The following is a 72,089-nucleotide window of genomic DNA, read 5'->3' on the forward strand; positions in this document are numbered from 1 at the left end:
ACTTTCACTCATATACTTTATGCTTGAGACAGGTTATGCTGACTTTCAAAAGAAATAAACGTCAGACATCATTCTGATCTATCAAGAGAATTTTTGGTTTATGATGAGTCTCAAAAGAAAACAACGACAGCTTTGGCTACATATTCTTGTTTTTCATAGAAAAAACTTTTTTTTCTTCAATTGTTTAGTGTTTTTTTTTTACGGGTGGGGTTGGGAGGTGGTGTGGTTATTTGGGTATTTTAATTTATAACAGCATTAGCAACAACACTCCCAACAATTTCAATGTTTAATATCATATTCATTCAAGTACAACTCGTGCAATTTATCACTTTATTTACAACAAGAATAACTGAATATTTTGATATAAAATGAAAAGGAGTAACAAAAGATAGAAAAACTAAATTTAAAAGTATACTGTGTGTCAAAAAGAAAACCGCCTTCTAAACTACTCAATGCTGTTTTGCATATCTAATGTTTGCATCACAGCTAAAATTAAAACACTATTTTTTGTAAATATTTAGATGTTTTACTATAAAAAACGGTTTATACATGAATTATAAGGTTTTGCCTTCTAATTTAGAAAGTGATAAATTTTAAAGTTCAGATAAAATCATTTTTTCTAATGTTTCAACGTTTTGCATCTCTCAAATTTTAAGTATAAACCCTATTGGAAAATTGAGGGGAATTCATTGTTTCAACTTTCTCTCATTTTAAGTAATTGTTGAAAGTTCTTTAAAAGTGATCACAGGAAACAGTTTGTATGAACACTGAAGAACACTCTAAAGTTAATATTTGAAACATCCCTGTTACCAAAATATAACATTTTTAAAAGCAAAATTCTTAAAGAGGAGATAACTCTTGAAATAAAAATGCATTTTCATAAAAACTTATAGCTCTTTTTGACTAATCACAAATATTGTTATATTTGCCATGTTTTAAGCCTATTTGTTGCCATGGCAACCAATTTTTTCAAAATAGGAAAAAAAGATAAGACATGCATAATATCCAGACTGCCATCTACACATATGTCACATTTCATAAAAATATTACCAGTACTTTTTCAGTATCCCTGGATCAAGTTTATGTGTATATTTTCAGTCTATTTGTTGCCATAGCAACCAGAATTTTCAACATAGGAAGAAAAAAAAGACGTGCATAATCTCCAGAATGTTATCTACCCATATTTCAAGTTTCATAAAAATATTTCCAGTACTTTTTGCGTTATCACTGGATCCGGTTTATGTGTAAAATTTGCCATATTTTCAGTATATTTGTTGCCATAGCAACCAGAATTATCAACATAGGAAGAAAAGAAAAAAGATGTGCATAATCTCCATACTGCCATCTATCCATATATCAAGTTTCATAAAAATATTTCCAGTACTTTTTGAGTTATCGCGGGATCCAGTTTTGTGGCCGGACGGACTGACGGACGTTCTTACCAGAGCTACATTATGGGGTTTTCTTTTGTTATTTCTTTTGTTCTTTTTAACCCCACAATGCAGAAAATAACCCCACAAGAGAAACGGAATGAATGACATCAAAGACATCTATTGTTATGAGAACAATAGACCAAACTCCATAATGTAGCTCTGGTTTGTACGGACTGACAGACGGACGGACAGACGGACGGACAGACGGACGGAGGGTAAACCTAAAGTCCCCTCCAGTAAACCGGTAGGGGACTGAAAACATACATTACTTTTATGCAGCAAACTAATTTCTTAAGTATATTTATCTAGACAAATTTTTCAAAACACAGTTTGGAAAATGATATCTTGTAGATCAAGAGCACTAAAATGACATATATCTGTCAAACAGACACAACATTTGCACACCTATTATAATTTTCAATAATTATACGAAACATAATGCAATAATAATTTTATGTCATATGTTCTTTTTAAAGATCTCGTAGTAAATATGAATATTCATTTCTTGGCTTTTTTCATTTAACCGATATTTATAACAAAAATCATTTAATTTTATCAAGTTAGTCAGTTAGCAAAAAAAGATTTAATTTTAAGAAAAACAAATATTTTCACACAAACCAAATGGTTTGTTTTTATGATACGTCAATTCACTTTTCGGCAATTTACATATTTTCTCTACGTAACCAAAAATTTTCTAAATCAAATTAATTCTTCTTTTCAATTTCTAATCACTTTTTTACCCCGAGGGACATAGACTTCCTTTCCAAACTTTTGACAAAAACGCTGTAATTTAAAAAAATTTATTGATAAATGTGACGTCCGCTTTGTTTTGGTTATGCGGTATGTTGGTTCTACATGATTTTTTATATCAAGTTCTTTTGTCAATACCAAAACCTAAGAATCATTGCATTTAAGGTACTTTTTTCTGTAGTTTAACGATATTGATAAGAAAAATCATACATTTACAATTTAAGGCAGTTACAGTAAAAGGATGTAATACAGAATAAACAAATACTGAATACACAAACTTCAACTCGGCTGTCATGATACGCATTCATTTTGTCGTGCAAATACATGATAATTTGTTTATCGTAACCTATTAAAATCTAAATCAAATATTCTTCTTCAAATACTAACACTTACCGAGGACATAGGTTCCTTTCAACTATGACAGAACGGTAATAATATTCTTGATAAATGTCACGTCGCTTTGTTTTTGTTATGGCGGTTTGTTCTACATGTATACAGCCTCGTTATGAAATCAATCCGGAAAACCCCGAAGCTGTACGACGCATTCGGGGGAAATCGGAAAACGTTCGTTCGGTTTAAAAACTGGCACGACAATGGCATTGATTAAGTGGTCGTATAGAAATATTATAATCATAATATGATTTCAATCTACTCAGTTTTACATACTTGAACAATTTTGAGGTGAAAAGAAAAATGTCTTTTGTTTAGCATACTTTTTATTGGGTCTTAGTAGTGGACCTTTAATGTCTGCAGTTTAAATAACTTAACTACAGCTATAGATATTGACATTGCCTTGAGTGTTTGTCTTAAAAAGTTGATTATGGTTTAGATGATCTGGACCATGTCATCAATTTGACTCAAATAGATTAGAATGAATTAAAAGATAAATTCCAACTAATGATTATGCTTTTATTTATATAAAATCTATCTACAGGACATTACAGTTGTAAATATCAAATTATAAACTGAAGAATATTTATGAAACAAATCTTTTTTTCTTCAGATATACTAGTATATCAGGAACAAAGAATATACCTAGAAGAGAAACAACTAAACTGGAAATATTAACTTTGAAGTTGTACAATTCATTCATAATAAGAAAGAAACAACTGCGCATTTTTTAAATATTTCCAAGCAAACGTCTGCAGAAAGTCGTAATGTTTTATCTACGTATATCTATCACATTGCATCAAATCTCTATTTTGTTTGATAAAGCCATTGAACATTTTAAAAAGAATTCCACATTTGAGGACGACAATACTTTTGCATATATTCTTTTATTTTTTCATTTATAATGGTAGACATTTTAATTGTTACTTATGTCCAACAGAAAGGTACATGAAGACCTTTTTTAATTGAGATTGTAACATCCCATAAAGACCACTTCTCAGTTTGACACATACGTAAATACTCAACAGGAATAAAATAGTTTAACAGTTATAAAGAAACTTAGATTGCTTAGAGTTTAGAAGATTTGCATCTTTCAATATGATACAATAATATATAATTTTTACTTGACATAAATTTTGATCTGTGTTTGAACTTGTAATATTATCAGTCGTTAACCAAGCGTGACATATTGTAGAAAGCAACATCATTACAAGATATTGTGAAATTGGAAATAATATTTAATATTGGCCATCGATATTGTCCTTTGTACAAACCCGTGTCATGCATTGATAACATAACCGCACTTCAGAATGATAAGCTGATATAAAATCAAGTTTTAATGATTTGTCTTAAAATCGAACCATGCAAAAAATAAATATTGTCACGTGACGTTGTCATGTATAAATTATAGCGAATTTTATCTGTTCACCAAAACCAAAAATAAACACTGTAACCTACAATGATACGAGTATATACGGGTATTGTAAGACATTGGTTCATTTATTGTATTGATAATTATATCACCGTTTAATTATGATGTTAAATTGTTAACTGTACCTCTTAATTATCTGAATGTTTGATTTAATGCGTATTTGCAATTTGTGTCCGCTATTTAAATTAATGGGAAGTCGTGAATGTTTTGAAATCATAATCAAACCATGACTGAATATTGCCGCGTGATTATAGCGAAGCGAAAAGGCGAAATGTCAAAAACACGTATTTCGTGCACGACCTTTCAAACCGCAAACACATCAACGTAATTATACAATGCTAAGCACAAGCTATGCATGTGTAACGAAAACACAACAACTTAAACAGCTGTCAAGTGTCGTGTGGCAGCTCGTAAAAAGTCGCCCCCTACTTTTTCAGTTTTGTCATATTCTGTTTTGTCCTTCGAGATCATTAGTTTGGTAAGTGTTAAAAATTGAATACCGCTCAAGTCGGTTCTAGGGGGCGTGAAGGATGTTGCACTTTTTCATTATCCCTCATGTACAGACACATTCAGACCGAGTCTGCATTTTTTATGTAATTTATCCATAAAACGGTCGTGAATGTTTTTGCTTTTTTCGGGGTTATACGATATAGCATAACTAAACTATCACATTATTGTCAATTAACATACATAAGTCTTTTTAAGAGACGCTTCTTTGCACTTCAGAATCTTGAACGAGTCACACTTGAACAATTCAAGGAAAAAAATAAACATAAAACCTGATCAAAAGCTATATATTTACTTCTTTTTTGTTTAGACAGTAGATAAGAATCTTTCACAAGGAAATAGTGCTAATCAAAAGTCACATCAAACATTTAAAAATATTTTTATTCAAAATAGAAGATAAGCTAAAGCAACACGAGAAATGTATGTCTAGAGTTGAAAACTCAGCAAGAGTGTCAGCTCTTTGGCAAAGAAAATAAACTTTCGGAGAAAAAATAAATAACAAAAAGTCTAGACCAAGAATGTGGAGCAACTTGAAATTGTTTTTATTATACAGGACTGCTTTTAGATTTACAGGAAAAACGAACAGTAAACCTATCTAGTATGAAATGCATGTTATTCATTGACCATAACGTGCCTTGCACATCAGCGACTGCCTACTGTCCGGTATGTTTGTTTTGAATTCAATATGATACCTCATATATGCTGGTTAATTAAAGTGTTGGAGGCATCTGTGACCGAGTAGCTAAGGTCATTGACTTCAAATAACTTGCCCCTCATCGCTGTTGGTTCGTATCCCACCAAGGACTTTGAATTCTTTCATGTGAAGAAGCTACTCCGCTAGCTTAAGAATCATCGGCGGTACTCATGAAATCAGGTGCTTGCTCTCCTTCCTGGAATAATGCATGGAGGGGCAGCGCTGAGGCCTTTCTCTACGAGTGAAACTGGAAAGTCGCCATATGACCTCTGCCGTATAGTCCAAGCAAAAAAATAAAGTTTATTTAATGGTTTTTAACATAATGCTGTAAAATAAAACAAATTTTTATGTTTTAAAATCGTGAAATTTGTATGACAAAATATTGTTTTACCATGTTATCGCTACTTTTAGTTAAGTTGGCAGTCGAGAGGAAATGAATCAGAGTTAACTCAAACCAAATGCAAATATAAACAATGACACATATTATCATAAGTATTATGAAATGATACATAAACGCATAACTGGTGAAACAAAAACAAATCGTAGTAGATATGACCCAGTATTGCGTGTGTTGCTATTTTTAGACTGATGGTTGAAGCATGAGGTTAAACATGAATCCTAATAACCTATATTTGAGATACAAATGTATCATATAAATGTAATTTATTGCGACATTTGCTCTATATAAAGCTTACATATAATTGCATTGACTTTTATATTGTACCTAAGCAAATTATTACATAATGATATATGCGCTATTTTGCAAAAAAAAAAATAAAAACAACAACAAAAAAAAAAAACAACAACAAAAAAACTATCTCTTTATTTCAAGAAACATGCTCAAAGATAAATGTATTATTATTGTCCTATCACTATAAAGCCTATACTGACATTGATTACAGCGTTGCATTAATATTGTACCAGAATAGTGATACATACTTGATAAATCTTAGGCTAATGAAAGCATTGGCAGTACACTGTAAAACATTGTTCAGCTGCAATGCCGTCTAAATGTCCTCTTTTAAGGAGATATTTCTCGCAGGTGTGTGTGTGGTGGGGGGGTGGGGTGAAGGGGAGCGAGGGCCTACTGGTTAAGGTTTCTGCCTCTCAACCCAGGAAACATGTGTTCGAGCCCAACTCGGGTCACGATCATGATGCCATATATGACACCAGTACTTGTTGGTTCCAGGAAACGGACTCGAAAGTATTTAATATAAATTTAAAACTTTTTGCGCAACGAGCTAAAATAAATATGTTTAAACTACACTAATGAAGACCAAATAAAGCTGTTAAAAATCACAGGCTAGGGTTACTGAGACTATTCATGAGAGATTATAGTAAATGAAACATCAATTACCCTCCTTAGCACCGACTTTCACTCAGTCAAGTCAATCATCAGTCCCATATGATTATTGTTCAACAAAACAGGCATCTTGATAAATAAGATAATATATTTATTGGGTGTTCATGTCTGGGAGTTATCAAAATCATGCGGTTTAATTTATCAAATAACATGTTTTTAAATATATTCTCATTTTGACTAATAGTATCATAAATCATGATCCAGTCTTTTAGCTTGTGATTTTCACACACTTATTTTGAATGATGCTTATATATTATAAGTGTTATTTTTCAAAATGCGTAATTAATTTGTTTCCAAATTCGTACAAAATCAATTGATATGGCCATACTCAGGCTTTAACCTCTTCCCATTCCTCTTGACAAAGCACTTAATATCGAAGTATTTGTTAACTGTTAGTAACATATATTATGAAAAACATCTATTATTGTAAATAAACTACTAGAATAAGAGTAAAGGTTCACAGCAAAACGCAAAAGAACGCGATATTTTACTAACATTAATCCGTCGGTAAACAGTTTAGATATAATTGTAAATGTATTTAAAATAAACTGCGTATTACTTTAAGTGAATTTTGTCTGTCAAACCTATGAGGCAATGCTGCCAACTTTATTTATTGAAAGTATATTGCCGTTGTTTTTTTTGAGAACTTGCTTATATCTCTTCTTAAAGACGATTTAACGACACTCTCTTTAGTGTACGAAAAAGTTTAGACAAAATGATATAATTATCTTTTTTGATAATGATTCAAGTGCTTCATTATGATGTTTTAAATCGTTTAAATTTTACAATGAAAGCCTGAATGACGCAATTATAATTCAGGGTAATGTATTATTGTAATACTAGAAAGTGATTTTCCTCTAGATGAAGAATAGCATTTAATATGTCAGTATTAATTTTGTTTTGAATACCACATTCAATAAAGTTTCAATTGATATTAAAAGAGATTTTAACAGTTCAACAGTTATCTCCTTTTAAGACTCCTGCATTGTGTCAAAAGAAAACAACTTATTACATTTTAAAATTTTGTTTAAAAGTAGCCTTTTTAATAACTGAACGTCGATTTTAATACAGATAAGCAATTTTGCAATGCTTTTATTACCGTAATTATAAGTAATCAAAACTTTTCATCCACAGCATTGATTCATAGGTAAGTTGAATATAAACTGAGAGTAACACAAGACACAGTGATTTAAAGGCCCTTATTATGCCCTAGAAATGCTTTTTTTTCTCGTAAGTTTATAATTTTGACGACTTGTTATAGTTTTTAAAATGTTACTCACTGGCTAATTACAATTATCTTTTGCTTCAGTTGCTTTTTTTGGCAATTAGTACAGTAACAGTAATTTAGTATTTTGTATGGTAGTCAAAATACTATTTTGTTTACATTTTGGTACTTTTTTAATACATGATATCCTAATTTCTTTAGGTGATAAACATCTAACATGCTCTAAAGCCATTATTTATAAATTATAAAACTGCTGTGTGCCTTTTCTAAAGAAAGAAAATATATTCGTTTCTGAGGCAAAATGTACAGTTAAGAAGGCTTCTGCGGATTCTTTTATAATTCAAAATTTCACCATTTTCATGTTTAAATGTTGAATTCTACTTAAGGCGGTGCTAGGAGTCGTGGACGGTAGTTTGCACTTGATAGTTCCGTCCATGAACAGGCTCAATCAAACCGAGCCTGCAACATTTGCAATTTTGCCGTGTTGGACTTTCTTTAGTGATTCTTTTTCCTGCTTCTATTTTTAGACCGAAGACTGTTTGTTTCTTAATTTAAGAAGCCTTGTCATCACTGAAACATTATAATAATTTCCATTTGCAAATTATATACTGCACATTTTAAGATCATATATTTCGCATCATTCATGATATTCCCGGCTTACACCAAGACGATTTACCCTATCTGCAATTTAAAAAGTTTATGAAGCAATTTAGCAGACGACTTGTAAAATAGAGAAACACAGAATCCCTAAAGAAAGCCAAAAACAACAAAATTGAAAACGCTGCAGGCTCGGTTCGATTAAGCCTGTTTATGGACGGTACTGGAAAGTGTAAGTTATCAGAAGTGTAGATTGTATATTATGTTTTTGAGTTAAATAAATTATAGTTTTACACAAATCATAATAATAATTACAAATATGTTAACAAACGTTAAATTGTCTTATTTACATTAAATGTTTGATGAACTTGATTTCATATTTCTTTCGTAACAACGTAAAAATATCGTTCACCTATTTCTAAAGTGGTTACACAAATCCCCAATAAGTGGTTTTCTATTTTCATATCAAATGCTCTATTAATAGTTCATGATGATAGATTTGTTTTATCTACTATTATCAAGCATCCTCATCCTTTTACACTTAACAAGATAATAGATATGGAAATGACTATTTGTTTACATTTAAATATAGTGTATCAAAAATTAAAAAGAACATGACAAATATAGAAAAGAATATTTATTTAAAGTAGTGAACTACTTTAAATGCTAAAAGTTGGTTCAGGTGTTTGCATCTCAAGTTGGTTTTAAAAATTAAACTTCTTATACACTGGAATTTATTTGTTTAAAATCAAACGGACATAACACAAACTCTTCCTAGATAGTTAATACGCCAATCAGTATGCATTACCACAAGTTCACAAAAACCGTTGCTATCCAACCAAGACTGTTTCACCTATTTGTACTGGTTGTTACTGTTCTTGGATTCTATCTTCTTTTTCCATTTGAATCAAGTGATGAGTTTGATTCAGTATACATTTTGGTTCACATATTAACATGAGACAAACACAATGTGTTGTATATATAAAAAGACATGCGAACTGGTGAGAGCAACACTGTAAGAATATAATTGATGCAAAATATGGCTGCTTGTTGGACACTGGTTTAAAAATTTGGCCTTGTTATAAATTATTTTTTGGGAATGTATCAGGAAGGGTTTCTCTTACAATATTAAATCATACTCTATCTCCCCTTTCAACACTCTATTTTAGGGAATGTACCCACTTCTTTAGAAGCAATTACCATAAGTAAATAATTCAGTTACATTATATACAATGTAACAAAATTTAACTATATGCACTGATATCATAGAGAAGAAATATCAGCATTGATGATGTTAAGAAAAAGAACAAAATTTTGCTTTGTGACGCGCACATTTTTTATTTCTATTTTGAAATCACCATGATATCTTAAAAATCATCAAAATAAAAAAAATAAAAAGTCAGTCTAATTTGCAAATAGGTAGACGCTTAAAGAAAACTTGAAGAAGTTGATACTTCTGTTGCAGGAAGAACTTAAGATGTTTTCACTGAAACAGAAAAAATATATAAAGTTAACTTTAAATCTACAAATGTACACAGATGCACTTAGATAACATTTGAAAAATAAGGCATGATGTTTTATTATTTGACATGGATGCCATCATTCTAAAGATATGCGTGAAATTCAAACTTCTTTTTTGACAATGACTAAGCCAAATATGCAATATGAAGAAAACCAGAAGAAAACGAAGGTAATTAGGCTGAACTAGGCTTAAACAGTGATTTACTCATCGTTAACAGATAAAGGTTATATATTAGCCTAATATAAACACAGACAATAATGCTTATGTTTGCGAAATTAACTTTTCAAGTGTTAGTAAAATAAGTTTGTAAATACGTCTGCAAAAATAAAGTAATGCTGACTTTCCAGTTAATATGATTTCTGCCAAATATCAATATATTCTCTAAAAATCGCATGTTTTTGTACTAAAAAAATCTCCTATTTTATACATTTGCGACATTCAGATTGTTCGTGAAATTCTTAATTAATGTAGAAATTTCATTTACATTGTATATGTATATAACTATGATATAACTTTTTATATTCATTTTCTCTTGTTTAACGATTGTACTTAAAAAACGGTGTCTTGATATTCATATGAGTAACATTATGCTTTACGTTCAAATTATCAAAGTTGAAAATCAGACACGTTCAGATTAAAAAAAAAACTCGGGATAAACATGTTTTATATTTTATCAAAGTGTTCTGGGTTTGTTCCAAAATGCTTTACTCGGATTTCAAATCATATCTGATTACTAGACAGTATCAATATATTGAAAATGAGTAAACTTAATGAAAAACGGAAATATATGCTTAAACATGTACTGTTTATTACTTTTTTCTTAATTGACATAACGAGAGATTATTTCAAGATTTATTTGTAGTGTTTTTAATTGTCATATATGAAGACCACAAGCAGGGAACATGTTTATTTATTTATTTTGTTTATTTTATCTACATTATATCATAAATCAGGTCACAAACTGGGGATTTTATTTATTTCTTGCACCACTTCACAGATAATTTCTTAATGCTACATAAAACACTTCACATTTGTACAGCTTGTAAACGTTTGAAGTGACGCTCAGTAAATGTTCTCCTTAAACCCTGCTTGCTCTGAATTGATGATAAATAAACATCATAATTTAACAACGTTCCACATCTGTTGGTTTTTGTCAACAGGTGCCAATTGCAGAAGTGGCTCACGATGCATACTGAAGTAATTATGATAATTTATCCAAGTTTTCATCATTTTTGTTTTTGCGTAGTTTGAAATAGTTTGACTGACAGTTATAATAGCTTATATACTCTTAATAGAAAGCAGACGTCAAAGAAAAGAAGTGTTTTTAAGTCATGCATTTGATTGACATTATTCAAGGAGAGGAAGTAAACACAAGAATAGTATTCGTGCATGTCATTTTTAACGGCATATTATGCCTCAGAAACGAACAAGTTTTACTTTTTTAGAAAGGGCAAACCTGAGTTTAACAACATTTAAATAATGGTTTGAGCAAGTTAAATGCTTGTTACATGAAGACAGTAGCGGTGAATGTGAAATAATTTGTCATTAAAGACGCAAAATGTAAACTTATAAGAATTTTGATTTCCATACAAATTACTAAATCACTGTAACTAGACTTTTTGCCAAAAAGCAACTGTAAACTGTCAAAAGTAAGGTCAGGTAACTGTCCAATGAGTATCTGTTTGGAAACTATGAAAGTACACCAGAAATAAAAAGCATATAAGAAAATAAAAAGAAAAAATATCTGGGGCATTATTTGGCTTTAACTTAAAATTTATTGTAGTGAGACACAGATGTTATACACATTAAAAATGCAAAGAGAAATGTTAAATGATTTGTTTAATAAAATGTTTGAGGTATCTGACAAAAATTGTTAGACAACCAATAATAATTAAACCACCATTACATCAAAAGGGTTTTATTTATAGGGTGTTATAATTTAAAATTGGCTTTAAAAAGCCTGAAAATGTAGATTATTATCAAAAGAAAGGGCAAAAGTTTAATCCACATCAATAGTTCACTTAATAAGTTTGCATATGGTGAAATATTTTATTGCAACAAACTTCTTCTTGAAAGACGTGTATTAACAAAAGATGGGAAAACCAGCAATGATTTATGATTAACACCTAATTACCTCAAAAAGTTTGTGAGAATAGAATTGCTAGAATCAAACTGAATTATTAAATAACTTAATATTAATTTACATATGAATAAAAAAACACTCAGGTATAGAGTTGATAACATAATTTTTACATAAGTCAATTGTTGGTATATGAAAGAGACGGTAACTCAAAAATTAAAGTAGGCAAAAATTTACAATCACACAAAGGAAGATGAATAAAACGTCTGATAAAGAAACATGTGCCTTTTTAAAAACCATAATGACTTTACGACGAAAGTCCATAAAAAATATACATAGTCTTACTCTGATGACCTTTTTGAAAGTGAAATGTTTTTTTTTTATGTTTTATTGATAATTTCATAAAGTCATGGCCAATCACTGTCATCCATGAACATGGTCCTTAGCAATGTTTTGTGTCACTAAAATTGTATCCTACTATATTTTATCATCGGCAATTCAATATTATCAATTAATTAAGACCCTTTGCAGCAGACATTGTATCAAGAATGATATACACCTCAGAAATTAAAATCAAACGCAGTTGATGTAAATGGACTTCTATGAAGAGATGTTGCAAGAAAACAGACACTTTGAAACCATCTTGGCATTATGTTCTCAAATGTTACCGGTCCTTTGGGATAAACAAATTGCAATGCTTTTAACATCAAAATGAAAATATTGCTTAAGACAATGCTTCGGGACATAGAAGTTGTTGCATTTTTTATAGTGCGACTCTTCAAACTGATGTTTCAATCGTCAGAATATTAATTTTGATAAAACTTTTGTTGTGATTAATGCTTTCGAGGGATCACTTTTTTCCAGATTTTTACACGCTACTTTGTCTTAAAAGTACAGCCAGTGTATCATTAATACCTCTTTGCTAATAAGAAGATTGAATGTGCCTCATGGAAACAGACAGTTAGAATAGATAAAATTACCAAACTAAATGCTGTTTAAAACTAACGATGTGAGCAATCGAAAAACAAAATGTAAAAAGTAACATCGTAATTAAAAGAAATTAATGCTTCTAAGGTAGCAAATGACTTGAATTTTTAGATTAGTTCCCACGGTAAAACACAAACAGTGTCTAGAACTTTAATCTGTTCATCGCATCGTTATTGTTTCTCATCGTAAAGTATCAATAGCATGCTGCAAAACGGCAACAAAGTGTCTACTCATTTTGATCCTCTCTGATTCTACAGTACTATTCTTACTATTTACTGAGACGTCGGGAACGAAAGCAGCTGAAAATGATGTCTCACTTATTATGAATCATGTTATGTAATGCCATAAATACTAATCATACGTTTACATGATATACATATTAATAGAAGAAATTCATCGTTCGTTCCGATAATTTTTGCATTTTTGTAATTAAAAATACTTTACACTCAGTAACTCTGGAGCAAGTATCTTGTCTATGTCCAGGCTAAATCAAAAATCTGGAAGAAGGGTGATCTCTCGGAAGCTTTAAACCGAGCTTGCTGTATTTTTGTCGCTTTTGGCCTTGTTTGAGGATTCCGTTTTTCTTTAATTATAATTAGTTTCTGTCTAATAACTATTTGTAGCCATACGATAATCTTATCCATTGCTGATTCAAGCAGTCTGGCGTATTTTGTCTTTATTTTCTATGCTGACACTACCTTTGTTATTTACCCTGACGCGGCCAGTAGCTTGCATCTATCACTGTCGTTCATTAACAGGCTCAATCAAATAGATACTGCAATATTCTAAATTTTTCCGTGTTGGGCATTCTTAAATGTTTCTCTTTAACCAATCAAGATTTATTTTTACAGTTACGGTAGTCGCATGTGAAAACAATTAACAATTACAATGAGTAAGCATCGAATGGTATGTAACTTTATTGTTTGAAATCCATAAATGGCAATGAAAAGGTCAATCTTAAAATTATATCAGAATAAGAAAGGATCTATATGGCTTGTTTATGTTCTATCAATTTTGTTGATACTTTCACAATCTTAATTTGCTTGAGCCTGATAATAGACGGCAGTGGTAAATGCAAGCTAGTCTCCCTCAGAAGAATTCATAGGTTAAGTTAAGTCCATCACAAGGTTAGCTTTTAAAAAAACTAGTAGCGACTCGCTTCGTAATTTTTTTCCAGGGGTGTGTTTAAATGTAAAAATGACAGTTCTGTTAGCTGAACATCAAAATGAAAGTGACATATAAAGTTATTGAAGCCAGTTCTCTCAGTTTAACTAAGAGGAATATGAGTACGAGGGTTGTTCAAAAAGTAATAGGACTAAGAGTCTTATGTCTCCGTATTCCATTAGATTTTAAATATTTTCATATCCACGGCAATAGTTAATTGTTTTCTACAACTTCAGCAAAAGTTTATTGAATAATTGCGCTAAATGCGTGTTCCCTGTGATATTAAATAACCATGGTAACACGCACCCGGCGCAGTGCATCAAAAATATTTGACGCTAATTTGTACTTTCAGTTTATTCATATTATGTTGTCTTTTCCCCCTAATATTTCACCAAGACATTTTATCATATTAAAGTGTCATGTTGTCCAAATTTGACGTCATTCAAACAAGATATCGCTAAACTATAACGTTTTGAACAGCAGTGATAATAGCGTTAAATGTAGAAAAATGACGTTCGTTTAAAAACTTAAAATGTGTACGATCATCAAATTTTGCCAACAGATAGGCCCTACTCCTTCAGCTACGTATGAAAAGATTAAATTTTCACAGAACAATAATTAGGCAATTAGGACACTCGTTTCCAGCTGGGGAAAGCAATTCAAAGACGGTGAATATGAGATCTAGAGGGCTAGGGAGAAAGCAGAAAATTGACGGACGTTAGAGACGTAAATTGCAATAGCGCTACAAAAGTATCGGCGATATACAGTCCGCGAACTGCCCGGCATGTTTGATGTTTGCATCGGGTCTACTGTTCCAGTTCTAAGAAAATTATTGAATAGGGGAAATTTGTTTAAAACACTATTATTAGATATATATATATATGTGTGTGTGTTATCATTGAATAAATTTGATAATGATACGCGGTAATTATTGGTATCATTTTTTTCTCGATTTCGTTTAATAAGTGATAGCCTGTGCTCAGAAGAAGAGAATATTTTTCAATTAATAAATATTTTAAATTTACTGTACATAATCATATTGTTTTTAGAATGTAACATGGCATGTGTAAATAAATAATATAAATCACTTTTTCATTCACATTATATGTCCATGCCCGTTTAGCTTCCAAAATACTCAAAATCACGAGATAAAACCGAAAGTTGCCAGCCACCGGGCATGTTTCGAATAAAGAAATGAAAATGTTATTGCTTTTTTTCGCTACATCTCCACAGATGAGTTCTGGTTAAAGTTACATGATTCAAGCACCTAGAATATTGTGGAGAATAACTTCAGAAAGAATGACGCTGTTTAAATTTTGAATTTATTTTGCGACGTCATAAACGTCATTTATTTAACTTTAAGCGTGCGCCGGGTCGCGTACCCCTTGTCATTTGTAAGTTGTACAAAATTGTTGTTTTTAAACATATTGTATTGATTTTTTCACTGTATATAGAGGACAAGTTCCGATATTCGATTTTTGTAAACTCGTGTACGTAGATGAAAAAATGTGAACAGCAGAGCTGCAGTCCTATTACTTTTTGAACAACCCTCGTATATATGAAGATGCATGTAAACAGATAGAATGAAGTCCCTATGTCTATGCACTTTACTATATGGCCTGTTGACATTGACAAAAAAATGTTAGATAGGTAGAATTCATAAAGATGTCTCTTTATACGAAGTTAAGTTGTAATAATTTAGTATTGGAATGAGTGACAGACACAAGTCCTAAAGTAAACACAAGTTGTCAATCAATTCAGCCAGAAAAGCCGGGATCGTATTAAAACATATAGGGATCCCCTGAATTGACTAGTTCAAGAATATAGTTTACAGAAAAGCCGGGATCGTATTAAAATATATAGAGATCCCAGGAATTGGCCAGTTCAAGAATATAGTTTTCAGAAAAGCTAGGATCGTATTAAAACATATAGAGATCCCGGTATTTGACCAATTCAAGAATATAGTCTTTGATTTTTCCAATTAATTAGGCATATAATTATAAGTATTGTGATTTCTGCATTTTAAGTTTGTTAATAAATAGCTCTAAATATATCTATATCCTAAGTTAAATTAATTTAACGTTCATAACATACAATAAAAAAAAAACTTAACGTTTGATGGCCTTTCATTACGACAATAATCAACACAAATATAGTTTATTAGTTTTTCCTCTATATCTAATACGATCCCGGATCCCGGCCGTCCCGGATCCCAGAAATATTCCCCCCCCCCCACCAGTAAATATATACACTAAATACCGGAAAGGATAAAATGACCGGAAAAAAGAAAAAGAAATAAAATGCACAGAAACAGATGTACACTTATGTTAATTAACCAAACGAAAACTTACTTTAGAGAAAACAGGTGAAATCGCTAAATCAAAAGTCAGTGTAAATATGATTTATTGCAAAGAATTCATGAAAACAAACATTTTAATCATCATTATATCTTTGCGCTCAAAACAATACTTGCTGCATTTTAAAAGTGGCGTGAAAATTGAAGGTTTTTTGACGCTATGTAAGATTAAATTTGATTGGCTAGATGATTTTGGATTCCAGCCCTGACAGATAAATTTTGTAGAAAGCTGGAAGCCAAGCTTCGATTTAAACTTTTGGATGGATTCGGAGTTTTAGGTTGTTTCTCAGTAAAATCCTAACGTAATACATATGCAACGAGTTCGTCTGCAATTCATACAGTTTATAAGCAATAACTCATAATATTCTGTTATTTGCTATATATTTGTATTTCTCAATTATTTCTGCTGAATCATTATGGATTACCAAGTTATAATATTTTAGTCAAAAGACAAAGGTATTTTGTCACCATTTTGTCAGATTTTACAACTGCAAATGCAGTTTCGACCAAAATCTGTTGGAATTACAGTTTGCTTACGTATCGTCGGTGGTTCTACTTCAGTGCTAATCGTGCCTAAATACTGCTAGGGGTACATCGGAGGTCTTCCTCCATCGGTAAAGTTGGAAATCCGCCATTTGACCATTACTGTTCCGGTGTTAAAAAAGTAGAAGGAGCGCCGTTTACGAAATACAACCACGACTAAATTAAGCTATACACGCACTAATATGGAAAAAACATTCAGTAGGGCATCGACATTCAAATTGCAATGTAAGCAGACCACAAAGGTGGGCAACAATGGACGTCGAAAAATTCCAAAATAAAAACGTTGATAGAATGTTCGGGATGTTATACGACACACTCAAAGCGGTTGTAAACACAATAATAAATACAAAGAATCGGAGGATCAAAGTGTAATGAATTTAAACAAATGATTCAGTATAACATATGGTGTTCTGGAAAGGAACTGTAATATTTTTATTTGTCATTTTGTATACTGTTTGGTTTTGAAAAGACATATATCTCAGTATCTTTACATAACATTTTGTTTATCATCGTTTGAAATGTTTTGAAAAATGCTTTCTCATAGTTCAAGAGCACTTAAAATGACATACAGCTGCCAGATGCAAGGCACATGATGTACTTTCATCACGAATTGGCAGTAAATAATACGGAAACATAGATGACAGACAACTACCGTTTAATTACTTAAATATGTAGAACAGAACTTTCGTTATGTAATGCAAATAACATATGCGGAACCATATTATAATATCAGTTTATGTATTTATTACAGACTACGGAATATTGAAACGACGGGTATGTTAAAAATGCCAAGAGAATAATTTGCATACAAATCCGTTTTCTGGTATTTTTGACTACTGCTGTTGCAAAGCCAACAAAAAGGTACATGTAATGCCATAAATTTCAGGACTTGATTTTCAGGATTTGATTTTTTTTAATTATGTGTAATATCTGTTGAGTGTATAATTATGCTAAAAGGACATTATAGTCTAAGTATTTGACGTTTCACCTCTTTGTCAAAGATAAGTATTTTTGAAATCAGTAATTATTAAAACGGTATGTCTTAATCGTATATTATGATGGTATTAACAGCGAAATTAGTCGTTTTGTTTTATAGAGACCTATTAGCAAAACAAAGGTGGGAAACTATCACAACTGCGCAAAAAGGCATAATCATGCCATGAAATAAATCTAGGCTAGAAACCACTGTGTATTTCACAAACGTTCCCACGTGCAAAATTATAGAAATTGCCGGGAAATTATATCGGCCTATCACTCAGTCATAACGTTTTATCTCTGCAAATCAATCACATGTGAATTCGTTGCATCATAGATTCATATTACAAGCAGAAATGAAAGTTTCATCGTCTCTGTTTGTTGAAACAGCATCTAATGAGTGTAAAAAAAACATGAATCAATCGTCATTTGAAACGGTTGTTTTTGCCTTTGGTATTTCTAATAAAGGTGCTTCACATAACTCATTCATATGTTCTAGAACTTGACTTGATGAAGAAAACCGTAAAATGTCATAGAAATGTAGTGTTTATCTTGATCATTTCATTATAATTGAGTTTCAGGCTAGGATTGTGCACGTGTTTTTATATAAGAATGTTAATCACATGACAGCAAAATGTTTTAAAATGTTTTATTTTATGAAAGAAATAAACAGAGACTGAATCATTTAAATACGACATTTACGAGGAATTATACTGGCGTTAATGATTTTAGAAAAAAAACAAACTATCACACGTAGTCTTAAAACACTTGTATAAACAAAAGAGATAGATAGAATAACAGGAACGCGTCTGCAGAATATAATCGCATGCCACATTGAGATTTAATTTATGTTCTCAATTTGCGTAAATTTATCTTGAAATATCGTCCCTCCTACATTTTAAAGTCATGCAATAAAATGGAAACATTACAGAACACAGAAGACGTAATTTTGAAAATGATGCAGGCTAAAATTGATTGAGCCTGTTCAGTGCGGACGGTGGAGATAAATCTAAGCTACCGTTCACGCCCCCTATCAACGGCATAAAGTTGCTTAAAATTTCTAAATATTTTAAATGTCATGGTTGAGTAATAAAATATGTAGAAGGAATTGAACACAGTAAATCGCTTAAAGAAATATCAATTATCAATTTCATTATCGGTAAACTCGATTGTAACTAAAATGATAAATATTTGTGCTCATCATTTGTTGCATTTTAAGTCGGTTTCTTTATTGTTGAGAGTTAGAAAATAAACTTAATAATGATTCTGCTTTTTTGATTACTTCTTTCAAACAATAATTGAAATAATATATTTCATGGCCAACAAGTTCATACGCCTTATGTTTTTGAACGACAACCATTATACGTATGCACATTTTCGGCTATGATGGTATCAAACACATGCAAATCTTTTATTTCCCTATTCATCACTAAAGAGCTTATATAAATAATTAGAATCTTGTTTTTAACTAATTTACTATATTGAAATAATGAAGTCAGCCTCTAATACCGGTAATTAAATTGCATTTTGGAATAAGAGAAAATAATCACTATTTCATAAATCTGAATCCTTTGATTATATCTCTTTATACACAATAAGAACATCAAAGAATACTTATTCTATTTTTATAATTATAATCTTATGGAAAGATACCGTTAATATTCTTTTTCTTAAATAGCCCTGAAATAAAAGACCACATCAAATATTTAAATGTTTTCTTCACCTGATGAGACATGTTTGGTTTCCATAAACCTTTGACATGATTTGATTCTTACCATAGGTGTAAACCAATGATGGGAAAACCACTTAATTCAGAGGTGTGAGAATAAGAGATGTAAGAATGATAGCATTTTGGTGCACTTGCACTCATATACTTTTTGTTCCTCCGATCTTTTTAAGGCAGGTTATGCTGACTTTCAAAAGAAATAAATGTCAGAAATTATTCTGATCTCTTAGAGAATAGTTGGTTGTTGATAAGGTTCAAAAGAAAACAACAGTAGCTATGGCTACATATTTTTTTTTTCATACCAAAAACTTCAATCAAACTGTTCTATTTTTGGTGTTGTTTCTTCCTTTTTTTGGGGGGGGGGGGGGGGGGCAGCCCTCCCAACAATGTCGAAGTTTAATATTACATTTGTTCAAGTACATATCATGCAATTTATCACTTTATTTATAACAAGAATAACAGAATGTTTTAATATAGAAATGAAAAGGAGAAGCATAAGATAGAAAAAAAATAAGTTAAAAGTATACTGTGTACCAGAAAGAAAACCCCGTTTTATACTACTCGATGCTGTTTTGTATATCTTATGTCTTGCATCACAGCTAAACTTAAAACAATATTATGTAAATTTTTAGATGTTTTTACTTCTTAAAATATAATACTTTTGTGTATTGGGCAACGGTTTTTACATGAATTATAATAGGTTTTGCCTTCTAATTTAAGGATGAAAAAGTCAAGATTACTATTATTTTAAAGCTTACACATCTGATAAACATGCATTGCTGTCGTGCAGATAAACAATAGGTTACATGTATATGATAAAAACTGAATCGTCCCAGTTACAACAGTAAGCATAACTAGATCAGGTTATATTTTAAACCACATACATGAACAGTAGCTAGGACTTTTATGCAGCAAACTAATTTTTGTAGTATATATATCTAGACAATTTTTTCAAAAAGCTTTGCATTCCTAAACAGAATTTCTTCAACAGTTAGAAAATGATATCTTGTAGATCAATAGCACTTAAATGACATAAATCTGTCAAACAGACACAATATTTGCACACCTATTATCTGGTGTTGGCACATAAATTATACGGAAAAATAGGTATGAAAGGACAATAACCATTTAATTACTTATGTATTTCTTGAAAAGAGCACTATGGATCCATAATGAAGCATTGCATTTCAGAGGCTTTTTTCTGTAGTTTAACGATGAGCGATATTAATATTATCACGTATTAATGTATAAAATATTCGACAGATTTGCAAATGTTATATAGAAAGAGCCTCAGAAATTGAAAACTATTTTGGAGTTTCCCAGGGGGACAGTTGCATTATCGACAATAAGAGCAATACAGTGACACATCTATTGCGAACGGTAGAGCGACGGTAAAATTTTGTTTGTACCTTCCAATTGGCTGAGGTAAACAAACATTTGCTAAGACCCGAGTAACATTTATTGTTACGTAAAAATCATACATTTACAATTCAAGGCACTTATTAAATTTCTGCAGTCTAAATAACTTAACTACAGCTATAAAGATTGACATTGCCTTGAGTGATTCTCTTAAAAAGTTGATTATACTTAAGATTTTCTGGCCCTTGTCATCAATTTGACTCATATAGATTGGAATAAATAAAAAAGATAAATTCCAACCAATTATAATGCTTATATATATAAAAAATCTACAGGACATTACAGTTGTCAACATTAAAGTTAACTGAAGAATATTTAAGAAACACTTCTTTTTTCTTGAGATATACTAGTATATCAGGAACAAAGAATATACCTAGAAGAGAAACAACTAAACTGGAAATATTAACTTTGAATTTGTACAATTTATTCATATTCAGAAAAAACAACTGCGCATTTTTCAAATATTCCCACGTACCTTAAAAGAAGCAAACGTCTTCACATAAAAAACTAATAATGTTTTATCTATGAATATCTATCACATTGTATCAAATCTCTAATTAGTTTGTTTGATGATGGGCATATAGAAACATATCGGGAATCCATTGAAACAATTTTAGATAACTTGCACATTTGAAGACAACAATATTTTCCATGTATTTTTATTTATAGTGGTCGACAATTTATTTATTACTTATATGTTCAACAGGAATGTGTACGACAACCTTTTTAATTGGGATTGTAACATTCCGGAAAGACAACCTTCTCAGTTTGACACATACGTACGTAAATAAAAGAGCTTAACAGATATAAAGAAACTTCTAAGGATTCCTTAGAGTTCAGAAGATTTACATCTTACTGTGTGGTATACAATGATAATTTTTACTTGTCAGAAATTGTGAATTTTGTTTGAACTTGTAATACTATCAGTGGTTAACCCAACGTGACATTACTATACAAAGCAACATCATTACAAGATATTGTGAAATTGGAAATAAAATAATTTAATCTTGGTCACCGATATTGTCCTTTATACAAACCTGTGTTATCAGTCTTTGACATAAATTGATAACATTATCACTCTTTAGAATGATAAGCTGATATAGAATCATGTTTAAATGAATTATCTTAAAATCCAACCATGCCGAAAATAAATATTGTCACATGACGTTGTTATTACATGTATAAAAAGCGTATTTTATCTGTACACCAAAACCAAAAATAAACATTGTATATGGGTATTGTAAGACATTGGTTCATTAACTGAATTAATAATTGTATCACTGTTTTATTATGACTTGTGAAAATCATTTGTACATCGTCGTAATTCTCTTAATGTTTTATTAAGTGCGTATTTGCAATTTGTGTCCGCTATTTGAATTTAATGGGAAGTCGTGAAGTCGTGAATGTTATGAAATCAGAATTAAACGATGACTGAATTTTGCCTCGTGGAATGAACGAAAAGGCGAAATGTCAAAAACACGTTTTTCATGCACGACCTTTCAAACCGCAAACACGACAACGTAATTATACAATGCTTAGCACACGTTTTATATGTTGTGATGAAAACTCAACAACTTCAACAGTAGGTGTCAAGTGTCGTGTTGCAGCTCGTAAAAAGTTGCCCCGTACTTCATTCAGTGTTGTCATATTTGTATGGTCCTTCGGGATCATTGATTGCAGGGCATTAACTGTTGAAAATTGAATACCGCTCAAGCCGGTGATAGAGAGTGTGAGGGGTGTTGTGAGCTAATACAATATAGCATAAATAAACTATCACAGTATTGTCAATAACATAAATAAGTTATTTTAAGAGACGCTTCTTTGTACTTCACAATCATGAACGAGACACACATGAACAATTCATGGAAAAAAATAAATATAGAACCTGATCAAAAGCTATATATTTACTTTTTTGTTTAGACAGTAGATATAAATCTTTCACAAGGAAATAGTGCTAATCAAAAGTCACATCAAACATTTAGAAATATTTATATTCTAAATAGAAGATAAGCTAAAGCAACACGAGAAATGTATGTCTAGAGTTGAAATCTCAGCAAGAGTGTCAGCTTTTTGGCAAAGAAAATAAACTTCTGAAGACATAATTAATAACAAAAAGTCTAGACCATGAATATGGAGCAACTTGAAATTGTTTTTATTTGCGATTTATAGATAAAGGACTGCTAATATAATTATTAATTTAGATTTACAGGAAAAACAAACAGTAAACCTATCTAGTATGGAAAGCTTGTTATTCTTTGACCAAAACGTGCCTGGCACATGCGGTATGTTTGTTTTGAATTTATATGATACCTCATATTTGCTGGTTAATTAGTGTTGGAGGCCTCTGCTCCGTGACCAAGTGGCTAAGGTCATTGACTTCAAATTATTTGCCCCTCACCGCTGTAGCTTCGAATCCCGCCAAGGACCTCGAATTTCATGTGAAGAAGCTACTCTGCTAGCTTACGAAACATCGGCGGTGCTCATGAACTCAGGTGCTTGCTCTCCTTCCTGGAATAATGTATGGAGGGGCAGCGTTGAGGCCTTTCTCTTCCAATAAAACTTGAAAGTCGCCATTTGACCTCTGACGTATACTCCAACCAAACAATTAAAGTTTATTTCATATTTTTAACATAATGCAGTAAAATTAAAACAAAATCAAATCAAATTATTTTATGTTTTTAAGTTAGCAGTCGAGAGGAAATGAATCAGAGTTAACTCAAACCAAATACAAATATAAACAATAACACATATTATATCATAATTATTATGAAATGATACATAAACACGTAACTGCTGAAACAAAAAACAGATCGTAGTAGATATGACCAAGTATTGCGTGTGTTGCTATTTTTAGACATATGGTTGAAGCATGAGGTTAAACATGAATCCTAATAACCTACATTTGAGATACAAACATTTAAAATCGTATAAACTTATAACAGTAATTTATTGCTTCATTCTGTCTGTATAAAGCATACATATAGTACATGTAATTGCATTTACTACTATATTGTACCTAAGGATATTATCACATAATGATATCTACGCTGTTTAACAAAAAAAAACAACACCTGATTCTCTTTATTTCAATAAACCTGCTCAAAGTTAATGATCAACATTATTTTTTGTCCAATCAGATTGAAGTATTCAAATTTCTGCCTGCGGCAGGCCTGACCAATTATTTGTGTTAATATGTATTATTAAACAATAACCTATACATAGTGATACTTTATAAATGTTAGGCTAATGCAAGCATTGGCAGTAATACATCGAACAGCTGCAATGCCGTTAAATTGTCTTCTTTTTTAGGCGAGATTCATTGCAGGTGGGGCAATGAAAGGGAACTGTGGCCTAGTGGTTAATGTTTCTGCCTCTCAACACAGGAAACATGGTTTCGAACCCAACTTGGGTCACGATCATGATTCCATGTATGACACCAGTACAAGATGCGGCTCGAAAGTGATTAATGAATAGCGTAAGAACTTATTGAATCAGCTAAATATTCATGAAACTAGAAATAATAAATAAGGGTGTCTAAATGAAACATAAGGTTAAAATTGAAACAGGTTAGAGACTGTTCATGAGAGATCGTGATAAATGCAACATCAATCACCCCTCCTTAGCACAGACATTCACTCAGTCAATTCAATCTTCAGTTCCATATGATTAGTGTACAAAAACAAATATTCTATTGATCAAATAACATGTTTTTTAATATATTCACATTTTGACTAATAATAAACAGATAAATCATGATCCAATCTTTTAGCTGGTGATTTTCAGACATTTATTTTGAATGATGCTTATATATTTCAAGTGTTATTTTTTCAAGATGCATAATTAATTTGTTTCTATATTCGTATAAAATCAATTGCAATGGCCATACTGAGGCTTTAATCCCTTCCCGTTCCTCTTAACAAACCACTTAATGTCGAAGTATTTGTTTACTCTAAGTAACATAATTATATTATGCGTAACATCTATAATTGTAAATAAACTACTAGTTTAAGAGTAAAGGTTCACAGCAAAACGCAAAACAACGCGATATTTTACTAACATTTATCCGTCAGTAAACAATTTAGATCTACATGCAAACTGCGTATTACTTCAAGTTAATTGTGTCTGTCAAACATTGAAGTTGAAAGTATATTGCCATTTTGTATGAGAACTTACTTATATATTTTCTTAAAGACGATTTAACGACACTCTTCTTAGTGTACGAAAACCTCTCGACAAAATGATATAATGTTTTATAATTTAAATTTGATAAGGAATGCTGCATTTGCTTCGTTATGATGTTTAAATCGTTTTGATTTTAAAATGAACGTCTAAATGAGGCAATTATATTTCAAGGTAATGCATTATTGTAATACTAGTAGGTGATTTTCCTCTATGAAGAACAGCATTTAATATGTCAACAATTTTTTTTTGAATACCACATTCAATATAGTTTCAATTGATATTAAAAGAGATTTTCACAGTTTAACAGTTATCTTCTCCAAATGCATTGTGTCAAAAGAAAACAACTTTCGTAATGATATCATTACATTTTGAAATTTTGTTGTATAATTGCATTTTTTGTAGCTGAAATGTCATTTCAAACACAGATAATCAGTTTCGTAATGTATTTTTTACCGTAATTATAAGTAATCAAAACCTTCCATCATAGGTAAGTTGTATATAAATTGAGAGTAACAAAAGACACAGTAAATTTATGCCATAGAAATGCATTTTTCTCGGAAGCTTTTTATCTTTGGCGTCTTGTTATAGTTTTTATTACTCACTGGCCAATAACATGAACTAACTTTTGATTGTATTGCTTTCTTTTTCTGGCAATTAGTACAGTCACAGTAATTTAGTATTTTGTACGGAAGTCAAAATACTACTTTTTTACATTTTGGTACTTTTTTGAAAACTCATTTTCCATTTAGCGCTATTGTTTTCAGGTGATAAACATTTAACATGCTGAAACCATTATTTAAACATTATAAAACTCGTGAAGAAAGAAAAATTTATTCGTTACTGAGGCTCAATTTGCCTTTAAGAAGGCTTTTTCGACCGTAGTCTGTTTGTTTGCTACGACCTTTATCAACGTAAGAAGCATTTTCCTCACTGAAAACAGTATAATAATTTTCCTTAACAGATTATATACTGCACATTTAAAGACAATATATTTCGCATCGTTTATGATATTCTTGACGATTTCCCCTTTCTGCAATTAAAAACGTTAATGAAGCAATTTAGCAGATGACTTGTAAAACAGAGAAACACAGAATACATAAAGAACACCCAATAATAACAAAATTGAAAATGCTGCAGGCTCAGTTCGAAAAAGCCTGTTCATGGACGGTACTGGAAAGAGCAAGTTATCAGAAGTGTAGATTGAATATTATTGTTTTGATTAAAATATATGATACTGGTACTTTTACACAAACCTCTATAATAATAACAAATGCGTTAAAAAGACCTATAACTGTCTTATTTACATTAAATAGTTGATGAACTTTATTTTATATTTCTTTGTAACAACGTAAAAATATTGTTCACCTAATTCTAAAGTTGTGACACAAATCCCAAGTAAGTGGTTTTCTATTTGCATAACAACTGCTCTATTAATAGTTCATGATGATAGATTTGTTTTATCTACTATTATCAAGCATCCTCAACCTTTATCACTTTACAAGATTAATAGATATGGAAATGACTATATAACTATTTGTTTACATTTAAATATAGTGTATCAAAAATTAAAAAGAACATGACAAATATAGAAAAGAATATTTATTTAAAGTAGTGAACTACTTTCATTTAGATGCTTTAAGTTTGTACAGATGTTTGCGTCTCAAATTTTGGTTTTAAAAATTAAACTTTTTATACACTGGAATTTATATGTTTTAAAAACAAACAGATTTAACACAAACTCTGCTAGATAGTTAATACGCCAATCAGTATGCATTACCACAAGTTTACAAAAACCATTGTTATCAAACATAGACTGATTTTTAACCTATTTGTACTCGTTGTAACTGTTCTTGGATCGTATCATTCCTTTTTTTGCACTTCCATTTGAATCATGTTAGGAGTTTTGATTCAATATACATCTTGGTTAACATAGTAACATGAAACAAACATGAAACAAACACAAAAGTTATATAAATAGAAGTGAAAACTGGTGAGGAAAACAATGTAAGAATATAAATAAATGTCAGAAATGCTGTATAACAGAGTCTTGGACACTAAATTGAACATTTTACATAAGAATAAATGATTTTTTTTTGAAAAAAAAAATGTCAGGGTTCTCTTTACAATATTGAATCACACTATACCCCCGATACACTTTTTTCAGGAAATGTGCCCCCCCCCCCCGTCTAGGTTAGCAATTCAAATAAGTTAATAATTCATTTACATTTTATACAATGTAACACATTTAACTATAATTCTCCGATAATATCATTAACAAGTAATACCAGCAATGATTGTGTTTGAAAAAAAGAATCAATTAACATTTGTGACGTGAAAGCTTTTGATTTCTATTATGAAATCGCCATAATATATTCAAAATTAAGAAAAATAAAATTAAGAGCAATCAGTCTAACTTGCAAATAAGTATACATTTGAGAAAAGCTTGAACAATTTGATACTTCTGTTGCAGAGAAAGAACTTGAGATGTTTTGCAGAAAAAGAAAATTTAAAAAAAATCTTTAAATCTACAAAAATCTACATAAACAGAGGCACTTAGATAACATTGGGAAAAATACGGTATGACGTTGCATTACCTGACACTGATGCCATCATTCTAAAGTTATGAAGAAATTCAAACTTCTTTTTAGACAATGACTAAGCCAAAAATCCTGGGAAATATGACATATGAAGAAAACCAGAGGCCGCCGAAGGTAATTAGGCTGAACTAGACTTCAACAGTGATTTACTCATCGTTAACAGATAAAAGTTATATATATTAGCTTTATTATAAACACAGACAACAATGCTTATGTTTGCGAAATTAACTTTTCAAGTGTTTGTAAAATAATTTTTTTATATGAACGTAGAATACGTCTTCAAAAATAAACAAATGCTGACTTTCAAGTTTATATGATTTCTGCAATATATCAATATATTCCCTAAAAATTACATGGTTTTTTTTACCAGAAAAAATCTCCTACTTTTATACATTTGCGACATTCAACATATTCGTGTCATTCTTAGTTAATGTAGTAAATTTATTGACATTGCATATGTATATAACTATAAAATAACTTCTTTTGATTGACGATTGTACTCAAAATACGGTGTCTTGATATTCATAGGAGTAACATTATGCTTTACGTTTAAATGATGAAAGTTGAAAATCGACACGTTCAGATTTTAAAAAAGCATGTTTATATTTAATCATATCAGTGTCCAGAAAGGCCTTACTCGGATTTCAAATCATATTTAATTACTAGATAGTATCAATAAATTGAAAATAAGTAAACTTAATGAATAAAGGAAAAATATGGTTAAACGTGCACCTTTTATCACTTTTTTCTTAACTGAGACAACGAGAGAACATTTCAAGATTTATTGGTCGTATATTTTAATTGTCATATTAGAAGACCACAAGCAGGGAACATGTTTATTTATTTTGTTTATTTTATCTACATCATATCATAAATCATGTCAGAAACCGGGGATTTTATTTATTTTTTGCACCACTTCACAGATAATTTCTTAATGCTACATAAAACACTTCACATTTGTACAACTTGTAAACGTTTGAAGTGACGTCCTTAAACCCTGCTTGCTCTGAATTGATGATAAATAAACATCATAATTTAACAACGTTCCACATCTGTTGGTTTTTGTCAACAGGTGCCAATTGCAGAATTGGCTTACCATCCATACTGAAGTAATTATGATAAATTATCCAAGTTTTCATCATTTTTGTTTTTGCGTAGTTTGAAATAGTTTGACGGACAGTTCTAATGGAATACTCGTTAATAGAAACCAGACTTTAAATGAAAGAAGATTTTAGAGGATATAACACGTCACAAGAACATAATTCGTGCTCTCCGAATTTATTGTTATATCACATAGATGATATACTCATATACACATTAAAATGTAAAAATGTAAATGAAATAAAATATGAAATATACGTAGTGTCTGACAAAAAATACAAGACAATCAATAATAATTATACCACAATAACATAAAAAGCGTTTAATTTTTAAGGTGTTTCGATTCAAAATTGCCTGGAAAAAAACGTGAAAATTTAATGGTGAATAAGTTTCAACTATCATAATAGCATTTTGCTCTTTAAAATTAATTCACATGTACAAATTGTGTATAAAGCTGGCTGTATAATGATCAATATTAGCAATGCAACGCAATAAATCAATGAAAGTTTGCGATAAATATAACACATACTTGATTGCCAAACCGCTAACTGGGTTAGTTATATTTCAATTATGTTTGAAAGTCATTAAAGGGAGGCTATCCATAGATTTCTAGTCAAGTAGTATAATTTGAGTGAGATATCTTTATTTTTTTACAACTTATCATAGTCTTGTATAAGGACAGGACTTTCCTGATATTTCTTAGAGGCAAACTAAATAAGATTTTAAGAAATATTTTACTTTATTACCTTACTTTGTTATAGAACAGAGCATATAATTTATTTTAACTAAAAGAATACATCGTCATACACATATAAACAAAACAACAATAAAAACATACAAAAATCACAATGGTCAAATTTACAACTACTTTTTCACATTAATATAGAAAATAACTAATTAACTTGTATCTATGATATTTAAGGAAGTTCTTTGCCGCAAAGCATCTGATATATATACATGTAGGAATAAATTTAATTTAACAGTACAATTTTTTATTCTGATTTCAACGTATTAATGAACTAAACATGATATCTGTCTCGTATAATAGTACCATTTTATCTTCTTTTTTCACGCGGACAATTTAAAATGAAATACATTAGTTATAAGCTTCTCCTAGAAATTACAACTGTGGTTGGCATCTTCAGATTTCCGTGGCTTCTTTTCGAAATTATAAAATCATTATTTACGGTCAGCATCATTATTATCATTAAAGATCATGTATGTTCTATTTGAGGTTGTATACCACACTTAAATGTAATTATATAAATGTATATAATTATGCTTATAAAACAATTGTCAAACATCGAAGAATATGTAAAATATGTGTACTGCAAATAATTGTTCACATTATATGTAATCATTAAAATATATGCATTCATTTCTTATTGAAAAATTTGACTTAGTCTTTATAGAAAAATAAATTTTTATTACCTCGCTTTATTTACATGAAATGTTAAATTCGGTAATATCTTCATAAATAATGCTTTTTGGAACTTACAATATTGATAAATCTTAATTTAAGCATCATATTTATGATATAAGATAATAAAAAATGTGTTACAGGATCTTTAAATTTATTATTATTATTATTATTATTATTATTTATTATTAATATTATTAATAATAATGATAATAATAATAATGATAATAATAATACTAATACTTATTTTTCCACTTATATGCATCAATCATTTAATTTCATAGAATTAATAAATACATTAAATGGAAAAAAATCTGGAATTGGAAGGGTCATGAAATCAAGCTTATAGTTGACAATTGTAGACTTGTCTTTTTTAGTCTGATCATGACAGATAATGCAAAGTGCAATATCTCTCTCGCACCCCTGCACCGTCTTAAGTGGTTTTCAATCCTCAATTCTAAAAGTATAGGAATCAATGATTCCGAAGAAACGGAAAAATATATAACAACACTGAAATAAAGTACGAACAGAAAAATATAATAACACTGACTGAAATAAAGTACAAGTAATTTTAAATTTTACAATATTTGCTGTTAAAAGTTGTGCGTATGAGTGTTGATTTTGTTGTTGTTGTTTTCACATAATTGAAAAATCAATGATTTTGATAAATAATATACAATTTTCAATTATATTCACAATTACACTAACAGTTTGTACAACTTAAAATGCGCAAAACAAATAAGTAAACATAAAATGAAGGTATGTCACGGTGATGCATGACATAGTATTTAAGTAGTAGGTAATTGTTTATCATTATCAAATATCCTCATTAATTTTTAAAATTTATAGACTTAGTACACAATTCAAAACATACAATCGCAATTACAACATTCTCTATAACACACCTTTGTTGATGTTCGAATGGTTTTTACCTATTCAATACTGCTAAAATTAGTTTTCGCATGAATTAATTCGCCGATGACGTAAATGACGTAAGTAGGACGGTACGCTTGTTAATTACTATTTTATTGTGGTCTAATTATGCTCCAAACCTTTAATGAGGCTTATGATAAGACAATAATTAAACCGGAATTCGTTGCGCATTTTTTGTTTTTGTTACTGTTTTTCCTCTTGCTCCATCCCTCTGTTTCCACGAATTCGGTCACTTAAAGATGTATATAAGCACTCTCAAAATCTTTTTTCAATCATTACCTACTTCAACGTTCAGAAGTTCAACAAACAAAACACACTAAGGAAGACCAAAAAAAAAATGACAATGAAAGCAATATGCCTGATTGCAATTTTCTGTACTTTATTAGATTATTCTTTGGCTGACAGAAAACGGTAGGTTGTGTTTTTTCTCGTTGCTCTTTTTTCTAAAATACCAGTTTTTTTTTTATAAACTTGTTCATTTAAATATCATTTTAATTGACAGTGTGAAAATATTTTCATTCTGACTTCTGTAATAATACAAAACTTTGATCAGCCAAAATGAAATATTTGTTGCGAGTATACTTTGGCAATTAGTAATTCGTTAGCAACTTATGCACAGGCGATTTGAAACATGTTGTATTATTTATGAAAAGTGAAATATATCAAACTTATATATTTCATTATATTTCCTTTATGCCTTTCAGTTGTTTCTGCAAAGCTGTAGCAGCCGACAATCACAATAATGTCTTGCACGATTTCGGAACAATCGCCGAACATCATAACTGGCTAACTGTTGGTTGCAGACGACTTCATGGCTGTTCCAGTAAATGTGACCAGAAGGTCAAAGAATGGGTATGCGCCCACCAAGCCGAATGCAAAGCCAAAGCTAATGGAAAGCACGTGGTGCCTTATTACACAGCCAGTGTATGTGGCAAAGGTGCGGGTAATAATTCAAGACCTTGTGAATGTAATGACGGAGGCTTTGACAAAGTTAGGAGATGTCAATTGCAATGTATCGGCAATCTGTTTAGTCAAGGACATGCCGCATTTTTAAATTGTTTGAACACTTGCATTGCTTAATACATGAATAATATCTCGTTTAAACGTTCAGTATATATGATGAATAAATGTTATTTATTTCTTTTACATTTGCATTGTATGTATTGGTTTTTTGTCTTGTTTGTATAAGTGACTTTTATGTTTGTATTTTTTGCAAATAATAAAGATATCAAAAACTTAAATTTTATTCTCATATTTATCATGTTGTAACGTCTAATTTATGAGAAGATAAAAATTACCAGTGCTGAGTAGATATTGTTAGTCAATATAAATACGTCTTCATTGGCTTAAAAGGAACTTCGGTCAACAATACAGACTAAACAAAATAATACAGAATTCTGAGTTATCCAAGTTTAACATCATGCGTTCTGTTTAATGTTTTCTTATTACTGATAGTCATTAATTTCATTTGAATGGTGATAAATTGCAAATGAAAAATAAACAATGTACCAATAGACTAACAAATGCATGTAAAACTATTGGCTACGATACTAAACTTTTATTTTTCCACTGTTATAGTAATGAAAAGAGTTAGGCATGTGTCATTTTATCTATTTAAAAACGTAATGTGTAAACATTTACTCATGCAGAAAGAAAATAAACTTTTTTAAACTACAAGTGTAAATGAATGAGCCTTAAGATGAGTATAATAGTTCATACAGGTAAGTTCATGAGGTACATGCTGCTGTATTAATGTCACCATACAGTATTTGATTATACATGTAATTAATTAAACAATATTTTAACGTTTCAATCTTACTACACAATTGTATTTCGACACAATTTGATCGTCGGCTTATGCAAAAGACAAAGTGAGCTTGTTCGATTGTTTGTTTGTTTGTTTGTATCGTTTTAGAATATGAAAACTGAAGTTGATATTGGACATGAATAATAAATATTTCGTTAAATAGCAGATGCACAAGCATGTGAAAGGATATTTTTCGTTACAACGACAACTTTATTACCATAGTATAATACATGATTTGAGACTTGCCAGTTGCAATGTGTAGAAATAAATGCTCGTGAAATTTGGCAACGATGTTGTAAGAAGAACCGATACAAGCCTTTTGCAAAATAATTGAAATGATTGAAATAAATGAAGATGAAACAACACACAATACAAGTTTGTTTAAATATGTCGTATTCTTAAATAGAAGTGTATAAAGGAAACTCTAGAATTTATTACTGTAGAAAAAAAACTGTTATCAAATTTCATTATTTTTAGACTCTATTTACCATCCATCAACATCGGCTTAAAGTTCCTTTTTAATGTATTGACTGTTATTTATAATGAGCTATAATGAACGCAACTTTAAGTTCGTAAAAACGGTTATCTGAAATACATTTAAAACTAATAGTTATTTTATATATAATGCCAAATTCTAAAAGCAATCTTATGCATTTTATGTTCAAAAGTGTTTTACAGGAAGTAAAATACATTTCACCAATTGCAAAACACTTCGAAAGTTAGGTAAACAACAATGCATGAAGATCAGGAAAAAGGTGATCCCTGGAAGCAATGAAAATTGCAGACTATGTTTGATTGACTCATGAAATATAATTTAAAGTGCAACTTTTCCCATGACCCGCAGCACCGGCTTTAGCGGTAATAATGTGCTGGAAAAAATGACCCTAAAGGAACAGAAAAATATAACAACATTGAAGTGAAGTGCATCGCAACTATTTTTCAGCTGCCATATGGCACTGGACACCTACTGTTGTGAAGTAAAAAATCTAGAAAATGGGGAGATCCTTTGGAAGAATGAAAACCTCACTGAAAACAACAATATAATATTAATATTATATTTTGCAATGAAAACAAAAATATTATATGAAAATTGCAGACTCGGTTCAATTGAGTTTGTTCATGACAGATAATATAAGAGTGTCTCATCTTCTACGCCTCCAAGCATCGGCAAAAACTGTTTTCTATATCTTCAACACTTCTGGTTGGAATTATCACGAAGGACCAGAAAAATATAATAACATTGAAATGAAAACATATAACAAATCTAGTAGCTAAAACAGTGCATTCGAATTGAACAGAATTAACTCAAAGTTACCTAAAATAAGCTATCAAAATAAGACAAAGTATCTAATATGAATGAAAATGTTCTATTTTCTAATACAGATAAAAATGATTTTAACACAAAATAACAAAAAACATCTCTTTAAGACATTGCTGAAAAGTTGAATTACTATTTATTCAACCAAGCATATGATGATATTTATTTTAGTGAAGTCTTTTAAAGTTTTTTTCAATATGATTAAAGATAGAGAACTTTTTTCGTCAGGGAGCTTGTTCAGATAATAAGGTGCAACATAACTAAAACTGTTTTTGAACGTGACAGTTTATACTTCAAGCACAACTTATATTAATATGTTAACAGTATGCAAGGCAATTTGGAGCAACACCAAGTAATGTGTTTTAAGTAAGCAGGAACAGCTTGTATTGTATATCCATCTTTCTACTTAGAATGGTTTGAATGAAAAATTTTGTTTTTGATTAAATATAATTATTGTTTAACGTTAGCCACATTGAAAAATAATAGCAATCTTTCGAATGCAATTTCAAGAGTGTTTTGCCCATTGGTATGCTTTAGGCAGGTCATTCAATCAGACACGCACTAAAGTCTAAAACATGAACTAGTGTTATAAGGACTTAAAAGCATATCGTCACCTTCGTGCAATAACTGGTTAACTCCTATTTAATTTAAAAGGTTTTAAAAACCTGTAATTGCACTAAGGTGATGATATCGATATTTGTACGGAACCATGTGATGTCTTTGCGACAGAGATGTGTGAAAAGTAGTTATACCTTTTTCTATTTTTCTTTCAAAGTATTGTTTTATGTCTTGTCTGTTTGAATTTATGCTTTTTGTCAATATCATAAAATGAAGTTTACCGATCACATATAAAAGAGATGTTATTTTATCTATAAAAGTTAAATATTCCCTTATAACCCGAATGCAACGAAAAACGTAGGTGTTGCAATAGAAATATTTTTCACTGTATACAAGAATAGTCGCTTTTTGTAAAAGACATATTTCTTTCAAAATAATAAGAATATCTTTTATGGGGAATTGCCTATTAAAGCAAAAAGAAAGTCTTCGTAGAAAACGTACAGTTTTCTTTATATTTTATACTCATATTGAAATACACATATGGTCAAATTAGATAAAACAGTATGACATTTGAGTTGATCGTTGGACATACGGTGACCAAGAAATCGAAGGTATTGATCATTATCGAAACCTTGGACTAACCTTCCTATTTTTATTGAAATTTACATACATGTTTTGTATTATACCAATTTGAAAAATTTCTGAATTTATATCTATGAGAAAATTCTAATTTTGGAAGTAAAAATTTATGTCTATATATGTATATTTGTAACAATACATTTGTCACAGAAAGAAAATGTAAATACCAAAAATTTGAAAAAGTTAAAATTTCATAACGAAAGAAGATTGATCATTAACTTCAACCAGATATTACCATAGAAAGATTCATTAAGTATAATCCTTAAACCAAACTACCAATCACCTCAAACTTCCTCTAGAGCACGCTTGAGTTGTTTTCTCCAGTCTGAGCCGATTTGTTGTTAATTACATGTAAAACCAATAAAGAGATTTAAAACGTGTGTAAACTATGAATATTGTCTAACAAATGCGATTACTTTAGGTCCCGACCAATTAATTACAAGCAAGAAAATCCTAAACCGGAATCCGTTGTGACGATTTTTAAAAATAAATTCTTTCTAAATGGTTTGATTAATTAATATCCTTTTGTATCAATCAATGCATCGTATTAGAACGTATATAAACGTATATAAATACTTTTTAAATCAATCATTTTCATTTTCAACTTCATCCGATCAGGAATAAAACAAATAAAGAAATAGAGATGTTGATGAAAGCAATATACCTTGTTGCTATTTTCTGTATTTTACTTCAATACACGGTAGCCGACAGAAAACGGTATGTTTCTGTAATACTCTAAACCATGCGAGATTAACTTTTAAATCACATTGTTATGTTGGTTTTGACATTTTAAAACAAATAAGAACATTTGAAATATGAATGCAGTTTTTACAATTTAAAAAATAAACATTGACTGGCGTTATTTAGGTAAGCATTAAATAATTAAAATGAAATATAAATTCATGTATTTCTCTAATATATATAATATTGTTTTTCGGAGAAGAACTATATAAGATTTTATATCTTTCGTTCTAATCCATTTCAACATTGTATGTATTGAATGATTGTATATTATGTACTGTGTATGTTTATGAATAAAATATGTTTAAACTAATATTTTTTTGTAAAAATTTTGGCATTTTTTCATACGTTGCAATGTTGTTCAAGTTGATCAAAAAAGAAATATCTACTGTTGAATCTTTCCGAAAAATGTATATCTCACATAAAAAAGTTCGTTTACATATCTGAAATATTGTGTAAATAATGAAACATGTTATTAAACACTTTGGTGTATTCAGAGTTGTGCACTTTTTACAATTTACACATGGATTTCAGATGTTTCTGCAAAGCTGTAGCAGCCGACAATCACAATAATGTCTTGCACGATTTTGGAACTTTCGCCGAACATCGTAACTGGTTATCTGTTGGTTGCAGACGACTTCATGGCTGTTCCAGTAAATGTGACCAGAAAGTTAAAGAATGGGTATGAGCACATCAATCTGAGTGCAAAGCTAAAGCTAAAGGAAAGCACATGGTGCCTTATTACCAAGCAAGTGTATGTGACAAAGGTGCGGGTAATAATTCAAGACCTTGTGAATGTAATGACGGAGGTTTTGACAAAGCTAGAAGATGTCAGTTGCAATGTATCTCAAAATTGTTTAACCAGGGACATACTGCATTTTTAACATGCTTTAATCAATGCATTGCATAATCACTTTGTTTCAGTTGTCTTTGATCCAGATATTATTTCCAGACATTTGAATACATGTTCTAAATACATGCTACATCAGTGTATGTTGTATGAATGATTTGTTTAAATAAAACATGTAAAACTTGCACAACACATCGCTTTTTTTATTTTACAAACATATGACGATGGTTAAACATATAAGTGACAGAACTTTACATCAGCTTTTGTACATAGATTGTAACAAATTCGATGAGAATTTACAGTCGGTTAAAGCATTCAATTTTGGTACATTATATTAATCTCTTGAACTGACTTTTCTCTGCTAATACCACATGCGCTTGTCCATTTATATATGGTAAATGACATCTTTGTTTTTCTTCCTTTTATCTTAAATTTATATACAATGTATATACTTGTACTTTGTCAATCTAAACAACATATTGAAAACAAATTTTGCTCTCGCTATAAAAAAGGGTATATAATATTTAAAATTCTATTTGCAAAAAGTCATTTTATATGGTATCGTAGTGGCTATTATATATATATAAAAATGTTAAAAAGCTTCATTTCAAGGAAATCTTATGTTAACAAAATACACTGTTTCTATGTGCAGCTAATATTTAAGGCATTATATCATTACTTGCAAATAAAAGATAAATTATATTTTCCAGTGCAATTTAGTTCATTTATATCAATGTTACTAGGAATACCGGTCAATATTCTAAAGATAGCCTATGTTAAATATGAAAGCATTGAAAGCACCGGGAACGAGCTTGTAACTAAGATCTGAATAAGAATAATTGTTAACAGCTTTAAGGCACTCCAAACACCGTCAGATGAAATCAAAGTCCTCATTAATACCTCCACAAATATCACACTTGCTTGTTACAATAAACATACTTTTTAAAACTATGATGTCCTTACTTATATCGACCCGTGTCGCAATAAATTCAAGTTATTTTGCTTTTGATGAATTTGGAAGATTTTCACTATATTGTACTATTTACATGACAAATTGTATCAAATACTGAAAATTGACATACCTGGACGTTAACACTTATTCAAAACATTATTATTCAATGTTAAAATGCCTTTACAAGAATCTAATGATAAATAAATAAACAAATAAATAAATAAATGAAATAAAAAGAAGTAAATAACGAAAGCTATTCTTTTTTGAGATTTGATCCTGGAAATGTAAGGATCGTTCAAGAGGTTGACCAGAGATAACACAAATGTTATTAATATTTTAAGCAACGATTATTTTATTGTATTTCACAATTCTGTTAAAATCATGTTGAAACTTTAAAAAAAAAAACATACACTGAAAGTACTTAAAGACATTACTCCATGTTGAATGATATTTAGTTCAGACTTAGCATATTAATATAGAAAAAATAATTTTTGCTGCTCATGTCATAATCTTATGAGAGAAAATGAGGACATATTAGAATAGAAAGATACATAAAATATTTGTATCATTGCTTAAATACATATAATTATGTTATTGAAGAATAAAGTAATTTTTACTTCTTCGAATATCCACTGTATAACACATATGTTAAAAACAAATATTATTGTCTACAATAATTGTTATATCAGTTGCTAAATATTTATACCATGAAAATAATACCAGATGGGTAGAGCATAAAATTTGTATTATCATATGATAATCACATTTATTTCATCTCTCTTCAATGTATTTGCAATTTGTCTCTCTATTGGTTAAATATATTGTTGCACTTTGTAGGATAATTTTAGTTGAAAAAAATAAGCATTCACACTGTATCGCCTGTAATTGCATTATTTGTCAGTATGTTAACTCTCTCGAGCATGGAATACACTAACTAACTAACTATACAATAACTTTCCAAAGCTATTTTAGTCCATGCAATTGCTTGATAAAAATCCTTAAAAAGAAATAACGAAAACTTATGTTTTTGCAGTTTGTCTCCCTAATTGAATTTACGCCTGTATGTGAAAAAAACATGTAAACTTTGTTATCTAATTAAAGCAAAATGCCACCAGATTCATGCTAATCTTTATAAAACAAATAAGAAAAAAGGCATTTAACAGTAAACGATTGTCAAAATAACAAAGAAATTGATTTATACAAACAGCACCTACAATCCACAAACTTTACAAAAATAGGTCATAGACCTTACTGCTTTAGTCACGCTGTAGAAATATGGTGATAAATTCTTCAAAATCAGCCATTTAGCGTACATAACATGTGCTTTTTTACTTTAGTCTTGAATCTTTGTACTTTTCTTAAAAACTTAATACATTTTTTTTCTAAAATTAGATTTTCTACATATTTTGTCTCATCTGGAGACATGTAGCTTCAATTCCTCTTACGTGATTTAGGGTTATAATAAGGTTGCTTAAATTAAATGTGTCCTCTTTTTCATATTGTACTTTTGTAATGAGTGTATATGGCCGCACGTTTACTAAAATCAAATCATCCTTGATGCTTGTATTTGGTCGCACGGTCAAAATCTACCACTTCTATTTTTGACTGTCTGTTTGCAACTTAACTTCAAGCATATTAGTTATTGAGCACTTCAGACTAACTGCACTCTTCATTCAGTATACATTTCTAACTTAGCACTACTGACCACTTGAACTGGGCACTATAACAACTAAGCACAACTGATTCCACATGGATATTACTCACTGAGCACTACTATCTACCCGAACAATACTCCCTGAGCACCACTTAAGCTAAACACATAACTCGCTGAGTATTTTCAATCTATAAGCATAACAAACTGAGCCTTTTCACCATAAAATTATAACTCACACAGTACAACTTACTACTTACATCATGATCACTACTTACTTGGAGGAATATAACTAAAAGGGCACTATTTTGTCATAGAACAAGCCGCCTCGAACACTTCTTGCACTTTGAGAACTACTCACACCATACAACTAAATGCGCACTTCTCGCTTTCAATAAACACAGCTCTCTCGATAAACAAGCGCTTTTCACTCAGAGAATCTAATTTATTCAGCACTACCTACGCCAAGAACAAAACTAACTTAGCACTTCTCACTTCTTAAGCACTTCTCACTGAGGAATGATTCTCACACCGGAACTCACACAGAAAATATGTTGAGCAAACAGTCACTAAGTAGGTACAAACTTATTAATTATCAGACTTTTATCTTAATAAAATAAGTACACTTTTATACTATTAGAATCATCATTATCTAATATTTGATATAATTGTGTCAACATCCTTGTGAAGCTGTTATTCATTTGTCAGGACTAAAAAAAATCTTGACGTCAAGTTAGCAGTGTGTGTTTTTGTGTGTGAATATATATAGAAATTCGATCAGCAAGACGTACATTAATTTCATAAAAAGGATGAAACAGTTTGTAAGATTTTTCAAAATTGTATAAAATAAAAACTTAAACAGTTTTCTTGTAAAGTAAATTGTACAATAATGATAAAAGCATATCATCAGTGAAAGTAAATACTTTTGTTTTAAAAAGACTTTTTGTCATCAAGGTCGGTTCCAATGTGTAAATATATCAGATTTGACATACAAATTTTAAAGCCTGAACAATATGGATGTTACATGTTTTAAAAAGAACTTTCTTTAAGTAAAACAAAAAGATTATGAATAGACATAGATAATTTTGTGATTATTGTTGCTAAAACAATAGCCAGTGATTATTTATACTCAACAGAAAGTAAGATTCACTCTCCTCGAAATCATACGTCAAGATTGTTATGAATTAATTCTTTTTTTTTTTACAAAATGCAATGTAGTATTGACAAGCACTGTAACACCGCAAAACAGCGCTGGCTCATAAACACGGTCGATTTCGTTTATAAGATGATTATAATTCGCATAAACAGGATCTGTCACAACTTTATTTTGGGGTCAACTTGACCGAGATTCCGAACTGGACTTTACCCGTGTGCACAAGATACCCGGGCAAACGGTCCGAAAAAGAAAGAAAACGCTTTACTTGGGTCTGGGGGAGCTGCCAAAATTACAACTACAACCATCAGCGACGCCTCTGCCGTCTTTGTTGTCGCCTTACTCCCGCCCCCCCCCCCCCCCTCTGCTCCACCTCGTTATAATCAAAGTCATTTATATCGTTTTTGTTGAAATACTACAACTATATGTTTAAGCTTTATAGGAAATGGTTGAAAGTAATCCTTTTTATGCAAGAAAAAGACAAAGTTGCGCCAAATACAAGCAATTTTTGCTTTCTGAGCAATGCCGCCTAAGCGTGGTCGCCCTTCTTAAACGAAATTGACCATGCTTAAGCGACAATATTTCGAGCGATAAAAATCACTAAAAAGTTTCTTAAACGTCCCTTTGTATTGTCATAATTGCGCACGATTAAATGAATAAGATGTCATTAGCGTACATTTAATGAACACACCTGTCTGTTATCAGCACTCTGATTCGATATTTTTTGTTTACAATACCGCCCATTTTTTATAACGTAAGTAAATCCCATAAAAATGTTAATTGTTTTACGAAAATGTGTTATTTTTTCCTACACGAGTAAACCTCGTAGTAAAGTTTTGATGACTGTTTTTGTTTATCTAGTCTATTTTTAAAATTATTGCGGTTGCACTTTGTTCCAGCCTTTTATTGATGAATAAACTCATACAAAAATAATCATCCTGGACTAAACGTATTAACGTAGCGTTACGCATATGACGTATTTTCTCGCCCGTTTCCGTGAGGCTGAAACGTATATAAAACATCGACGGACTGCGACAATTTAATTCAGACAACTTACAGCACAACTCATATTAATAAAACAATTCAACAATGATGATGAGACGCGTATTTCTATTCTTCGTATTCCTCGTTGTTCTTCGTATTTCTGCTGCAGACAGAAAACGGTAAGTTTTTCTTAATGTTCATGTATTCTCTAATGATTCAGAACGCAATATGTTCCATTTTTAACTTAAAATTTTTCCTTTCCCTTGTCAAGAATAAGAAGAATATTAATCACAAAACACGAACATAGCATACATTTCGACCATGTGTCAATAATAAGGTTACCAAAGATCTTCCAATAGGATATATATGTTTCAACATTAAATACTTCCATTTACCAATTTTGAATTTTACCTTTGTTTTAATGATTGTGAGAACGCGGTCGGTAATTATTATATCTGTAGCTAAAAGTGAATGTGGATAAAATAATATATTTTCCTTATTTACAAAACAATCATAACAGCATAAAAACAGCAACGCTAGTTAACATGGGTGAGTTTTTTCATATGGCCGGTCACACAACAACAACAGCAAGCATAATCTAACATGCTACTTGCAACATCGCACATATTTTGAGTTTGTCAAAATGAGCGTTGATTTAACAATAATCGTTTCTTTACTTTCAGATGTTTCTGCAAATGTAGCAGCCGACAATCACAATAATGTCTTGCATGATTTTGGAACCATCGCCGAACATCATAACTGGCTAACTGTTGGTTGCAGACGACTTCATGGCTGTTCCAGTAAATGTGACCAGAAAGTCAAAGAATGGGTATGCGCCCATCAATCTGAGTGCAAAGCAAAAGCTAAAGGAAAGCACGTGGTGCCTTATTACACAGCAAGTGTATGTGGAAAAGGTGCGGGTAATAATGCAAGACCTTGTGAATGTAATGACGGGGGCTTTGACAAAGTAAGAAGATGTCAATTGCAATGTATCGGCAATCTGTTTAGTCAAGGACATACCGCATTTTTAAATTGTTTGAACACTTGCATTGCTTAATACATAAATAATATCTCGTTCAGTATATATGATGAATAAATGTTATTTATTTCTTTTACATTTGCTTTGTATGCATAGTTTTTTGTCTTGTTTGTGTAAGTTACTTTTGTGTTTGTAATGTTTGCAAATAAAGATATAAAAAAAATTTTTTTATTCGTATATTGTTGTAACGTTTAATCTAATAGAAGATAAAAAATTACCAGTGCTGAGTAGATATTGTTAGTCAATATAAATACGTCTTCATTGGCTTAAAAGGGACTTCGGTCAACAATACGGACTAAACAAAATAATACAGAATTCTGAGTAATCCAAGTTTAACATCATACGTTCTGCTTAATGTTTTCTTATTTACTGATAGTCATTTATTTCATTTGAATGGTGATAAATTGCAAATGTAAGATCTACTATGTACAAATAGACTACCAAATGCATGTAAAACTATTGTTTTTTATTTTTCCACTGCAAGAGTAAGTACAATGGAAAATAGTATGCAAATATTATATGAATTAGGTTGTCACTTTTAATTTATAATTAAAGAGGTTGAGACACATGTCATTTATATTTTCAAAATAGTAAGGTGTAAACATTTACTCATGCAGAAAAGAAAAGAAAATGCTACAAATGTACATGAACATTAGTTTAATAGTTCGTACAGATGAGTTCATGAAGTACATGCTATACTGTACTATGCTGTACCATACTATATTTGATTATAAATAACGTTTCAATCTTTCTACACAATTGTATTTGGAACCAATTTGATCGTTGGCCTATGCAAAAAAGACAAAGTTTGCTTATAAAAAAGAATTTGATATTAGACAATGAATATAAGATATATTTTCTTTAAATGGCAGATGCACAAGCATGTTAAAGAAAATATTTCGTTACAACGAAAACTTAATTTCCATAGTATAATATATGATTTGAGACTTGCCAGTTACAATGTGTAGAGAAATTTGGCAATGATGTTGTAAGAAGAACCGATACAAGCCTTTTGTAAAATAATTATAATGATTGAAATAAATGAAGATAAAACAACACACGTTACAAGTTGGTTTAAATATGCCGTATTCTTAAATAGAAGTGTATAAAGATAACTCTTAAATTGATTACTTTTATGTCTGTAGAAAAAAAAACCTCTTATTAAATTTTATTATTTTAGACTCTATAAACAAAGTTGCATTTACCATCAATCAGCGACGGCTTAAAGTACCTTTTTAATGTATTGACTGTTATTTATAATGAACTATAGTGGACGTAAAAACGGTTACTTGAAATAATTATAAAACATATAGTTATTTTATATATAATGCCAAATTCTAAAAGCAATCTTATTCATTTTATGTTCAAAAGTGCTTTACAGGAAATAAAATACATTTCGCCACTTGCAAAACACTTCGAAAATAGGTAAACAACAATGCATGAAAATAAAAAAAAAAGTGACCCCTTTGATTGACTCATGAAATATAATGTAAAGTGCAACATATCCCATGACCCGCAGAACCGGCTTAAGCGGTTTTCAATCTTCAACAATAATGTGCTGGAAATAATGACCCCAAAGGAACAGAAAAATATGACAACATTTAAGTGAAGTGCATCGCAACTATTTTTCAGCTGCCATATGGTACTGGACACCTACTTTTGTGAAGTAAAAAGCTAGAAAATGGGGATATTCTTTGGATGAATGAAAACTACATAGAAAACAACAATATAATATTAATGTTATATTTTGCAATAAAAACAACAATAATTATATGAAAATTGCACACTCAGTTTAATTGAGTTTGTTCATGAGAGATAATAAAAGAGTGCCTCATCTTCTACGCCTCCAAGCATCGGCTAAAACTGTTGTCTATATCTTCAACAATACTGGTTGGAATCATCACGAAGGACCAGAAAAATATAACAACACTAAAATGAAAACATATAACAAATCTTGTTATTAAAACAAGGCATTCGAATTAAACAGAATTAACACAAAGTTACCTTAAATAAGCTATCAAAATAAGACAAAGTATCTAACATGAATGAAAATATTATTATTTTCTAATACAGATAAAAATGATTTTAACATAAAATGACAAAAAAATCTCTTTAAGACATTGCTGAAAAGTTGAATTACTATTTATTCAACCAGGAATATGATGACATTTATTTTAGTGAAGTCTTTAAAAGTTATTTTCAATATGATTAAAGATAGAGCACATTTTTCGTCAGGGAGCTTGTTCAGATAATAAGGTGCAACCTAACTAAAAATGTTTTGAACGTTACAGTTCATACTTCAGGCACAACTCGTATTAATATGTTGACAGAATGCAAGGCAATTTGGAGCAACACCAATTAATGTGTTTTAAGTAAGCAGGAACAGCTTGTATTGTATATCCAACTTTCTACTTAGAATGGTTAGAATGAAAAAAATTGTTTAAGATTAAATATAAGTATTGTTTAACGTTAGCCACATTGGAAAATAATAACATTCATCTTTGAAAAGTTCCAATAGTTCGAATGCAATTTCAAGAGTGTTTTGCCCGTTGGTATGCTTTAGGCAGGTCATTTAATCAGACAGGCACTAAAGTCTAAAACATGAACTAGTGTTATAAGGACCTAAAAGCATATCATCACCTTCGTGCAATAACTGGTTAACTTCTATTTAATTTAAAAGGTTTTAACCTGTTATTGCACTAAGGTGATGATATTGATATTTGTACGGAACCATGTGATGTCTTTGCGACAGAGATGTGTGAAAAGTAGTTATACCTTTTTCTATTTTTCTTTCAAAGTATTGTTTTATGTCTTGTCTGTTTGAATTTATGCTTTTTGTCAATATCATAAAATGAAGTTTACCGATCACATATAAAAGAGATGTTATTTTATCTATAAAAGTTAAATATTCCCTTATAACCCGAATGCAACGAAAAACGTAGGTGTTGCATTAGAAATATTTTTCACTGTATACATGAATAGTCGCTTTTTGTAAAAGACATATTTTTTCAAAATAATAAGAATATCTTTTATGGGGAATTGCCTATTAAAGAAAAAAGAAAGTCTTCGTAGAAAACGTACAGTTTTCTTTATATTTTATACTCATATTGAAATACACATATGGTCAAATTAAATAAAACATATCAATATGACATTTGAGTTGATCGTTGGACATACGGTGACCAAGAAATCGAAGGTATTGATCATTATCGATATCTTGGACTTACCTTCCTATTTTTATTGAAATTTACATACATGTTTTGTATTATACCAATTTGAAAAATTTCTGGATTTATATCTATTAGACAATTCTAATTTTGGAAGTAAAAATATATGTCTATACATTTATTTGTAAGAATACATTTGTCACAGGAAAGAATGTAAATACCAAAGTTTTAAAAAGTTAGAAATTCATAACCAAAGAAGATTGATCATTAACTTCAACCCTATATTACCATATAAAGATTCGTTCAGTATAATCCTTAAACAAAACTTCCAATCACCTCTAACATCCTCTAGAGCACGCCCGAATTGTTTGCTCATGTCTGAGCCGATTTGTTGTTAATTACATGTATTTTTTGTTTATGTTTTACATTATTAAATAAACCAATAAAGAGATTTAAAACGCGTGTAAAGTATAAATATTGTTTATCAAATGCGATTACATAAGGTCCCGACCAATTAATGACAAGCAAGAAAATCATAAACCGGAATCCGTTGTGATAATTTTTTAAATTTTTTTTTTTTTTCGTTTGAAAAATTAATATCCTTTTGTATCAATCAATGCATTGTATTAAAACGTATATAAACGTATATAAATACTTTTAAAATTGTTATAGATCATTATCATATTCAACGTCATCCGATCAGGAGTAAAACTAATAAATAAAAGGAAATAAAGATGTTGATGAAAGCAACATGCTTTGTAGCTATTTTCTGTATTTTGCTTCAATACACGGTAGCAGACAGAAAACGGTAAGTTTCTGTAATTCTCTAAAACTTGCGAGATTAACTTTTAAATCATATTGTAATGTTTGTTTTAACATTTTAAAACAAATAAGAACATTTGAAATATGAATTCATGTTTTACAATTTAAAAAATGGACATTGGTTGGCGTTATTTAGGTTAGCATTAAATAATTAGAATGAAATATAAATTCATGTATTTGTCTAATATATATAATATTGTTTTTCGGAGAAGAACTATATAAGATTTTATATCTTTCGTTCTAAATTTCTAATCCATTTCAACATTGTATATATTGAATGATTGTATATTATGTACTGTGTATGTTTATGAATGAAATATGTTTAAAATAATATTGTTTTGTAAAAATTTTGGCATTTTTTCATACGTTTCAATATTGTTCAAGTTGATCTAAAGAAATATCTACTGTTGAATCTTTCCGAAAAATGTATATCTTACATAAAAAAGTTTGTTTACATATCTGAAATATTGTGTAGATAGTGAAACATGTTATTAAACACTTTTGTGTATTCAGAGTTGTGCACTTTTTACAATTTACACATGGATTTCAGATGTTTCTGCAAAGCTGTAGCAGCCGACAATCACAATAATGTCTTACACGATTTTGGAACTATCGCCGAACATCGTAACTGGTTATCTGTTGGTTGCAGACGACTTCATGGCTGTTCCAGTAAATGTGACCAGAAAGTAAAAGAATGGGTATGCGCCCACCAAGCTGAGTGCAAAGCAAAAGCTAAAGGAAAGCACGTGGTGCCTTATTACCAAGCAAGTGTATGTGGCAAAGGCGCGGGTAATAATTCAAGACCTTGTGAATGTAATGACGGAGGTTTTGACAAAGCTAGAAGATGTCAGTTGCAATGTATCTCAAAATTGTTTAACCAGGGACATACTGCATTTTTAACATGCTTTAATCGATGCATTGCATAATCATAATCATTGCATAATTTGTTTCAGTTGTTTTTGATTCAGATATTATTTCAAAATATTTGAAGCATATGTTCTAAATACATGTGACGATTGGTAAATATATTTTGACAGATGTTTACACCAGCTTTTGTATGCAGATTGTTACAAATTCGAAGAGAATTTACAGTCGGAAAAAACATTCAATTTTGTTACAATATATTGATTTCTTGAACTTACTTTTCTCTGCTAATACCACAGGCGCTTGTCCATTTATATGGTAAATGACATCTTTGTTTTCCCCATTTGTCGTAAAGTTATATACAATGTACAATGTATATACTTGTACTTTTGTCAATCTAAACAACATATTGAAAACAAATACTATTCTCTCAAATACAATTCCTGCCTAGTTCTACGTAGTTCATATTACTGTGCAGCCAATATATTTTTTCATGTGTAAACATAACCATGTGACATGATATATTGTATTACATATATATATATATATATATATATATATATATATATATATATATATATATATATATATATATTCGCACGACGATGTGTTATGTACAAGTCTCAAATAAAATGTCTGTTCTGTTCTGTTCTGCTATAAATAGTTAAAAGCGGCACGCCTCCAGATTCATCCTAATTTTCATGAAAATTTTGAAAATTTGTTTAAAAGTATTATTCAGTGAAATAACCGAAAGGAAGCAATTTACACAATATCAATGGCACATACAACCCACGTAAATTACTAAAAAGAGGACAAAATATGCAAAAATAGCCCTTACTGCGTTAATAACGCAGTAGAAATATAGTTATAAATACTGAAAAATCGGTCATTAATCGCACATAACATGTAAATTATTACTAGAACTTTGAATCTTAACACTTTTCCTAAAATCTTAGTACATTTTTCTTAGGTTTAATTTTATCGAAATATTTTTCCTCAACTGGAGGCGGGCAGCTTTAAGAATATTTGATTCTATTTGTAACGAAGTCATTGTTATGTGGTAATAGCTATTATGTATAATAAAAAGCGTTTAAAATGTTCATGTAAATGAAATCTAATGTTAACAAAAGACACTGTTTCTCAGGCAACTAATATTTAAGGCATTTTATTTTCACTTGCATATAGAAACAAATATTCTAACATGCAACTCAGTAAATTTACATCAATGTAAACTAAGAATACCGATGTTCTAAAGATAGGCGAATGCATTGAAAGCACTTGGAACCAGTAGTTATTAAGATCTGAATAACTATATCTTTGAAAGTGCAACTGAAAACTGTTTTTCGGCAGTCCAATAGCAGTCAAATGGAATCAAATTCCTTATGCAAACCTTCACAAAAACCACACTTGCCAGTTATAAAAACATTCTAAATATAAGTATGTTGCCCCTAGCTTATTTCGACCAATGTCGTATAATTAAGTTCAAATTATTTTGCTCTTGATAAATGTGGGGGATTTTTACTCTGTTGTAATAATCCATGTGACAATTTGTCTTAAATACTGATTAAAATTGGCATACATGGGCGTTAACGCGTATCCAAAACATTATTATTCAGTGTTAAAATATTTTAACATGAATTTTATGATAAAAAATATTACATTTTTTTTTTAAAACTCAAGCTATCCTTTTTTAGATTGGGTCCTGGAAATGTAAAGATCGTTCCAGACGTTGCCAAGAGATGACTCAAATGTTTGTAATATATTTAAGCAAAGTTTACTAGGTTGTTATACATAAATCTGTTAAAATCATGTTGAAACTTAAAAAGACCCTTACACCGAAAGTGTTCTAAGACATTACTCCATGTTGAATGATATTTTAGTTCAGATTTAGGATATTTATATAGAAAAATATAATTTTGCTGCTCATGTCTTAATGTTATGAGAGAAAAGGTAAAGCTATTAGAATTGCAAGATACATAAAATATTGGTATAATTGCTTAAAAACATGTAATTATGTTATTGAAGACGAATCTCATTTTTACTTCTTCGAATATCCACTGTATAAGACATATGTTAAAAACAAATATTATTGTCTAAATGTTATATCACTTGCTAAATATTTATACCATGAAAATCATACCAGATGGGTAGAGCATAAAATTTAATTTGTATTATCATATGATAATCAAATTTATTTCATCTATCTTCAATGCATTTGCAATTTTTCACTCTATTAGTTAAATATATTGTTGCACTTTGTAGGATAATTTTAGTTGAAAAAATAAGCAATCACACTGTATCGTCTGTAATTGCATTATTTGTCAGTATGTAAACTCTCTCGAGCATGGAAATGGCATTTATACACTATACAACAACTTTCCAAAGCTATTTTAGTCCATGCAATTGAAAAACCAATTGCTTGATAAAATCCTTAAGAAGCAATTACGAAAACTTATGTTTTGGCAGTTTGTCACCCTATTTAAATGTTCGCCTTTATGTGGAATAACAGGTAAACTTTGTTATCTAATTAAAGCAACATGCCTCCAGATTCATGCTAATTTTCATAAAACAAATAAGAAAATAATCATTTATTTGAAGAACAAATAGCTTTATGAATACCGTAGTGTATGTTACTTGCAGTCAGGATAATTTCCGTGTTTACATATTTAGTGTTGTTTGACCATAGTATATTTAGTGTTGTCTGACCAGTGTAAAATTCACAATGTGTTTATATTATATTGCAATAATTTATGCAACCAAAATTAAAAACAAAGAAGTTTTATCCCACCCTTCCACCCAATTTTTAGTATTATTTAGCCTTATACAATGTTAAATTGTTATGCCAATCTGCAAGGTACATTCATTATTGGTGGATTATTTAGATAAGTTTTCATAAATTTGTTTCATTGATACTATATTTAACATGCATAATATTGTTGGCGGTTCTTTCCCCCAACTTTGTCTTTCAAGGAAAACATTTTATAGTTGAATTCTTTCTAGTCACATTGTATTTGTTTTATGCAATATTATATTTTCACTTGATCCGTTATTTTATCATTAAAATGACAATTTTCAATTCAACTAACTTTTGTTGTTTCTTTACCTCTCAAGTCAAATATAACCATCTGAGCTTACGGAGGTGGATTCATAAAAAAGGCATTTAAAAGTAAACGATTGTCAAAATAACAAAGAAATTGATTTATACAAACGGCATCTACAATCAAAAAGAGGTCAAAACATGCAAACATATACCTTACTGCTTTAGTCACACTGTAGAAGTATGCTGATAAATTCTTCAAAATCAGCTATTAAAAAGCGTGCATATCATGTGTATTTTAACTTAGATCTTGAATCTTTTTACTTTTCTTAAAAACTTAGTACATTTTTTTTCTAAAATTAGATTTTCTTTACATATTTTGCCTCATCTGGAGGCATATAGCTTTAATTCCTCTTATATGATTAAGGTTTATAATAACATTGCTTAAATTAAATGTGTCCTCTTTTTCATAAGGGGACCATTGTAATGAGTTTATATGGTCAAATGTTAACTAAAATCAAATCGTTCTTGATGCTTGTATTTGGTCGCACGGTCAAAATCTACCACTTATATTTTTGACTCCCTCTTTGCATACTTAACTTCAAGTTTATAAGTTATTGAGCACTTCTGACACCCTATGCACTTTTCATTTAGTATACATTTCTAACTTAGCACTACTGACCACTTGAACTGGGCAGCGCTACACATTTCGCATGTACATAACTCACCATAACTCACTGAGCACTACTATCAACCTGAACAGTACTCCATGATCACCACTCAAGCTAAACACATAACTCACTGTGCAGTATTCAATCCAAAACCAAATCACACTGAACCCTTCTCACCATAAAAAATAACTCATCAAGTACAACTCACTACTCAATTCCTGATCACTACTCACTTATAACACAATCATGAATGGGCACTACTCACTTTAAGAACAAACCTTCTTGAGCACCACTCTCTCTTTGAGAACTCCTCGTGCTATAAAACTAAATAAGCACTTCTCGCTTTCTAATCCGACTTGAAAAGCATAACTCGATGAGCACAACATTAACAAAATTACTTCTCAGTACTCACTAAGATATTCCAATACATTCAGCACTATTTAAGCAAAGAACAAAATTCACTTAGCACTTCCCACTTTCTTAGCATTACTTACTCAGAGAAAATTATTAACTGAGCAATACCTCTCACACAGAGAACAGTTTGAGCAAAAAGTAATTAAGTAGATACAAACGTATTAATTATCAGACTTTTATAAAAATTAGTACGTGTACCCTTTATTTCATGCTTTCCAGTGTTTTATTGTAATATATCAGATGATTATATTCTGATAAAACACCAGTGAAATTTATAAAATATAATTTTCACTGTAGCCGGACTATATATTAATTCGGATGAAAATGGAATAACAGGCAAAAATAAATGCCGTCATTCGTAAATTTTGCTTCTTAAGGAAAAGAAAGTCGATATCATAATACATCATGTTAATTATGTAACAAAATTTGAGAAATTTAACAGACCTATATTTCAAAATTGATGATGTGACGTCTTGATATGATGACGTCACAAAGGCGAATGCCTGACGTTACGCGGCAAAATCAGTAAAAAATATTTAAAATGACTTAAAAAGCATGAAATAAAAAGAAAATTTATATCTTTTACATATAAGATTGAAATATATTTCATTCGTGAGCACCAGCTATAATATACGCCACTCGTAAAAATATTGCATCTGGTGTTCACTCAGTGAATTATATTTCAATCTTCATGTAAAACAAACAAATATCCTCTATTTCATCCTACCAGAATCATCGTCATCTAATATAATTTTGTCATCATCTATGCAAAGCTGTTATTCGTTTGTCAGGCAGTGTCAGACTAAAAACAAATCTTGATTTTTTTCCTTTCTTAAGGTAGAAAAGGCTTGAATAGAGAAGGGCAAAATTGAACAATTTAACATAGTAGATGTAAAGCTAGGAGCGTTATTGTGAATATATACAGGAATTCGATCAGCAATACGTACATTAATTTCTTTTTTAAGGATGAATTAATGTGTAAGATTTTTTTTTTCAAAATTCAATAAAAAACACTTAAAAAGTTTTCTAGTAGAATCTAAAGTTATATGCGCAATAGAAATAAAGGTATGCCATCAGTGAAAGTAAATACTTTGTAATCAATGTCAATTCTCTTTTTCATACGCGTAATAAGTATCACATTTGAAATACAAATTTTAAAAACATAAAAATTTAATTGTTACATGTTTTCAAAAGAAAAATGTTTCTTGAAGTAAAACAATAATGATTATGAATAGACATAGATAATTTTGTGATTATTGTTGCTAAAACAGTAGTCAGTGATTACTTATACTCAACAGAAAGTAAGATTCGTCCATATCGAAAATATACATAACGATTGTTATGAATTAATTCATTCAGTTCAAAATGCAATGTAGTATTTAAATGACAAGTATAGGTAAGTGTTTAATAATACGTATGAACAAAAATAATTGATCAACCGTGCCGCAGGCACGGGGCCAATTATTTTTGTAAATGCGTATTATTAAACATCAACCTATTTAATGTTCAACATTATTTTCAACCAAAAACAAGGCATTTCTCTAAACTGCGTCAACATTGTCGCTGGTAGCCCCGCCCTTTCGTAGTCTTCACAAAATAGTGATATAACACGAATACATGTATACAAGATGTATACACCTAGTTTCTTACATGTCACATTTACATAAGCTAAATAAATGGCCCTTTCAACATATAATCAGGCATAAAAAACATTTCTGAAATTTCTTATTAAGATCCCTTTTTCTACAGTAAGAAAATCGTGTTTCTTTTAAAATGTGTGAATAAAAAAACGGGGGAAATGATGCAATTAGCTAAAAAAAAAATGGAGTCAATGAAATATGTACATTCTTTTCGAATAAATGAAAAATGTGAGAAAAATACATTTGAGCTTTTTTATTTATACAAATTCATTATTTGATGTAAGGTATTTACTAACATGCAAAAATCCCTATTGATTTGCTCCGTTGAAAAACAGATCACTTTTTTTTATTTTTTTTATTGTAGTTTATTATTCTTGCTTATGCCGTACCAATTCAGAGCGTAAACCACACCTTTAACTCCTCCCTAATATAATGCATTATTGAAATTAATAAGACTGGTTAGACAAATGATCAAGTAAATTTTATTAAGTTAGTATACATTAACCAAAGTTAAACTAAGCAGAAATTTGAAAAATACTGCCATGTGATTGGACAAAAAATAATGTTGATCATTAAGCACTGTAACACCGTATAACAGCGCTGCCGCATAAACACGGTCGATTTCTTTGATTATGTGATTATATATAGGATGAACAGGACCTGTTAATGTTGCAAAAAGGCACACCTTTGACTGCATAAACAAAATCAACTCAAATTTAACACACACGAAAGTTACTAATTATTTCGATACAACTGAAAGATCTTGATTTTGGCTTCCACTTGACCAAGATTCTAAACTGAACTTAACGAAAAGTGGAAATCGCTATATTTGGGTTTGGGCAAAAAAAAAGCTGCCAAGTCACAATAACAACCATCACCAACGCCTCCGCCGTCTTTGTTGTCGCCTAGAATCCCCCCTCCCGCCCCTCCTCGTTATAATCAAAGTCATTTACATCGTTTTTGTTGAACTATTACAACTATATGTTTCAGCTTCATAAAAAATGGTCGAAATTAATTCTTTTAAAGCAACCAAAAGCCAAAGTTGCGCCTAATACAAGTGTATTTTGTTTTCTGAGCAATGCCGCCTAAGCGTGGTCATCCTGCATAAACGAAATTGACCAAATTTTTATATGCGGAAATGCGGCGTTACAAAATACTTCTATATCGTTATAAGTAGATATATATTTAACATATAATTATATTTATTGTTGCTTTTGTAGTTCGTTCTTTACTTTTTGTATTTTGCTTTTTGTAATGTAACATGGAAAGATGTATAGTTTCTAAACAAGAAAATGAAATATCAAAGAACAACGTTTAAACTTCTTTAATCTTATAAAATCTTGCTTTACAATTAAATAACCTTTGCGATATAAATCACTAAAAAACCTTCCTTAAACATCTTTTTTATTGTCAAAGTAGCACACACTTAAATGAGCAAGATGTCATTAAAACAGTAGCGTACATTTAATGAACACACCTGTCTGTAATAAGCACTCTGATTCGTTATTTTTTTGTTTACAATACAGCCCATTTTTTACGTAAGTAAACCTCATAAAAATGTTAATTGCTTTATGAGAATGTGTTGTTTTTTTTTCTACACGAGTAAAGCTCGATGAATGTTTTTGTTTATCTAGTCTATTTTTTCAACTATTGTGGTTGCACTTTGTTCCAGCCTTTTATTGATGAATAAACTCATAAAAATAATCATCCCGGAGTAAACGTATTTACGTAATGTTACGCATATGATGTATTTTCCTCGCCCGATTCCGTGAGGCTGAAACGTATATAAACCATCGACGGACTACGGCAATTTAATTCAGACAACTTACAGCACAACTCATATTAATAAAACAATTCAACAATGATGATGAGACACGTATTTCTGCTGGCCATTTTCCTCGTTATTCTTCGTTTTTCTGCTGCAGACAGAAAACGGTAAGTTTTTTTTCAATTTTCATTTATTCTAATGAACACAATATGCACCCATTTTTTTATAACTTCAAAATTATCCTTTCCCATGTCAAAAATCAGAAGAATATTAATGACATAACACGAACATAGAATAAATTTCGACCATATATTTATTTTTAGTTTCTCAAAATGCAACGTTAGTTTAACAATTATCGTTTCTCCACTTTCAGATGTTTCTGCAAAGCTGTAGCAGCCGACAATCACGATAATGTCTTGCACGATTTTGGAACAATCGCCGAACATCATAACTGGCTAACTGTTGGATGCAGACGACTTCATGGCTGTTCCAGTAAATGTGACCAGAAGGTCAAAGAATGGGTATGCGCACATCAAGCTGAGTGCAAAGCCAAAGCTAAAGGAAAGCACGTGGTGCCCTATTACACAGCAAGCGTGTGTGGCAAAGGTGCGGGTAATAATTCAAGACCTTGTGAATGTAATGACGGAGGCTTTGACAAAGTTAGAAGATGTCAATTGCAGTGTATCGGCAATCTATTTAGTCAGGGACATACTGCATTTTTAAATTGTTTAAACACTTGCATTGCCTAATACATGAATACTATCTCGTTTGAACGTTCAGTATATATGATGAATACATGTTATTTATTTCTTTTACACTTGATTTGTATGCATAAGCCTTTTTGCCCTTTTTGTGTAAGTGACTTTTGTGTTTGTTAATTTTGCAAATAGATATATAAAAAAACATATGCTTTTTGTTATTATACTTATCTTGTTTTAAGGTCTAGTTTAATAGCAGGTAAACATTACCAGTGCTATGTAGATCATATTAACGTAGGTTAATTAAACAAAATAGTATGGCACTCTGAGTAAACTAAGTTTAACATCATGTGTTTAATTTAATGTATCCATTACTACTAAAGTAAAAAATAAATAATGTTAAAATAAAAATTCATTCAAAAATAATCATATATTTAATTTCAATGGTGATAAATTGCAAATGTGAAATTAACAATGTACAGGATAAAAGGTACATGTAAAGGTATTGGCTACTTTTTCCACTGTAATAGTAAGTACAATGGAAAATGATTAAATATTACACAAATATTGTATACGTTAGGCTGTCACTTTTGATTTGTAATGAAAAAGGTTGGGACACATGTCATTTTATATTAAAATATAGTAATGTGTAAACATTTGCTCGTGCAGGAAGGAAAGGAAATACACTTTTTAACCTACAAATGTAAATGAATGAGAAATAACACGAGTATAATAGTTCATACAGGTGCGTCCATAAGGTGCATGCTGTTGTATCAATGTCACCATACTGTATTTGATTATAATTATTTAACCAATTATTTAACGTTTCAACCTTACTACACAATTGTATTTGGATACAATTTGATCATCGGCTAATGGAAAAGGTGAAGTTTGACTGTTCGTTTGTAATGTTTCAAGAATATAAAAACTGAAGCCGATACTGGACTATGGATATGAACTATTTCTTTTAATAGCAGATGCACCTTAAAGTAAATATTTCGTTACAACGGCAACTTCATTACAATAGTATAATAAATATTATGAGACTTGTCGATTCTAATGTGTAGAAATAGATTCTATGGAATTTGCCAATGATGTTGTAAGAAGAACCGATACAAACTAGTTGTGTGATAATTAAAATGATTGTAAAAAATGAAGACAATACAAGTATCTTCACTTTGCCCCTAGTTTTGTTTTATCATTTTCATTTGCCAACCGCACCACCCCTTTTCCGACCCTAGAGTCCCCTTCCCCTACACCCATTTACTTTAGAAGGCCTATTAATTAATCGTCTTCTTTGATGGTTTCTATTATTTCCTATTATAAGAATAATAACTCAACCCGTGCATAATTTACCTTGTGCCCTGTCCTGTTTTTGTTTGGTGTACTGCGGGGCTTGTTTTTCATGTTCGATTAAATGTGTCATATTTATAAATGAAAAAGTACTGAGATAACTCTGGAATTAATTACTTATAGAAACATTACTTGTAGAACAAAAACTACACATGCATTGTGTATTGTTAAATTCAATTATTTTAAGGCTGTATAAACAATATTGCATTTACCATCTATTAGCGTCGGTTTAAAGTATTAAATAACAAAAATAACATGTATTTATTTTATTGATCACGCCAAATTTTTTATAGCACTCTTATTCAATTTGAGTTCAAAAGTGTTTTTTCAGGAAGTAAAACACATTTCACCAATTGCAAAACACTGCGAAAATAAGGTAAACAATAATAAATGAAAATCAGGTAAAAGGTGCTTCCCTGGAAGCTATGAAAACAACAATCTGACATGAAAATTGCAGACTAGGTTTGATTGACTGTGGTCATGAAATATAATGTAAAGTACAACATATCCCACGACCTGTATCACCGGCTTGAGAGGTTTTCAATATTCAACAATAATATGCTGGAAATAATGATCAGCTGCCACACGGCACATGACACCTACTGTTGTGAAGTATAAAATCTTGAAAAGGGAGAGATCCTTTGGATGAATGAAAACAACATTGAAAACAACACAATATTATATTAATATTATATTTTGTAACGAAAACAGCAAAATTATATGAAAATTGCAGGCTCGGTTTGATTGAGTCTGTTCATGACAGATAATGCAAAATGCAACATATCCAATGCCCACTAGCAACGGCTAAAGGAGTTTTCAATCTTCAACAATTATATTCTGGAAATAATGTTCCCGAAAGAAAAATATAACAACATTAAAGTGAAGTACAGAGTAACTATGTTTCAGCTGCCACACTGAACTTGGCACCTACTGTTGTGTTGTATGAAATCTGGAATTGGAAGCAGGAATGAAAACGACGATCTTAAATGAACATTGCAGAGTTATTTCATGAGAGATGATATAAGAGTGCCTCAACTTCTACGCCTCCAAACATCGGCTTAAGTGATATTCCATATCTTCAACACTACTGGTTGGAATCCATCATTATGAGAACCTTAAAAAATATAACAACACTTAAAAAATCTAGTAGTTAAAACAGAACATTCGAATTAAACAGTATTAACACAAAGTTACCTAAAATAATTTATCAAAATAAGACAAAGTATCAAAGATAAATAAAACTGTTATACTTATCAAATGATATGAAGACAAAATAGGAAAAAAATATTTTAAAGACGTTGCTGAAAAGTTTTGTTAGTATTTATTCAACCAAGCATATGATGACATTTATTCTAGTGAAGTCTTTAAAGGGTTTTTTAATGATTAAAGATATAGCACTTTTTTCGACAGGGAGCTTGTTCAGATAATAAGGTGCAACCAAACTAAAAAAATCATACTTCAGGCACAACTTTTATTAATATATGTATGTTAACAGAAAGCAAGGCAATTTGGAGCAACACCATTTTATGTGTTTTAGGTATATAGCAATAGCTTGTATTGTATATCCAACTTTCTACTGTGAGTGGCTAGAATTAGAAAAAAAGTTTTTAATTGAATATAATATAATTATTGTACAAAGTTATCCACATTGGAAAATAATAAAATTCATCTTTGAAAAGTTCCAATCGTTCGCATGCATTTCCAAGAGTGCTTTGCCCATTGGGTATGTTTTAGGCAGGTCATTCAATCAGACACACATTTGTCAGTATGTTTACTCTCTCGAGCAAGGAAATGGCATTTATACACAATGCTACAACTTTCTAAAGCTATTTTAGTCTATGCAATTGAAAAAACCCCATTGCTTGATAAAATCCTTAAGAAGCAATTACGGTAACTTATATTTTTTGCAGTTTGTTACCCTATTTGAATAATCGCCTTCATGTGGAATAACAGGAAAACTTTGTTATCTAATTAAAGCAACATGCCTTCAGATTCATGCTAATTTTTATAAAACAAATAAGAAAAAAGGCATTTAAAAGTAAACGTTTGTCAAAACAACAAAGAAATTGATTTATACATTACAAACAGCACCTACTATCCACAAACATTACCTTACCAAAAAAGGTCAAAACATGCAACAATAGACCTTACTGCTTTAGTCACGCTGTAGAAATATGGTGATAAATTCTTCAAAATCAGCCATTAAGCGTAGATAACATGTGCATTTTTACTTTAATCTTGAATCTTTGTACTTTTCTTAAAAACTTAATACATTTTTTCTAAAATTAGATTTTCTTTATATATTTTGTCTCATCTGGATACATGTAGCTTTAATTCTTCTTATATGACTAAGGATTATTATCAGATTGCTTAAATTAAATGTGTCCTCTTTTTCATAAGGGGACCGTTATTAAGTAGATACAAACGTATTAATTATCAGATTTTTATAAATTAGTACCCTTTTATCCTACCAGAATCATCGTCATCTAATACAATTTTGTCATCATCTATGCGAAGCTGTAATCCGTTTGTCAGGCAGTGTCAGAATAAAAACAAAAATTGAGTTTCTTTCTACGACAAAAGCCAATAAATGGGATTTGCGAACTAACATGGATGTCAGACCAGAGCGTTTGGATGTACGCGCAAGTCTTGAATCAAGGATTCCAATTAATGTTGATTCTTTTTCAAATCAAAACACTTAAAATTTTCGTAAGAAATAAGCTGATAGCGAACACATGGATCCTGATCAGACTGCGCGGATGCGCAGGCTGGTCTGGATCCATGCTGGTCGCAAACCCATTATGTTGGTTTTGTCGTGACGCGGCTCAAATCTTGATTTTTTTTCTTTCTTTAGGTACAAAAGGCTTGAATAGAGAAGGGCAAAATTGAACAATTTAACATAGTAGATGTCAAGCTAGGAGCGTTTTTGTGAATAGATACAGGAATTTGATCTATGTACATTACATTCTTTTTTAAGGATTAATTAATGTGTAAGATTTTTTTTTTCAAAATTCAATAAAAAAAACACTTAAAATTTTTCTGGTAAAGTTAAATAAGCAATATAAATAAAAGCATACCATAAGTAAATACTTTGTAATCAAGGTCAATTCTCTTTTTCCAACGTGTAATAAGTATCACATTTGACATACAAATTTTAAAGCCTAAGAAATTTATTTGTTACATGTTTTAAAAAGAAAAGTGTTTCTTGAAGTAAAACAATAAAGATTATGAATAGACATAGATAATTTTGTGGTTATTGTTGCTAAAACAATAGTCAGTGATTATTTATACTCAACAGAAAGTAAGGTTCGTCCATATCGAAAACACATAACGATTGTTATGAATTAATTCATTCAGTTCAAAATACAATGTAGTATTAAAATGACAAGTATAGGTAAGTGTTTAATAATACTTATTAACAAAAATAATTGGTCAACCGTGCCGCAGGCACGGGGCCAATTATTTTTGTAAATGCGTATTATTAAACATCAACCTATTTAATGTTCAACATTATTTTTCAACCAAAAACAAGGCATTTCTCTAAACTGCGTGAACATTGTCGCTGGTAGCCCCGCCCTTTCGTAGTCTTCACAAAATAGTGATATAACACAAACTCGTGTATACAAGATGTTTACACCTAGTTTCTTACATGTCACATTTACATAAGCTAAATAAATGGCCATTTCAACATATAATCAGGCATAAACAAACATTTCTGAAATTTCTTATTAAGATTCCTTTGTCTATAGTAAGAATATCGTGTTTCATTTAAAATGTGTGAATAAAAAAACGCGGGGAAAATGATGCAATTAGCTAAATTTTCTAAACTGCGTGAACATTGTCACCGATAGACCCGCCCTTTTGTAGTCTTCACAAAATAGTGATATAACACGAACACATGTTTACTCTACAAGATGTCTACACCTAGTCAAGTTTCTTACATGTTACATTTAGATAAGCTAAATCAATGGCCCTTTCAACATATAATCTGGCACATTTTTTTCCTGAAATTTCTTATTAAGGTTCCTTTGTCTATAGTAAGAATATCATGTTTTTATAAAATGTGTGAATAAAAAAAAACGGGGAAAAGGATGCAATTAGCTAAATACAATGGAGTCAATGAAATGTGTACATTCTTTTCGAATAAATAAAAAATGTGAGAAAAATACATTTGAGCTTTTTTATTTATACAAATTCATTATTTGATGCAAGGTATTCACTAACATCTAAAAATCCCTATTGATTTGCTCCGTTGAAAAACAGATCACCTTTTTTATTTTTTTATGGTAGTTTATTATTCTCGCTTATGCCGTACCAATTCAGAGTGTAAACCACACCTTTAACTCCTCCCTAATATAATGCATTATTGAAATTAATTAGACTGGTTAGACATATGATCAAGTAAATTTTATTAAGTTAGTACACATTAACCAAAGTTAAACTAAGTAGAAATTTGAAAAATGCTGCCATGTGATTGGACAAAAAATAATGTTGATCATTAAGAATTGTAATACCGTATAACAGCGCTGTCGAATAAACACGGTCGATTTCTTTGATTAGGTGATTATATATAGGATGAACAGGACCCGTTAATGTTGCAAAAAGGCACACCTTGGACTGCATAAACAAAATCAACTCAAACCCGTACGATAGTGATTTATTGTTTCGATACAACTGAAAGATCTTGATTTTGGCGTCCACTTGACTAAGATTCTAAACTGGACTCGTGTGCAAAAGATACCGGAATATACGTTCCGAAAAGAGGAAATCGCTATATTTTGGTTTGGGCAAAAAAAGCTGCCAAGTCACAATAGCAACCATCACCAACGCCTCCGTCGTCTTTATTGTCGCCTTACAGTGCCCCCTCCCGCCACTCCTCGTTATCATCAAAATCATTTACATCGATTTTGTTGAAATGTCACAACTATAAGTTTAAGCTTGATTGGAAATGGTTGAAATTAATCCTTTTAATGCAACCTAAAGCCAAAGTTGCGCCAAATACAGAAATGTTTTGTTTTCTGAGCTATGCCGCCTAAGCGTGGTCATCCTGCATAAACGAAATTGACCATTTTTATGCGGCAATGCAGCGTTACAAAATACTTCAATATCGTTATAAGTAGATATACATTTAACATATAATTATATTTATTGTTGCTTTTGTATTTCGTTCTTTGCTTTTTGTATTTTGCTTTTTGTAATATAACATGCAAAGATGTCTAGTTCTAAACAAGATAATAAAAATATCAAAGAACAACGTTTAAACTTCTTTAATCATATAAAATCTTGATTTACAATTAAATAACCTTTTACGCAAAGACAATATGTCGAGCGATATAAATTACTAAAAAAACCTTCCATAAACATCTTTTTTTATTGTCAAAGTAGCACACACATAAATGTGCAAGATGTCATTAAAACAGTATTGTACATTTAATGAACACACCTGCCTGTTATAAGCACACTGATTCGTTAATTTTTTGTTTACAATACAGCCCATTTTTTACGTAAGTCAATCTCATAAAAATGTTAATTGCTTTATGAAAATGTGATGTTTTTTCCACACGAGTAAAGCTCGTAGTAAAGTTTTGATGAATGTTTTTGTTTATCTAGTCTATTTATTAAGTAATTGCGGTTGACCTTTGTTCCAAAATTTATTGATGAATAAACTCAAATTAATCATCCCGGAGTAAACGTATTTACGTAATGTTACGCATATGACGTATTTCCTCGCCCGTTTCCGTGAGGTTGAAACGTATATAAACCTTCGACGGACTACGGCAATTTAATTCAGACAACTTACAGCTCAACTCATATTAATAAAACAATTAAAAATGATGATGAGAAAGGTATTTCTGTTTGCCATTTTCCTCGTTGTTCTTCGTTTTTCTGCTGCAGACAGAAAACGGTATGTTTTTGTTTTACTTTCCGTTTATTCTAATGAACACAATTAATATGCATCCATTTTTAACTTCAAAATTATCCTTTCCCTTGTCAAGATTCAGAAGAATATTAATATAGAATAAATTTCGACCATGTGTCAATAGTTAGGTTACCAAAGATTTTCCATATATTTCGACATTAAACTCTTTCGTTTACAAAAGTTGAATTTTAATAATTGTGAGAACGCAATCAACAAATCATATTTGTAGCTAAAAGTCAATGTGGATGAAATCCGATTTTTCTTATTAACAAAACAATTAAAATGAAAAAAATAAAAACAGCAACATTACATGGACGAATTTGTTCATATAGCCGCTCACACACAACAACATCAACAACAATAGTACATGTTACTTGCAAAATCGCATATAATTATTTTTAGTTTCTCAAAATGCAACGTTAGTTTAACAATAATCGTTACTTCACTTTCAGATGTTTCTGCAAAGCTGTAGCAGCCGACAATCACAATAATGTCTTGCACGATTTTGGAACCATCGCCGAACATCATAACTGGCTAACTGTTGGATGCAGACGACTTCATGGCTGTTCCAGTAAATGTGATCAGAAGGTCAAAGAATGGGTATGCGCCCATCAAGCTGAGTGCAAAGCCAAAGCTAACGGAAAACATGTGGTGCCTTACTACACAGCCAGTGTATGTGGTAAAGGTGCGGGAAATAATTCCAGACCTTGTGAATGTAATGACGGGGGATTTGACAAAGTAAGAAGATGTCAATTGCAATGTATCGGCAACCTGTTTAGTCAAGGACATACTGCATTTTTAAATTGTTTGAATCAATGTATTGCATAACTAAAAAAATTTCTTTGTTAATTGATGTTATGACTGAGTGTTACTTATTTCTTGATGAGTAAATGAATTCTATTTAATAAACATACATATACTTTTGTTACAAATGTAGTTTGTTTTGTTATGTTTTTTTTCCCGTAATTTACTCTTAATGTGTCATCCGATGATTAGTATCGACCTTATATTATCTATTATGTTTTCTCCTGTTACAAAATGCAAAAAAAGGAAACAAATATCTCTAGGCAGTATTATTCACAACAAAATCACATGAAAATTGCCCACGCGGTTTGACAGAATCTATACATAAGGGATAATGAAAAAGTGCATCATCCCTCACGCCCCCTAGCACCGGCTTTAAAGTGCTGGAATCAATGATCCCGAAGGACCAAAAAATTATAACAACACTAAATGACCACATTTAATGTTTAAATAACAGAAAACTAGAAATAAGTCGTCAGGCCACGGATGCCCCCGCATGCAGCCAAAATTTCAGATGTTACAATATTTAGTTCCAAATTTGTTTGCACAAACTATTTTTTAACTTTAAAACCAAAGCCCTTAAAACCATTCAATGTAAACACAAACCATTTTTATAAAAAAAAGTTCAAGGTACTGAAACTATTAAGCGTTAACATTTTGTAAATTGCATATTTGTAGCCAAAATAATGACTACATACATTTTAACAAAAGTATGAGTGCTGAAACTAAAAATTCAAACTTTTTCCAACATTCAAGAGAGATAACTTTGTCCAAAATCATTGAACCACGACCAAATTCGTACTTGATCTGCTTATTCCTAAGACGTATGTATATGTCAAATTTGAGTTGAAAGTGTACAACCCTTGGGGAGATAATGAACGGAACCTAAAATTTTCTGATTTTTTCAAAGTTCAAGAGGGATACCTCTGTCAGCTATCATCAAACAATGACCAAATTCGAACTTGACCAGTGTATTCTTATGTTGTAACCATGTTACAAAATTTGAGTTGAATATATACAACTGTGGGGGAGATAACGGAAACTGAGAATTTCCTTTTTTTTTCAAAGTGAAAGGGGCATAACTCTGCCAAAAATCTTTGAACCATGAATAAATTCAAACTTGCCGTGCACATTCCTTTGACGTATCCATGTGTGAAATATGAGTTGAATGTGTAATACCGTTGGTGCGAAAATGAACGGAAACTGAAAATTTCAAATTATTTTCAAAGTGAAAGGGGCATAACTCTGCCAAAAATCATCGAACCATGAATAAATTCGAACTTGACCTGCGCATCCCTTTGAGGTATCCATATGTCAAATTTGAGTTGAATGTGTAATACCGTTGGGGAGATAATAAACGGAAACGGAAAATTTCATATTATTTTAAATGTGAACGGGGCATAACTCTGCCAAAAATCATTGAACCATAAATAAATTCAAACTTGGCCTGCACATTCCTTTGACGTATCCATATGTGAATTTGTGTTGAATTTGTAATACGGTTGGGGGGATAATAAACGGATATATCCATGTCAAATTTGAGTCGAATGTGTGCAACAGTTACTAAGATAATGAACGGAAACTGATGGTGACGGAATGACAGAATGACGGAAGGCGGAATGGCGGAACAGGGTAACACAATATGCCCCTGCCATTATATGGCGGGGGCGTAAACATACATCGCATTTAGTAAAATACTTTGAGGCAAGTTTTCAAATAAAGGACACACCAAGTTAAATCGTTTGGTAGTTTGCTAACATCCCACTCTTCCCCAGAGCAGGTGATCCTAGCCGGAGTTCTCCATAAGAATAAAGGCCAATCCTTGCTACAGTCTGAAGTCGAAGACTTAAGTTAAACATATGACACGTTAATCGATAATTGTCGTAGGGAATGTCAGATTTCACTACTATATTATTGGGCAACACAAAATAGTTCGTGAAATCTCGCAGAAAAAACTGGCGACAGTTTTACTTGCTCCAATTACATCGTAAAAATTACCAATTTCTAAAACATATCGATCATTATAAGTTAACTAAATATGTAGTTTTGACCTTCACACAAGAACAGCTAAGAGTGTAAAATATCTGTATCTCTGCCTGTCAGTCTACAGTACTAATAAAATTGACACTATGTTCTATATTCCCCTCACATATTGAAAAGCAAATTTATATGAAATGATAAGCTAAAAATTATAACAAAGGTTTTCTTTTTAATTCTTAACATCTTTTATATTTTCATATTCAGCATGTGCATATGTACTGTGTTATAAAACCAACAACTATTGAACCACATTTTAAAGGAATGTAACAATTATAACAACAATTATAGAAATGCCAACAATGCCTAAATGTGCAAATAAATACAGGTGCAACAAAGTCTAACAATTAAGAACAGGTTATCACTGATATACCATGGGTATCGGAATTATAAATGTCTACTGATACAGTAACTAATGATTGCCTCCCATAAGGTATAAAATAGGTTAGATAAAACGAGTAGTAAGTGAACGTTTCGTATTCTTACCCTAGCCTTTGGTAATGACACTGAATTGTGACTGGCAATTTAATCATTTACTTACTGGAAAAGCCACTTATTATTTTTGCTTCCACCATGTAGTTAGGCTAGTCTGAACAGCAGTGTGGTCAGGCTCTGTTCCGATAACTCAATTTTTGTATTTTTGATACTGAAATCCTTTAAACTTTGAATGAACTTTTGTGAAAATCCGTTGCAAAAACTCAGCCGGTTAACTAGTATTTAAAAAAAAACTGGCTGATCAATACAATCCCAGTGAAAAACCCTATAAACGACCTTGACCAAACAGTGAATAAAAGGTCACATGGAAAAAAAGATTCTAATCCAACAAAATGACCAATTTTTCTTTTACCCTTACCTCCTATAACCTTAGCCTTAGGGTATACAAGCAAGTTTTGTAAGCATCATAACAAATATCATCATCAAAACATATAAATCCATAAATCAACAATAGAATTATCTGAACAATAAATACAACAAACAATAATTTCCAGAACTTACTTAAATGATCAATAAAGACTAAGCATTTCTAATGAAATTAATAAAATTGTTTGCATATCTATCTATAAAAGGAATAAAGTGTAGTTTAAAGCTGTATGCCTCTAGATGAGCCAAAATATTTCAAGAAAATCAAACTTGAGAAAAAATGTACGAAGTTAAATAAAATTCAAGAAAAGTAAAGAGAGTCAAGATTCAAGTAATAATTTACATATCATGTGCAATTCAGGACTGATTTTGCAATATTTATAACCATATTTCTAGTGCATGTCAAACACAGTAAAGGCCACTTTTTCATCTTTTGACTTACATAGATTGTAAATGCCATGCAGTGTGTAAATTACTTACTTTGTTCTCTCCACAATTTTTTTCCATTAAAATACATTTTTAAAATTTTCATGATACATAGCATGAATCTTGAGACATGCTGCTTTAAACATGGACAAAGAATACTGACTGGAAATATTCAGGTGAATTTAGCATTTATCAACTTAAACAGCATAAAATAACAATATTACAATATTATATTGGATCTTACCAAAATTATTGGTAAAACAGACAACAACAGATGTCTGAATTTGAGAAAGTCAGAACTTTAATAACAAGTTTTGTGTTTTGTTATTAAAAGACCAGGTTATTACACATTTAAGTAGATCAGCCCTGGCCATCTCCATGTTGTTTATAAAAATTAACATCATTTGCTTTGATATGATATAACAGGAACAATATGAATTTCTTTAAAAATATTTTGTCATGATTATTTTTGAAAGATTATGACAATGGAAATCTGAATTTACAACAACAAAAAAATCTATGTGTGTACATTTATCTATTACAATCTAATTCAATAAAATAAGCGTCAATATTTTTATATAAATCTTAACATCAACCTTTGTAAATCAAGCCCACGAGAATAAACTTTAACATAACAGAGTTGTATAAACATTAAACTAACAAAAATTACACACTTTTGACATTTATTCTACAATAAAAGGTACTAAAACAACCTTAAAGGTTTATTTATAAAATATAGAAAATAATAATAAACTCCCAACATCAAAAACAAAAATAATGACATCCAAATAAACATGCTGATTAATCAACTAAATAAAAATATTTCCTGTATAATCCATGACTAACTCTTAAATTGTCCATGCTTATCATAAAGTTATTTCACTCAATTATTTAGTTGTCCATGGCTATCACAAGGTTATTACCCTCAATTATCAAATAGTCCATAAGGTTATTTCACTTACTTATCAAAAAGTCCATGGCTATGAAAATGTTGTTTCCCTCAGTAATTAAATAGTCCATAGCTATCATAAGGTTGTTTCCCTCAATTATTAAATAGTTCATGACTATCATAAGGTAGATTCCCTCAGATATCAAATGGTCCTTGGCCATCATAAGGTTGTTTCCCTCAATTATTAAATTGTCTATGACTATCATAAGGTTTTTTTTTCAATCATAAAATTGCCCATGGCTATCATAAGGTTTTTTCCTTCAATCATTAAAACTGACTATGGGCAGTTATATCCCTTAATTACTAAAACTGTCCAATAATAAAATATGGTTTATTCCCTCAATTCCTGAAAAAGGTCATGGTAAACATATGGTCGTTTCCTTCAATTTTCTAAAATTGTGCATGATAAAAATATAGTTATTTCCCTCAATAATTGAAATTGACAATGTATTTTCCATAACTAAAATTGACCTTGGTTAACATATGGTTATTTCCTTAAGTGAATTGCAATGAACATGCTTGAGGTATATTTTTTCTCACTTAAAAACTAAAACTGACAAAATTACATAAGTTACAAACATTGACCAAAGTTAATGTATGGTCATTTTAGTAAATTTTCAAAATCGGACATGGCTAACGTGAGGTTATTTCACTCATTAATAAAATTTACCATAGTTTAGATAAAGTTAGTTTCAAGAACAGATACAAATGAAAACTGGTGAAAAGACTGCTGTTTACCTCATAAAAACTAACCAATAAATTCAAATTGACATTAGTAATAATCAAATATCTAAAAATCATCAACAGTAATTTCACGCAATTTCTAAAATTTGTCAGTTAGTTAGTTTAGTAGATGAGGTTATTTCAAGAAAAGATACAAATGAAAACTGGTGCAAAGACTGTTGTTAATATCTCAGAAAGACTTGTGTAAAACCAACAAATTCAAATTGACATTAATAATGAACATAATATTAAACAACATCTACAGTAATAAAACATTATATGAACTATATTTTGAGACCATCTATCAACGCAGTTTATATTTTTTCAGTGATGTTCCTGGTCAGTCAAGCTCATCAAATAACTATTACACTAATGCTCATAGCAAAAAAACAACAACAACAAGAAAATGTACCTAGTAAACATACATGCCCAAAAATCAAAAACCTTGAATCAAAATCCCACCAATCAACAATCTTGTTTGTCCCAACGCATCCCTGATTTTATGATTGCTCCCCCCAATGAACAATCTTACCATTTAACTGAAAGCCAAAAAACTTTTAGCAAAGGTTCGTAATTAAAAATAAATTACATTTTATTATGTTTAATATTATATTCAACAAAACCAAAATCAATATGACAATATCATCTTGAGAATCTTTTCAATTCCAATTTGTAAGTTTTCCCAACAAGGTAAATCGAAATAATAAAACCACAAAAAAAAATGTCAATTTGTAGTATGGGTTTCCTTAACATAGTACACAGTTACAACAATCGTATCACTGTAATAAAGTTTGAAACACATATAGAAAATTCTGGATTCCTCTGCAAAGGCTCAAGATCCAACGACACGTGAGACATCAATTAAAATCCCAATTCTTTAAACGGGACAGAATGCTTTTCTCTAACATTTTTTCCAAATTGGCGAAAAATCTTTGCAATTTTTGTAGCCCCTATGGGAAGAACTTGCAATTTGTTTAACCCTGAAAAAACATTTGTTGTGCGCCTAGAGAGAAGGCCGTAAACTTTATCCTGTTGCAAAATTCGTGCATTTTGTAATTCAGTTTTACCACGATGACAAATTCCCGCCCATATCATCACACTGCCCCCGCCGTAACGATCGCGTTCAATAACGTTTTCCGGATCAAATCGCTCGCCCTTTCGCCTCCATACACGTAACCTTCCGTCAGCAAAGGAAAGATTAAATCTTGACTCGTCGGTAAAAAGAACATCATTCCACTGTGCACGGTTCCATCTTTGGTGAATTCTAGCCCAAGCGACGCGATCCTGTCGATGACGTCTTGTTAACGGTATCCCCACGTGAGGTCGACATCCATGGAGTCTGGCAGCGTGAAGTCTATTTCGCACTGTCCTGTCACAAATTCTAGAACCGGTAGAATTTCTGAGGTGATTAGCCAACCTACGACTAGACATAAATCGATTTCGCCGTGACGTCACAACAATATAACGGTCTTCTGCAAATGTTGTTTTTCGTGGTCTACCCGAACTTGGCATATCTTTTACATCCCCTGTTAGCTGATATCTAGTTTTGAGACGACTAATAGTCGATTCACTTACGTGAAATTGTCGTGCAACTTCCCGCGCGGTCATACCAGCATTTAGCATGCCAATAGCCATATGACGTCGAGGTAACGTCATTCCTGGAGCACGTCCCATTGAATAATTTTCAAAATTAAATGTGGTTAATTTGTTTATGGTATAAGATTGACAAGTCTATATTACGTTTGGATTTTATACATGCCAGATTTCGTGCTGCACGTGCTCTCCGTGGTTTACCAGTTACTACACGTTTTGACGTTTCATAACCACAGATGCTTAAAACTGTACAGGGAATCTATGGTATAGGTCAAGCTAGACATTATAACAGCATAAAACATGTATACATACATTGTCCCTAAATCTATATGTACCCCTACAGAACTTGCTAAACTTATTTCTTTCAGTATATGTTTCCCCTTACCCATCCTTAATCTTATAAATGCCTATCACCCAACCCATTTCTTATGAATGCCCAATTGGTATCCGCAGTCTTACTATTGCCTCCCCAAAAAATGTCAAAATTCAAGCATATACCAATATATTAAAATGTCTCATTAAATATATATTTATTACATAGCATAAACCATAAATAATTATCATCAATAATCAATGTGGAGAATATCTGTAAATGTCAATGTTGTAGGAAATTAAGATGTAGAGTTTTCACTCAATTTCAAGGCACTCAAATACTGAGGACCCCGCATTTAATAAAACCAACAAAATAAAAATAAATAAGAGGTCACTTTGTAGTCTCAGTAGTCCTATATTTAATAGTTACATTTAGTTATATTTAATAATAACAATTATGTAACAAACATAATAGACTCAACACTCCTGGATTCTTCTTTTAGAATAGGCTCAAAAAATCTTCTAAATTCATTTCACCAGCAGACATAAAGGCTCAACACTCTCCTGAATTCTTTCATCCAACGGACAGAATAAGCTTTAAAATCTTCTAAATTCTTTTTATAACCAACATACATTATAGGCTAAAAATCTTCCATATTCTTTTTAGCCAACAAACATAATAGGTTAGAAAATCTTCTTAATTCTTTTAACCAACAAATAAAATAGGCTAAAAAAATCTAAATTTTTTTTGACCTAGAGAAGAAGGCTAAAAACGTTTTAAATTCTTTTCACCAACCAACATAATAGGCTACAATGTCTTTTTAAATTCTTTTCACAAATACACATAATAGGATAAACACTTTTTCTAAATTCTTTTCACCAACAGATAAACACTCACTGTCTTCAAAAGAACACAAATTTATGTTTTTTCTATATTTTTGC

At 30.7% G+C, this 72,089-nt stretch overlaps 2 protein-coding genes and 1 long non-coding RNA gene across 7 annotated transcripts; all 3 read left to right on the forward strand.

Moving 5' to 3' along the window:
- The first annotated feature begins 31,684 nt into the window (after positions 1 to 31,684).
- On the forward strand, positions 31,685 to 56,368 carry LOC132742643 (uncharacterized). 5 transcript variants are annotated; one of them, XM_060731109.1, is made up of 2 exons: positions 31,685 to 31,807; positions 32,101 to 32,628. In XM_060731109.1, the coding sequence occupies exons 1-2, from the start codon at positions 31,734 to 31,736 to the stop codon at positions 32,474 to 32,476; spliced, it is 450 nt and encodes a 149-aa protein (XP_060587092.1). In that variant the 5' UTR covers positions 31,685 to 31,733; the 3' UTR covers positions 32,477 to 32,628. The 5 variants fall into 5 exon arrangements, with proteins under 5 accessions (XP_060587092.1, XP_060587093.1, XP_060587089.1 ...); XM_060731110.1 differs by lacking the exon at positions 32,101 to 32,628 and adding an exon at positions 55,845 to 56,368 and having other exon boundaries at positions 31,693 to 31,807; XM_060731106.1 differs by lacking the exons at positions 31,685 to 31,807; positions 32,101 to 32,628 and adding exons at positions 46,907 to 47,063; positions 47,628 to 48,473.
- LOC132742646 (uncharacterized) lies at positions 36,305 to 37,408 on the forward strand. The gene is made up of 2 exons (XR_009627454.1): positions 36,305 to 36,435; positions 36,994 to 37,408. It is a non-coding gene; the product is annotated as an uncharacterized LOC132742646 (long non-coding RNA).
- Positions 56,369 to 63,323: 6,955 nt separating the features above from the next.
- Positions 63,324 to 64,347, forward strand: LOC132742644 (uncharacterized). The gene is made up of 2 exons (XM_060731111.1): positions 63,324 to 63,427; positions 63,895 to 64,347. Exons 1-2 carry the CDS (start codon positions 63,354 to 63,356, stop codon positions 64,268 to 64,270), a joined length of 450 nt encoding a protein of 149 aa, XP_060587094.1. The 5' UTR covers positions 63,324 to 63,353; the 3' UTR covers positions 64,271 to 64,347.
- The last annotated feature ends 7,742 nt before the right edge of the window (positions 64,348 to 72,089 follow it).

This window comes from Ruditapes philippinarum, unplaced genomic scaffold (assembly GCF_026571515.1).
Source record: "Ruditapes philippinarum isolate M1 unplaced genomic scaffold, ASM2657151v2 ctg1147_1_1_1_1, whole genome shotgun sequence".
Lineage (NCBI taxonomy): Eukaryota > Metazoa > Mollusca > Bivalvia > Venerida > Veneridae > Ruditapes > Ruditapes philippinarum.

Bases quoted from the DNA above. Each gene is read 5' to 3' on its own strand.
- LOC132742643 (XM_060731109.1), top strand. From the start codon at position 31,734: ATGACAATGAAAGCAATATGCCTGATTGCAATTTTCTGTACTTTATTA. The intron at 31,808-32,100 runs GTAGGTTGTGTT...TATGCCTTTCAG, and splicing joins TCTTTGGCTGACAGAAAACG to TTGTTTCTGCAAAGCTGTAG.
- LOC132742644 (XM_060731111.1), top strand. From the start codon at position 63,354: ATGATGATGAGAAAGGTATTTCTGTTTGCCATTTTCCTCGTTGTTCTT. The intron at 63,428-63,894 runs GTATGTTTTTGT...CTTCACTTTCAG, and splicing joins TCTGCTGCAGACAGAAAACG to ATGTTTCTGCAAAGCTGTAG.